Source organism: Panulirus ornatus, chromosome 38 (assembly GCF_036320965.1).
Source record: "Panulirus ornatus isolate Po-2019 chromosome 38, ASM3632096v1, whole genome shotgun sequence".
NCBI lineage: Eukaryota > Metazoa > Arthropoda > Malacostraca > Decapoda > Palinuridae > Panulirus > Panulirus ornatus.
Window position 1 is genome coordinate 4,628,145 of NC_092261.1, and position 72,089 is coordinate 4,700,233.

Here is a 72,089-nt window from a genome sequence, read left to right on the forward strand (position 1 = left end):
TCATATGAAATTCAATATCGTATTATCCGGAGTAAAGCATATTAGTGAGACTAAATACGGGCAAGTACCAGATTAAAAAGCCTCTTTACTTACAGACACGAGAAAAAAAAAAATCCCAAACTGCAAAACCTTATAAGATAAACGAAAATTAATCTATCCACTGTATCCTAAGGGTCAACTCGGATGACAGGCCATGACACCAACACAAGGTCGAGTTGACAGACAGCTGTTTGAATATGACTGTCGGTTAATAAAGCTACCTCAGCAATATCAGGTGTTTATCGAAAACGAGAAGGTAAAACACTCGTTTCAAGGGTCGATACTAGCGTAATCAAGTACTTAATGGTTCTCTGGCGTTTCCATCGTATTCATGAGACTGCATTATTGTACAGAGTTCAGCAGAAATTTTAAACGGGTTCATGAAAAGTCGTCTCATTCAAGAAGCTATATTCATGCACAAGGAATGAGAATATATTAGGAGTTAATTTGCCAAATAGGAAAGTGTAGCATAAACATGTTATTTTATATACAGGGTATCAAACACAAATATCTGTCATCTTAAATAAATGAGTTATCGCAGTTTACATAATCAAGGAAACATATAAATGGGCAAAGTTATCAAACACACATACCTTTATCACAAAAAAAAAATAGACCTTCCGTGCAAGGCAGTTAAAGTCCGCATTCCTGGACGAAGTCCTACCCAGATTTGGTAAAATGTGCTTCATGGTAGATCTACGCATTATTCATGGTAGATCTACGCATTATTCATGGAAAGCAAAGTGTGAGCGCGTGGGTAGAATGGTACAATGCGTGACCTTTGTATGACTAGACTGCTCATTTAAGGCCAAATAGTGGACCTGCTTCCATCGTCCTGATAAAGTATTAATCACCCGAGACGTGACTCACAACATTGCCAGTCTGATTATCTTAAAATGCGTAATTCTTTCGAGATTTTTCAACGTACATACTAAGTGGAACTGAGGGGCCTCATCATAGCTCTTCCATACGTCATCTTTATCTTTTAGTCGGCGACAGGTCCAGAAAATAAATATCCCTAAGCCAGAGTGTATTTATGTACTAGTCGTTCAAATGGTAGCCATATAACAGTCTCTTGTTGTACTGCCTATAATTTCGCTTGTCACTGTTTCACATCGATACCAAATCATCACAAATTCGATGGAAGGAAAACTGGACAACAGTTCTCTACTCTGAAAAATGAGGAAGGTGAATAAGTACAGATGCTTCCGAGAAAAATCCACAATATTAGCCTTCGTGTTTCCAATACTAACTGCGTAATCATACGATGAGAGTATATGACAACTATGAATCATTAAAGACACGGGGGTGGTCAGGTATGGTCTATGTCTTTAAATGAATCTAACAATTTAGGTTATCGCTGTTGAAACCGTAAGACACAATCACTCATAGCTGGGAAAACTGGAATCCTCTTCGTAAGCATGATCTGCACCAATGAATGTACAATGACCACTGGCTGTTGAAATCTGATTGGTCAGCCGTATGCGGACTCTTGCGACGATAGTGACTTGCAGGAATCTTTATCTGGAACCTGTTTTAACCAAAGTGTAATCCAAATAAAAGTCATCACACTTACTATCTTACAGTCAATCTATGTTAGAAGCATCAAATGTATGAGAACAACGTGTTAGGGGGTACAAACGCGCAGTAAAATGGTCGCTTTCACTGGCATGCAAGTGCGCTTGTGTCTCAAGACCGGCTAAGTCAGGAGGAGAGTTAAGGAGCGATGTTCTCTGCACCAAATGTTCACAAACCGGTCCACTTCGTATCCTTATCAAGCGGTTATTTATAACATCACATTGTGGTGACCAACTGCGATGGTTTATTACGCATTTGAGATATATAGAGTTCAGTTTGGATGAACATCTTTCGGTTTTTATTTGCTTACTTGTCGGTAATTCCATATTACCATCATCAGAGCAACATATCATCATCGGAGCATATAAGGAAAGGATGATATGCATATAGATATTACATGCATATTATCCTCTCTTTATAGCTTCGGATGATGGTGTATGTAGATTATACTTATTCATCGTGTAAGGAAATATCTAGTAAACTGCATCTTAGCTCAGGCGTTAGAATAATGTTATTTTTTATAACATCACATGCAGCTGAAGCCATGATTAGGGCCATCCCATTAACGATATATATATATATATATATATATATATATATATCCTGAGCAAGGTACCCATTTTATCGGCCAATCCCTAGGATTGGATGAACAGCTGTGATGACTTTGTATGAACTGCCGCAACCAGGATTCGAAACTATGCACTCGAGCCTGGGCGGCCCGTGAATGCGGCACGGTCAGAAACTCTAACCGGTACACCACAGGAGTCCTTATATGTGGATTCGTGATTTCCACCTTAAGTTTGTCCCACTATAAGGAAGCTGCTGCCATACCTATAGATTTATGATTAGTTTCATTGCTGACGCTTACAATTGTAACCTGTTATGTTTATCTAAATGACATGAGGAACATCATTGACATTTTGTACCCACAGTGTTACCTTCTCAAGATTTCCAGCGAGAGGCTTCTTAGTCGAACACAAGTACCAAAATGAATGTCAGTACGAAAGGTTGGCAGATAGAATTTTATATACTCTTATACTCCTTGAGAAAATTGTTCTCCGGGAATATCTAGAACGTAATATATTCATAATGTGCTGACTATTATGTTGGTGTTGACTGGTAGTGTTATAGATTGATGTGTTTGTGTTGCAGCCTGACCCGGCGGGGGCCGAGCAGACAGTGTTGCCACACTTGGAGACCTTGGCCATGAACAACAACCCCCTCTGCAACCTGCCTGGCAAGCTCTTCCAGCCACTCAGGGAAAGCCCGCTCACTAACCTCTTCCTCAGAAACTGCTCGCTCGGACAGTTCTGTGAGTACCATCCCTAATTTCTCGATCTTAACCTATCCTGGGTGGATCACACAAGGATTTTGGTCGGTACTCGTGTATATATATATATATATATATATATATATATATATATATATATATATATATATATATATATATATATGATAAGAGACGGTAAAAAATGTGTTGAGTGTGAAGGATTTCACTTTACTGAGTTGCGCTAATGTGGGCGATGTAGTGCTGAACATTCAACTCAAAAACCATAAAGCTTATTGAATGAATATGTGATTCAGAAGCTCCTGAGTATAGACACTAACTTTAGTGTCACACATAACTACAGTAGACATGATGTAGTAAGTTGGAGAATGTTAGAACACAAATTAATGTATATAATGAGTATGTTAGAAACTCCAGTTTTATCCATGCATATCTCAAGATGTCACACGTCCACAGAACACGACAACGAGACAAGATATTTGTTTCTTAATAACTTACTGTGTGTTGTAATTCAGCCACTGAGGCTTTACATAGCCTGTGCCACACCTCTCGCACCACATTTCTTCTTTATCCCCGCCAGACGGGTCACCGTTGGAGTACGTTGAGGGACTGGAAGTGCTGGACCTAAGCAACAACATGGGCCTGGCGCCTGACGAATTGGACGTGTTGCTCAAGCCACTCAAAGGCGGTCGTCTCCGAGAACTGTACCTCAGCAACAACAATTACGGAAGCGTACCCACAGCTGCCCTCTCCTTGGTACGGTAAAGGACAGCTTAGGTTAGACTAGGTTTTTAGATTAGGTTAGGTTAGTTTAGTTTAGGTTATGCTAAGATAGGTTAGTTTAGGTTAGCTAAGATAGGTTAGATTAGGTTAGTTTAGGTCATGCTAAAATAGGTTAGATCATTTTAGGTTAAGTACGATTAGGTTAGGTTCGGTTGATTCGGGGCATAATAGATTGTATAAAATCATCGAAAAAAATGAATATATTGAGGTGTGAGTGTGTGTGCAGGGATGGACATATTCATAATACCCTTCTGTGTCCAGAGTATTTGAATATTTACGGTAAATAGTGAATTCTGGTCGCGTTTTTGAGATGTTAAAATGTATGGAATGTTCTTACAATCGTAAATGACTGTCCCACTCGGAGATTCAAAACAGAATTGTTTGGACTTGGATTGATTATTAACATTTTCATCAGTAGCGTGTCGTGTGAAGCCACGGGAGACGGCACATCACATTAATACAATATCAACTTTATCATAGGAAAGATTTTGTGATCAGATTTAGATATATGGTGTTTGAGGGAGCAGAGACGAACAGTCGAACGATATGAGAAGAGACTTTCAGTCACCAATACTTCCCATCAAAATATCCCTCTCACGCACAGCTGTTGGTTCTACACCTTTCAGATCAAAAACAGAAAAAAATAACACATCTATATTTACGTTTCTTTCTGTTACAAATGTCGCCATTACCCATCAACGAAGGTATCCTGACAGCATATTACTGTCACATCTGTCTTTATGCATTCTTCCATGAAATGTGTTTCCGAGACATTTGTTACTCTCAGTGACCTTGCTCCACATTGTAACTATACCGGTTCTTTTTACAGGCGTCTCCACGTCACACGAGTACTGACACCTGCTCCTCTTGCAGGTAAACTCGACACTTGAGACGCTGGACCTGCACGGGTCAGCCTTTGAGTGTCTGGACAACTCCTCTTTCCCTTTCATGCCGCGCCTCACCACCCTCAACCTCATGTACTGCCGTATCAACACGGTGAGTGACCTTTAACCTAACCGAATTAACCTCATACCTGAGCTGACCGATGAGTAAACTCTGACCTGACCTGAGTGACCTCTGACCTAACCTGACTCGTATGCACTGCCTCATCTACACGGTGAGTAAAGTCTGACCTGACCTGAGTGATCTCTGACCTCACCTAACCCGTATGTATTACCGCGTCACCCCGATGTGTGACCTGAATCGACCCCATGCACCACCGCCGCATCGACACGCGTTGCCTGACCTAACACGTTGCTCTATCCTGGCCTGACTAACAAGATCCTACTGTCGCCCCGCAGGTCCGACCCAACACCTTCCAGAGCTTCCCAGCGCTGCGGGTTCTGAACCTGGACGGCAACGGTCTGGTGACGGTGCCAGCAGAGGTCCTCTTGCCCACCTTACAGGTAAACAAACCTCACCCACGCCACCCCTTCCAAATGCTACCCCCACGATTAAGTCTCCCTTCATACCCACGCGTGCAAATCTCAAACTAATCTGTCACAGTTAGAATATAACCCTATCGGGACATGAGTTTTGCAGATGAGAATAACAAAGATAAAATATAATACAGAGAGCAACGAGACATGTTACTAATAAAATGAAACAATAGGAAACTCAATTGTACTTATAAATTTCCATTCAAGTGTCTGATGTGCGAGTAAAACTGTGTGTGGATTCTAATAGAGATTATCTGGCAATAATAATGATAATGATAAATGGTTTGTTGAATTTAGGCAGCCATTCGGCTGGAAATACACACTTGAGACATTAGAGAACTGAGAGGTTCATAGTAGTAATGAGTTGATTAATCACATAAGAGATTAACATCAAGGTATGGCTGGATATCATATGTGAGTGAAATACATATGTACATTTTTCAAAAGCCTGGCTCTAGAATTGTCTCAGTTTGACAGAAGTACGACGACATAATAATAAGGATAAAACTCTTGTAGATTACGTACTTAATTTTTTGATAGATTATTAGATTGACCGGTAGTGTTAACGGGGCGGGTGATGTAACATCTTGTATCAACTCACACTTCAAGAAAATCTTGATGAAGTTCATTTATCTATGTCTTCCTTTCTCCCTCCCACCCTGGGTCGTGTGTGTGTGTGTGTGTGTGTGTGTGTGTGTGTGTGTGTGTGTGTGTTCCTCCTCCTTCAGGTACTGACGCTGAGTGAAAATCCCAGGACGACTGGCAACGGCGGACCCGAGGACTTCACCATGGAAGCTGTCACCTTCAAAGACATGGACAACCTTACCAACATGAGCTTCCGAGGGGTGAGCCTACTCTCTCTCTCTCTCTCTCTCTCTCTCTCTCTCTCTCTCTCTCTCTCTCTCTCTCTCTCTCTCTCTCTCTCTCTCTCTCACACACACACACACTATACTCCACTCTGGTCACCAAGCACAAGTGCCTCAAAACACTCCCATTATCTCCTCGTCAAAATTTTCTTTTCTTTTTTTTTTCTTAAAAGGATACAATCACTTGTCGTACTCTTAACGAAGACACAACGCCTTCCCTCACCATGAAAGCGTCCACGCGACATTAACGAACAACTACGTCATCACATCCACGCACAGACCTAGTAATGTCCTTCTCTTATCTACACCTGGTACGTGATAACGGCTCGTTAGGATATCGTTAACCTATGTATGGGTAATAATATCAGTGATACTTTAGCTGGTACGACATATAACATTTTCTGTATAAACTTACTTAACAAACATTAAGAACCATATATATATATATATATATATATATATATATATATATATATATATATATATATATATATATATATATACATGTGTGTGAGGTCATGATCCTCGGAATCATTTTGAACCCCGAGAAGGTGTTCAAGATTTTTTCTTTCCTTTTCAACTTGTTTATAACGTGACGTTTACCGGCGCTTGAATAGCCCCGTGGATGTTACTTGACAGGCAGTGTTGCCCGAATAACAAGCCAACGACGACACTGTTCAGAGTTAGCATAGTCAAACCTGAATTCACATGTATACAAAAATACAGACGGGTAAGATGTGGCATCTCCCTCAGCGGGAGGGGAGTGGGAGGTGTGGCGTGGCTGGTGCTGCTGCTGCCGTTCTTGTGGGAGAACCCGTCCAGATGCTAATGGGCTTTTGTTGTCTCCCTCCCTCCTGCAGGTCCCGTTGGGTCAGGTCTCTATCTCTTACTTCAACGACCTCCACGCCCTCCGCTACCTCTGCCTCTCCTCCTGCAAGATCTCCTACATCGAGCGTTTCAGCTTCAGGTGAGTAATGTTTCTCCTCTCTCTCTCTCTCTCTCTCTCTCTCTCTCTCTCTCTTGGGTTCTCTACTATTGATTATATAAACAACGATGCCGTATCATCTACCATGGTCTTCAAATATTAACACTGAAGAATCAATACCACCATAAGTCCTGAGCCAGGTGGTATTTCTTTATTTCACTTATTATTCTCTTATCTACTGATTGCGTGTATCACATCACACCACAATTGGTATATTCCAGGAACTTGTCTAAACTGGAGAAGCTGTACTTGAATGAGAACAACATTAGGATCCTCTACAATGACACTTTCGCTGGCCTGGTCAACCTCAAGCACCTCGACCTCTCGGACAACAAGATCGTCTTCCACTCGAACATCGAGTTCACTTCCAATGTTCCTAAAGTTCCCCGGGAGGCCACAAGTACATTCAGTAAAGACGGCCCGTTGTCACCCCTTCAGGTCCTCGTCGACGTACACAGCACTATAGTCAGTTGGGCGCAAGGGGGCCACAGTCCGGAACTTCAAGTACAGGAGGACCAGGAGTTAGCGAGTGGTCATCCGACAGCGACGCTGACGAAGGCGCAGACTGTCGATCTAAACAGTGAAGAAGAGAGACAGACATCAGCCAAGTTGCTTAAGACGCAGCCGAAGACATTCCTGCCGTTCGAGGGACTTGAAGCCCTGCAGTATCTTGATCTGGCAGAGAACGAAATTCGCGAGGTATTTCCTGAGCTGTGGGAGGACCTTCACCAACTAACCTACCTCTCCCTCGGCTCCAATAACGTGAAGGAATGGGACACACCCATCTTCTACAACACCAGTAACTTGACCACACTCTTGCTCAGGAGGAACTCCCTCAACATCCTGACGGAGGCGATGGTGCAGGACTTCTCCAAGGAAAGCCTCGTCAAGGTGGACCTCCAATTCAACATGTTCCAGTGCGGTTGCACCATCTACAGTTTCAACGAGACCCTGAACATCACGCACTTCGTGGGGTGGTCCTCGTACAAGTGCTCCGAAGAGGGCGACATGCTCTTCTTCAGCGAGTACATGGCCAACGCTACCTGCGAGGATGGGCCTCCTATACCCATACCAGAGGGCAAGACCTCCAACTACAGCGTCAAAACTATCATCATCGCCGTCTCCATATGCCTATCGGTCGTCATGACATCGCTGACCTTCTACAAGAAGAGATGGTGAGGTTTCTCTCTCTCTCTCTCTCTCTCTCTCTCTCTCTCTCTCTCTCTCTCTCTCTCTCTCTCTCTCTCGGGCCGTCACAGGGACCAATCACTTTCACTGGTAACCGCTCGTAATCAGAAATGAAGCGAACAAGTTACTCAGAGATAATTTCTTTAGCTTCACTAGCTTAAAATGTCTCGGTCATTTAAAGTTGATCGTTTGTATTTCTTTTTTTTTTGTGTGTGTTGGCTACAAATGTCTCAGTATTGCTAATAATCACAACGATGACCTCCATCATTATATATATATATATATATATATATATATATATATATATATATATATATATATATATATATATATATATATATATATCTTTATATACAGACAACTAGCGACAGTCATCAGGACAAATGAATCTCATGACAATCATTTATTTTCGTACTACCTAAAATAACTTTCCCTCTGCCGTCCACATAAACCACATCCTCATTAACTTTATGCCGTTCATCCACTACTCTTACATTAAAAACGAAAAGGTCTTTACATCTTTCTAAACAAATTTCTTGCTTAATTTCATGATAGGGCTTCTGGTCTTGTGTGTGTGTGTGTGTGTGTGTGTTTTCCTATCATCATTTGTACTTGACAATAGGGAGATTTACACTCGCCGTTCCCCGTCTTCTATCCTCATATTATCATAATATAGGCTTATCAAATTTTCCAATGGCCCTAACATCTGCCTCCTCTTTTCCTAGCTTGTTCCTCGGACCCACAACTCCATAGCTGGGGAAATGTTCCCTCAAGCCCCTACGCACATCTTTCTTACAATCCTTTTTCTTTTGTTCCAACACTTCTATGTGACCCCTCGGGTGAGGAAACAAGACAAGATCTTGCATTATTGATTCCAGGTCGATTTGAATAAACCACTTATTTGAAATACCTGACAGCCCACTGTAAGTGAAGGGAAATGGACGTGGACCAAAATATAGTTCGCCTCCTCAACGAACGTGTCATTCCGGTGACAAATTCACTGTGATAACTCCCTGTTTCCCCGTTGACACCACCTTTCATGTCTAGCATTATCACCAATGTGGTGAACAGTATCAAAGGTCTTCTGGCAGTCTGAGAATATACTATCCACCCACAAATTCCTTTTTCCTAAGATATTGCTGACTTTCTCAAAGAAAACCGCTAGAGTCGTCTTACAAGATCGCGTCCCTTTGAATCTTTGCCGTCTCTCACTTCAGTTCGTCATGCCAAGTCCTAATTCCATCTCCTTCCTCATTATAGTTATACTATAGGTTATGCTCGTTAGCTATACTGGTTTGTAGCTATGAGGCTATCTCTTTGTCTCCTTTTATAAACAGTAGCAGGACATTAGTTGTTTTTCCATTCTGATGGAACATTGCCCTTGCCTCTGTGTGTGTGTGTGTAATGAGCCCCCTTGGTGAGTGTGGTTGGTGTCATAGGTACGTTCGCTACGTCATGTATTTAGTCAAGATGAGGGCCACCGCGCAGAAGGAGGACGACGACAACTACTTCTACGACACCTTCGTCTGTTACTCCCAGGCGGATCGACAGTGGGTGTTCGAGCACCTGGTGTCCAAGCTGGAGGACGACGGCAGGTAAGGCACTAACGTTAACGTGGCACAAACGCATTTCATGTCGAGAAAAAATCAGTCTGTCGTTCCCAACTTAGGGTTACGAGTCCCACTAGGAGGTACGTGAGATCCATTGAGATGGTACGTGGTGTTAAGAGTCTTACAAGTAACAGTTGTAAGAGAAAATAATATAATCGTATCCTTCTATGTTATGTAATACTAATGCAAGACATATTCAAGATTAAAGTATTTCATTCAACTTATTTAAGCTTAAAGTATTCGATTTAAGATTAAAGTAATATATTTGTGTTGTGATGTACAATATACAGGAGAAACTATGCTTTAGTGGAACACTGCACAATAAGGCTTTGAACCATACCGTTGGCGAATATGGAGTCAAGATGGAAGAGAGATCTATAATCTATACAATTGCCATTCTTAAAGATGGTTTTTGTATGTAAGTCAAACACCCAAGATCATCAGAAATTTCATCTCACTCCAGAGACAAACGCTTCTGTTAATTACTATATCTTTAGTGAGTATAGGCAACGTGGAGTGCGTGTATTATTCATTGGCTGGTGCGTGTGTGTGTGTGCAGGTACCGTGTGTGCGTGCACGAGAGGGACTTTACGGTGGGTCAGGAGATCACCGAGAACATCATCAACAGCGTCGAGCGATCCCGCAAGGTAAGACGCTGCCTCCCTTACGTTTCTGAACTTTTGTTTTACTTCACAAATTCCAGTGACAATCGTGGAAAAATTAATAATTGTTGTTGATATATATATAGTTGATATATATATAGTGAACAAACACGTAACTTCATAAATGCAGAGACACTACTAGGAAAAGGGAACACGAGAATCCTGGTCGTTCCTGAAGTGGTAATGCATGAAAGCGCTCAGGATTCTTGCGTTTCCTTATCCACGTGGTGTTTCTACATACGTGTATACATTATTATACATAGATGGTGTCCTTTTCCCGTCAGGTGGTGGTGGTTCTTTCGCCTTCCTTTGTAGAGAGCAGCTGGTGTATGTTCGAGCTCCAGATGGCGAGCAACAAGATCCTGGACGAGAGGAAGAACAAGCTGATCCTCCTCCTGCTGGAGCCCATCCTGGAGGAGCAGCAGCCCAAGAAGCTGCGGCTACTGCTCAAGACCCGCACCTACATCGCCTGGGTCACTGACAGCGGCGGCGGCGAGGAGCAGAAGCTCTTTTGGGCGAGGCTTCTACGGGCCATTGCCAAGCCCTTAAACACAGCCTCTTCCAGTAGCAGCGATGTGGCCGACGCTTCTATCCACCTGTAAACCTCCTGCTTCCCGGAAACCAATAGTGCGAAAAATAGTATACAGTGGGCGCATAACAGCAGGCATTATGAAACTCTTGCCAGAAAAAAAATCCATTGTTTTCCCTCAGTAGATCGACACCGTTACAGGGATACTAGGAGACAGTGTGATATAATAAAAGAAAATGTAATAAAGGAATGGTGTCATATACTAAGGGATAGTGTGATACAAAAACAAGAGAACGAAATACATTTTGTGGTATGTCAGTCCAAGATTGAGTGTTGTGCGTAAACTCAGCATACGGAAGTAAAGAAAACCAGAAGTATATAAAAAAAACAGAACGAAATGGAAACAGATTAAGGAAATCGAGAGTAAACAAAGCTATGCGGGAACTAAGAAAAATCATGGCAGTGCTTTATATTACCCCCGTAGTGAACCTTAAGGGTCGACTTCATCCACAGACTGAACGCTGTGATGATGTCGCACATGGTCACCAACAGCGTCAACACTACACCAGCAGTGGGATGACCTTTTGGATTGCCTTACGTTATCCACAGAATCATTTTTGAATGTCACTGTGTCCCAGGCCTAATGCACTATGAACGTACACACGAAAATGTCCCATTTACACCATTTCGTATTTGACGATGAAGCGACGCTTGTCTTCGATGGCCTGGCCCCTGACCTTATCATTACGGTTCAGGTCAAAGGACGCGCTATTCTATCGAGGGATCGTACTCAAACGCGTCTGTTAAGAAGAAAAAATGTAATCACCTGAGGCATCGTGCTAATGAGATTTTTTCTTTTTTTCAGGTAAAATGTAGTTTTATTTTTGTCTGCATCTTGATATAATCATCTACCTATCTATTTACTATATCATCTGCTGCCAGACTATAGAATAGTGTAACTATGAGAATTAAACATATGAAGAGGTTGTGACTAGCTAGGTCTTGACCTGACCTTACCCACGTGACCTTCGTTGGCAGCGAGGTCTTGGACCTGGCCTCAACAACGTTATCTCCGTGGGGTTAGGTAAAGCCAGACTAGACCGATCGTGACCTGACCGCTGGGTCACAGCTCTCCAGGATGCTGTGACGAGGTCAAACTCCCGGCAACCCTGATGTGTGGCCATGCTGTGGCCATTATGTCGCCACGTTACACGGCCATGTTATGTGGCCATGTTACCCTACAGCACAGAAGCTACCGACCAGCCAACATTGTTGGGGGGAAAGAACCCCAATTAGTTACAGATCCAATCGTTGCCCTATCATATTTTCACATTAAGCTCATAATACTGCCTTTATATTTCCTTCACACAGTGACTAAAAAAAACACCTTCCCAATGCTTTCACGTTATCGACACATTACGAATTTAATCCACCGACTTCATGCCACCTTCACTCTAACCTCCCAGTCTACACAGTACGTTCATACTTTAATCCTTTCACACTAGCAGAGTGACAACATCCCTGCGCTAATGTCGTACTCACTCCACACTACCATCACCCTGAACACTACAACCAGTACATTGTTCATGTACTTACCCTTGCGTAATACACATAATCATGTACTCCTACCACAACCTTCATACTTGTCTCGCACTGTTTCCACGCTGCTCCGACACATGTACATATCTGCTTCAATAGTTACTTGTCACACTTTGAAAGACTAGGAGGTTTAGTCAGAAGCATGAATAGGCAACTTTAACACCATACTTCACTCTGGTACGTCGTTATACACTGGGTATCAGGTAGCGGCGTCATATGGGTGTCGTGGGTCAACCCCAGGGCCCAACTGTGTCATATGGGTGTCGTGGGTCTACCCCAGGGCCCAACTGTGTCATATGGGTGTCGTGGGTCAACCCCAGGGCCCAACTGTGTCATATGGGTGTCGTGGGTCAACCTCAGGGTCCAGCGGTGTCATATAGGTGTCGTGGGTCAACCCCAGGGCCCAACTGTGTCATATGGGTGTCGTGGGTCTACCCCAGGACCCAACTGTGTTATATGGATGTTGTGGGTCTACCCCAGGGCCCAACTGTGTCATATGGGTGTCGTGGGTCTACCCCAGGGCCCAACTGTGTTATATGGATGTCGTGGGTCTACCCCAGGGCCCAACTGTGTCATATGGGTGTCGTGGGTCAACCCCAGAGACCAGCGGTGTCATATGGGTGTCGTGGGTCAACCCCAGGGCCCAGCGGTGTCATATGTGTGTCATGGGTCTACCCCAGGGACCAGCGATGTCACCATCACGGTCGACGTGGTGACAGGCTCGTGTCTGGTGGGTCCTAAGGATGTACATAAACTCCTCGTCTGGTTTAAAGGTGCAAATGTGGAATCTCAGTAGTGTTAGGACATTGCTCTCTAGTCAAGGGCGTCCCAGCAACGGCTCATGACGGATCTGCTGGACTGGATCCCATCCCCTGCAGCTCGCAAGCCCTTCCACACACACACACACACGCACACACACTAGTAGGAGGAACCTACCTCACACGTGCTCTACATGCGTGGCATAAAGAGGAGCAAGTGATGAAGCTGGAGAAATGAATACGAACTGTAATACACATGATGGAAGAAATCTTACATTCTGAAAGAGGAAGGCTTACAAGAGGACCGTTGTCATTTGAGGGTGGGGAAAGAAACTGAAGACAGACAACGTGGTGATAATGTGAAATATACAAATATCAATGGCAGACATTTCCAGACGCGATGTGCGAGGGAAGCCATACGAGAGCTGGATACCAGCGTAAACAGCAGACAAATATTTTTTGGTAGAGAACTAATGTTTATGCTGCTGCAGGGACGCCTTTGACCGTGTGTATGGTGATGGGGTTTACCTGTCCATCTTTACCTTAGCAAGAGTAGTCTGTGTTAGTTGAATAATAACCACATATATTTTTTTCTTTTACGGCATCGTTTATCACGTGGTGGGACCACAGAATCGTGATTGGTTAAGACGAGGGGGAGTAAGAAAGATGATGTTACTGGTATGAACGAAGCAAAGGCTGTTGTAATATGGCTTCTCTCCAGTGCTTTGACTGGTGAGGAAGCCGACGTGTCTTAGTCCAAGACAATACATCATCATCTCCTCACTGCTCAGATCATCCCTCCTGAAAATTTTCTTTTCCAGGATGTTCTTTTTTTCAAAATCTGTCTATAAATTGGACTCAAGAGAGTGTGGGTGTTTCCAGTTACGGGACACATGACATTTATCATGAGACCAACTATTCATTATTTTTTTTCCCTTGTACTATGTTGGACACTTCATTTTAAGAGACACATTCATCATTGTTACTAAGAAATATATCGTGTATACAAACAACAGGATGGGTTTGGTTAAGCTACTGCCTCTGGGTTCTTGGCCCCAACCTAACGAAGAAAGAGTCTTGAAGTTCACTTGGTGACGAGTGACCTTATCCACACGGCAGCAGACGGTATAATGACTAGGCCATTGACTTCACCCTTGGGAGCCAGGTCAAAGGCCAGGTCATCGTACCTCAGCAACATACACAGGAGGTTCATGGCGTCAGTTATAGTGACAAAGCCATTGGGTTATCGGTTCAGCAGATGCTTCACTTCTCGCTGCTGAAACTGGAGTACATATTGTCTGACATGCGTGTCAACTGCGGTGTATTCTGTTCCGGATGACAGTACCTCATTCTGTTACAAGTTCTTGAGCACTGGACTACAGAACCACATCTTGGCACCAGCTCCAGGGGAGCACAGACTCGAGGGCCACAACCCAGTTCTAGCTCCAGAGAACTAAATACTCGAGGGCCACAACCTACTCTGGACCTGAGAAGTAACTTCACGGGCCAGGCCCTTCAGTATTCCCACCCGCCTGATGATCATACCATGCTGTCGTCTGCTCAACCTGAAACTACATCTCTTGACAACCATACAAGAAAGATGTATCAAATAAAATACTATCTGGACAAAAAGATGTTTTTTTATTGCTGTGTTGAGCAGCTTTACCCACGCACCAGAGGTTTGGATGAGAGTTCAAGGGTATGCTTATGAGACCGGACCAAAATGTGGTACATGAAGACAACTGTTGAGAGGAGGTGCACTTTAGAAGGTAAACCGTTATGGTCATGATAATACTTTATGATCAGAAAGCGTTATGACGCAGACCAGTTTACATATAGGTCCGTTTATGTTTCTATAAGTATTCACGCTTACATTTGCGGGGGCGCACTCTGCTGAAAGTCTCTTCCGTCCAGAATTATTACTGTCAACGGTGCATGAGAGAGATGGCAGTCGCTTGACGTCCTTAAATGCACCTTGAAAAAAAAGATTGCCAAAAAAAATATAATCATCCTGCAAGGAGTACAAATTTTGATTCTTAGATGAAAATTGCAAGCACTAGCAATGTTGTCTAATCATTCATGAACTGAATCAATTTGGATGAAGCAATGCATATTGTACAACACACACATCCAAGGAGCCCACTACATTACAGTTACAAACGGGGCGACCTGTGCCACTTATGGTATCCCGAAAGCACACACACCTGGCCTGAGCCAGTAATGGTACTCCGCGCACACATACTCGACCTGTGCAAGTGAATGGACACCTGTGAACAGGCAGTCACTGACAAAAGAAAATGCCATGCTTTGCCTTTGGCCGAATCTTTACACACACACACACACACACTGTAGTCTGCAATGTTCTTCGCTATCAAGAGGTTCCCTAATCTTTCAATCACAATCTAAAAAATTTACCATCATTCTCTTTACGTTCATAACACTTCAGTACATTGTGCAATAACCAGCTTGTTATACATCTGTTCCTGGCGCTCCCACCGTACACGGGATAAAGTTAACAACTATGATAGCATTACTCCAATCAATACAATGATCATTATTTCTTCAATACAATGATCATTATTTCTAACATGATTAAACAAGGCATTTTGTAGTTTGACGTTAAAGGTCTTAATGATCCCGAACCTCATACCGCATGTCCTTATTGAATCCTGTAACTTTCCTCTAAAAACAGAAAAATTATGTTACAAATCTTTTCGTCTGGAGAATGTAGTTTGACGTTAGAAGTCTTAATGATCCCGACCTAAAGCCTAACCAATGAACCAGCCATATATAATGAAACATGTTTTAAAATAATAAATCAACCACACTCTTTGTACTACCACACATCTCTTACCCTTTCATTACTTACTCGATCAAACCACCTCACACCACATATTGTCCTCTCATTTCCAACACATCCACCCTCCTCCGCACAACTCTATCTATAGCTCACGCCTCACAACCATATAACATTGTTGGAACACTATTCCTTCAAACATACCCATTTTTGCTTTCCTAATAGTCCAAGGGGAAAATGAAACACGATAAGTTCCCAAGTGCACTTTCAAGAAAGGAGGTGACTGTGTTGTTGATTGGTTGGTAAGGATATCTAATGTATGTATGGTTCAGGAAGTGGATTGGCAGAATGCAGACATAGTACCATTGTACAAAGGCAAAGAGGATAAAGATGAGCGTTAAAACTAGAGAGGCATAAGTTTGTCGAGTACTCATGGGAACTTGTATAGAAGGGTACTGATTGAAAGGGTAAAGGTATGTACAGTGTCAGACTAGGGAAGAGCAGTGTGGTTTCAGAAGTGGTAGACGTGTGGATCAGGTGTTTGCTTTGAAGAATGTGGGAAAATACTTAGAAAAAAAAGATGGATTTGTATGTAGCATTTATGAACGTGAAGGCATATGATAGGGTTGATAGATGCTATGTGAAGGGTCATAAGATTATATGGTGTGGGATGTTAAGCTGCTAGCAGTGAATTTTTTTTTACCAAGGATGTACGGCATAAGTACAAGTAGGAGGAGGGGAGAGTGACTGGTTTCCAGTGAAGGTCGGTCTGCGGCACGGGTGTGTGATGTCCCCATAGTCATTTGTTCATGGACGGGGTGGTTAAGAGGTAAGTGCTAAGTTTTGGAGAGAGGGGTGGGTATGCAGTCTGTTGGAGATGAGAGGGCCTGGGAAGTGAGTCAGTTGCTCGCCGATGATGCAGTTCTGGTGGCTGATTCGAGTGAGAAACTGCAGAGGTTAGTGACTGGAAAAGTGTGTGAAAGGAGCAAGTTGAGACTACATGTGAATAAGAGCAAGGTATTAGGTTCAGTAGGACTGAGGGACAAGTTAATTGGGATGAATGTTTAAATGTAGAAAAATTTGAGGAAGTGAAGTGTTTTAGATATCCGGGAGTGGACTTAGCAGCAAATGGAACCATGGAAGCGGAAGTCATAGGGTGAGTGAGGGGGAAAAGGTTCTGGGAGCAATGAAGGATGTGTGGAAAGAGGGAACATTATCTCGAAGAGCAAAAATGGGTATGTTTGAAGGAATAGTAGTTCCAACAATGTTATATGACTGCAAGGAATGGGCTATCGATTGGATTGTACAGAATAGGGTGGATGTGTTTGAAATGAAATGTTTGAGGACAACATGTGGTGTGAGGTGGTTTGATCAAGTAAGTAATGAAAGGGTGAGAGATGTGTGGAAATAAGAAGTGTGGTTGAGAGAGCAGAGGACGGTGTGTTGAAGTGGTTTGGACATATGGAGAGAATGAGTGAGGAAAGATTGACAAATAGGATATATGGCTGGAAGTCCTCCCTCTCATTCTTTATGTCTGGAAGTCCTCCCATCACATTCTTTGTCTCCAAAAAAGAAGAGAAAGGGGCCAATTGAGTATATTTTCTCTAAGGCTCAGTCCTCTGTTCTTAACACTACCTCTCTAACGCAAGAAATGACAATCATGTATGAAAAAATATTTTTCTATTTATTTATCTATTTTGCTTTGTCGCTGTCTCCCGCGTTAGCAAGGTGGCGCAAGGAAACAGATGAAAGAATGGCCCAACCCACTCATATGCACATGTATATACATACACGGCCACACACTCACATGAAATAACAACCCCCTACCCCTTCACGTGCGCGAGGTAGCGCTACGAAGAGACAACATTCGTTCACACTCAGTCTCTGTCATGTAATAATGGACCGAAACCACAGCTCCCTTTCCACATCCAGGCCCCACAAAACTTTCCATGGTTTACCCCAGACGCTTCACTTGCCCTGGTTCAATCCATTGACAGCATGTTGACCCTGATATACCACATCGTTCCAATTCACTATTCCTTGCACACCTTTCACCCTCCCGTATGTTCAGGACCCGATCACTCTAAATCTTTTTCACTCCATCTTTCCACCTCCAATTTGGTCTCCCACTTCCCGTTCCCTCCACCTCTGACACATATATCCTCTTGGTCAATCTTTCCTCACTCATTCTCTCTATGTGACCATTTCAAAACACCCTCTTCTGCTCTCTCAACCACACTCTTTTTACCACCAGACATCTCTCTTGCCCTACTATTACTTACTCGATCAAACCACCTCACCACATATTGTCCTCAAACATCTCATTTCCAGCACATCCATCCTCCTCTGCACAACTCTATCTATAGCCAACGCTTCACAACCATAGAACATTGTTGGAACCACTATTCCTTCAAACATACTCTTTTTGCTTTCCGAGATAATGTTCTCAACTTCTACACATTCTTCAACGCTCCCAAAACTTTCGCCCCCTCCCCCACCCTATGATTCACTTTCGCTTCCATGGTTCTATCCACTGCCAAATCCACACCCCAGATATCTAAAACACTTCACTTCCTCCAGTTTTTCTCCAAACTCACCTCCCAATTGACTTTTCCCTCAACCCTACTGTACCTAATAACCTTGCTCTTATTCACATTTACTCTCAGCTTTCTTCTTTCAAACACTTTACCAAACTCAGTCACCAGCTTCTGCAGTATCTCACATGAATCAGCTACCAGCAATGTATCATCAGCGAACAACTGACTCACTTCCCAAGCTCCCTCATTCACAACAGACTGCATACTTGCCCCTCTTCCCTCTTTCCAAAACTCTTGCATTCACCTCCCTCACAACCCCATCCATAAACAAATTAAACCATGGAGACATCACACATCCCTGCCGCAAACCTACATTCACTGAGAACCAATCACTTTCCTCTCTTCCTACATATATATATATATATATATATATATATATATATATATATATATATATATATATATATATATATATATATATATCACCACTACTTGTTATCACCTCCCCATTTGCGCCCTTCACAGAAGTTTCCATTTGCTCCCTTGTCTTACGCACTTTATTTACCTCCTTCCAGAACATCTTTTTATTCTCCCTAAAATTTAATGATACTCTCTCACCCCAACTCTCATTTGCCCTCTTTTTCACCTCTTGCACCTTTCTCTTGACCTCCTGTCTCTTTCTTTTATACATCTCCCACTCAATTGCATTTTTTCCCTGCAAAAATCGTCCAAATGCCTCTCTCTTCTCTTTCACTAATAATCTTACTTCTTCATCCCACCACTCACTACCCTTTCTAATCAACCCACCTCCCACTCTTCTCATGCCACAAGCATCTTTTGCGCAATCCATCACTGATTCCCTAAATACATCCCATTCCTCCCCCACTCCCCTTACTTCCATTGTTCTCACCTTTTTCCATTCTGTACTCAGTCTCTCCTGGTACTTCCTCACACAAGTCTCCTTCCCAAGCTCACTTACTCTCACCACCCTCTTCACCCCAACATTCACTCTTCTTTTCTGAAAACTCATACAAATCTTCAACTTAGCCTCCACAAGATAATGATCAGACATCCCTCCAGTTGCACCTCTCAGCACATTAACATCCAAAAGTCTCTCTTTCGCGCATCTGTCAATTAACACGTAATCCAATAACGCTCTCTGGCCATCTCTCCTACTTACATACGTATACTTATGTATATCTCACTTTTTAAACCAGGTATTCCCAATCACCAGTCCTTTTTCAGCACATAAATCTACAAGCTCTTCACCATTTCCATTTACAACACTGAACACCCAATGTATACCAATTATTCCCTCAACTGCCACATTACTCACCTTTGCATTCAAGTCACCCATCACTATAACCCGGTCTCGTGCATCAAAACCACTAACACACTCATTTGTATGTAGCATTTATGGATCTGGAGAAGGCATATGATAGAGTTGATAGAGATGCTCTGTGGAAGGTATTAAGAATATATGGTGTGGGAGGCAAGTTGTTAGAAGCAGTGAAAAGTTTTTATCGAGGATGGAAGGCATGTGTACGTGTAGGAAGAGAGGAAAGTGATTGGTTCTCAGTGAATGTAGGTTTGCGGCTGGGGTGTGTGATGTCTCCATGGTTGTTTAATTTGTTTATGGATGGGGTTGTTAGGGAGGTAAATGCAAGAGTTTTGGAAAGAGGGGCAAGTATGAGGTCTGTTGTGGATGAGAGAGCTTGGGAAGTGAGTCAATTGTTGTTTGCTGATGATACAGCGCTGGTGGCTGATTCATGTGAGAAACTGCAGAAGCTGGTTACTGAGTTTGGTAAAATGTGTGAAAGAAGAAAGTTAAGAGTAAGTGTGAATAAGAGCAAGGTAATTAGGTACAGTAGGGTTGAGGGTCAAGTCAATTGGGAGGCAAGTTTGAATGGAGAAAAACTGGAGGAAGTAAAGTGTTTTAGATATCTGGGAGTGGATCTGGCAGCGGATGGAACCATGGAAGAGGAAGTAGATCATAGGGTGGGGGAGGGGGCGAAAATTCTGAGAGCCTTGAAGAATGTGTGGAAGTCGAGAACATTATCTCGGAAAGCAAAAATGGGTATGTTTGAAGGAATAGTGGTTCCAACAATGTTGTATGGTTGCGAGGCGAGGGCTATGGATAGAGTTGTGCGCAGGAGGATGGATGTGCTGGAAATGAGATGCTTGAGGACAATGTGTGGTGTGAGGTGGTTTGATCGAGTAAGTAACGTAAGGGTAAGAGAGATGTGTGGAAATAAAAAGAGCATGGTTGAGAGAGCAGAAGAGGGTGTTTTGAAATGGTATGGGCACATGGAGAGAATGAGTGAGGAAAGATTGACCAAGAGGATATATGTGTCGGAGGTGGAGGGAACGAGGAGAAGTGGGAGACCAAATTGGAGGTGGAAAGATGGAGTGAAAAAGATTTTGTGTGATCGGGGCCTGAACATGCAGGAGGGTGAAGGGAGGGCAAGGAATAGAGAGAATTGGAGCGATGTGGTATACTGGGGTTGACGTGATGTCAGTGGATTGAATCAGGGCATGTGAAGCGTCTGGGGTGAACCATGGAAAGCTGTGTAGGTATGTATATTTGCGTGTGTGGACGTATGTATATACATGTGTATGGGGGTGGGTTGGGCCATTTCTTTCGTCTGTTTCCTTACGCTACCTCGCAAACGTGGGAGACAGCGACAAAGCAAAAAAAAAAAAAATATATATATATATATATATATATATATATATATATATATATATATATATATATATATATATGTTATTCCATGTGTGGCGAGGTGGCGACGGGAGTGAATAAAGGCAGACAGTGTGAATTGTGCGCATGTGTATGTATGTATATGTCTGTGTGTGTATATATATGTGTACATTGAGATGTATGGGTATGTATATTTGCGTGTGTGGACGTGTATGTATATACATGTGTATGGGGGTGGGTTGGGCCATTTTTTTCGTCTGTTTCCTTGTGCTACTTCGCAAACGCGGGAGACAGTGACAAAGCAAAATAATAATATTAAATAAATATATATGTATATTATCCCTGGGGATAGGGGAGAAAGAATACTTCCCACGTATTCCCTGCATGTCGTAGAAGGCGACTAAAAGGGAAGGGAGCGGGGGGCTGGAAATCCTCCCCTCTCATTCTATTTTTCTCCAAAAGAAGGAACAGAGAAGGGGGCCAGGTGATGATATTCCCTCAAAGGCCCAGTCCTCTGTTCTTAACACTACCTCGCTAATGCGGGAAATGGCGAATAGTTTGAAAAAAAAAAAAAGTATATATATATATATATATATATATATATATAATAAAGGAGCAAAACGAAGTACACGTCCCAAGCCAACACTAATTCAACAAAGGAGTTCATAAGACATCATTACAGTTAAGGATTTTATTTCCATAAACACATACAAATAACCTAACAACCAAATATAATTCACTGTTAGTAGGTACGTTACAAAACTAAAGATAATTTCAGACAACTGATGCAAGACATCAGATATTTTAAACCTAAGGAAACAATGTATCTACTGATGTGTGCTTAAACCTTTAGCTGCACAACTAATTTCAAGAAGGTGCTTAAAAGTTCCCAAATATCTACTGAAAAATCACTGCAGTCCTATTTGGTATTTTTACCAGTGATTATATTTATAACAACTCAACTCTTGAATTTTATGAAAGTCATTAAACACCTAAAATCACATTAGTGCAAGAAAATCACCTGGTTTTTTTTTTTTTTCATTACAAATTTCAATAAACAATTTCCATTACTTTCAAATAAACATAAATATAAACATGTGGCTTTTTGTCTTTTCCTACCAATACTTTGCATGCCCGTGCCCAGGAAGAGGGGGATTCTATATAAAGCCAAAACTGGCACCTTGCCATAAGGAAGTACTGACATGAAGCCACGACAATGGTAAACTGGCACTTTGCCACATGGAAGTAATGACATGAAGCCATCACCATGGTAAACTGGCACTTTGCCACATGGAAGTAATAACATGAAGCCACTACACTGGTAAACTGGCACCTTGCCACATGGAAGTAATGACATAAAGACATCACATTGGTAAACTGGCACCTTGCCACAAGGAAGTAATGACATGAAGCCACTACAATGGTAAACTGGCACCTTGCCACATGGAAGTAATGACATGAAGCCACTACAACGGTAAACTGGCATCTTGCCACATGGAAGTAATGACATGAAGCCATCACATCGGTAAACTGGCATCTTGCCAAAGGAAGTAATGACATGAAGCCACTACAATGGTAAACTGGCACTTTGCCACATGGAAGTAATGATATTGAAGCCACTACAATGGTATACTGGCACCTTGCCACAAGGAAGTAATGACAAAGACATCACATTGGTAAACTGGCAACTTGCCACAAGGAAGTAATGACATGAAGCCACTACAATGGTAAACTGGCACCTTGCCACATGGAAGTAATGACATGAAGCCACTACAATGGTAAACTGGCATCTTGCCACATGGAAGCAATGACATGAAGCCATCACATTGGTAAACTGGCACCTTGCCACAAGGAAGTAATGACATGAAGCCACTACAATGGTAAACTGGCATTTTGCCACATGGAAGTAATGACATGAAGCCACTACAAAGGAAAACTGGCACCTTGCCACATGGAATGAATGACATGAAGTCATCACAATGGTAAATTGGCACTTTGCCACAAGAAAGCAATGAAATGATGGCATCCAGATATACTGACATATTAAGAGAAAAAAGTAATACCACAAAGCAAATTCAATGTATGTCATATTAAGTCATAATTATGATCAACTGGTACCCTCAGACATAAGAATAATCAAAGATGCCAAATGGCTTTCCACAATGACAAATTATACAATAATGCCACCGAAAAACATCAGTGAAATCATTTTTGATTAGTACATATTATACCAAATTTGAATAATTCTGACAAAAGTTATGCCTAACTTAGGATTATCATCAATAAATCCTAACATGAAACATAAGAAGCTAATGAAAATCTGAAGCAACTACAATAGATATAGTGATAAGTCATTAAAATAAGGAACTGATACACAGCCCTAAGACTATCATGTCACTAAGTAGCCTTAGAGCAATGTCAATGGCAAGCTAAATATACCCTGACATAACAGTAACACTCCTTTTAGAATTTTGCATTTAGTCACATTACATAATTATTTCCTTATAACCTTCCTTAAAATTACTTACATCCACATGAAATAAACTAAGAATCTTAAGTATTACACAAAAATGCTCATCTTTAAAACCTGCATTCCTCTTACAATAATTCAAAACAACAGAGAAAAATATAAATTGCATCACTTTAATGCAGGGTATACACTAATGGAAATTAATGTATCATATTCAATATTTTCCATCATTTTAAGCAAAAACAAACTACAGGAGGAATGAGGGCTAATCAATTTTGGGAAAAAAATCAGAGCATGACAAGGAAAAAATCAAAACATGGAGTTTGGAAAGTCTGTACAGATGAAAAGATGTGTTTGGCACCTTATCTACTTTCACAAAAAAATTCCAGGATATAACTCATGTCCTAGTCCAATCCCTCCACTTTCCTCTAGACTGCAGCTCAAACCTATAAATATATATATAAGACAGACCTCAAACTCCCCTTAGCAATTTCTTTTCTTATGCTGATGGCTCCAGTAAAGGACAGAAGTCCACATCGAGGCTGAGCCTTAACTGAAACACAGAGTGAATTATGAAAGGACAAATCAATCCTCTGTATAAATGGAGCAACTATTCAAAAGAAAAGAAATTTTGACACCTAAACAGGACATAACATTTTTGAGAGACAGACTTAGTTTTTCCTGTAATGTGGGGTCTCCAAGAGACAGAGCAGGTCTAACAGTGATACCAAGTGAGTTCAATGAGTCAAGAGGTGGAATTACAGAACTGTCAAAGGAAAGACTTGATTTGTGAGGAGTTTTCAAAAGAGAGATGGGCAGAAACTGAATCTTGGAGGCATTAAACTTAACTACATTTCATCTACGTCAGTGAGATATCCCGTCTGTGTCAAGAAGAGGTACAGATCAAAGGAGAGGAGGACCAGAACTGAAGGATGTGGATGAATGCAGTGTTCAGTTGTCAGCGTATAAGCGCATTTGCTTCACCATTCTTAAAATCTTACTATATGAAAAGCAGAACTAAGCATCACATGCACTTTCTCTTATAATCCAAACTATTAACCTAATACATCTTATATGAACCTGCATTTAGATACCAAATGGATTAAAAGAAAATATAGAAATGAGAGACCTAGAAAAATTTTACAGGGATGGAATCCCCCCCCCCCCCAAAAAAAAAAATATATTTGCTACCTCGCAAACGCGGGAGACAGCGACAAAGTATAAAAAAAAAAAAAAAAAAAAAAATATATATATCATCCCTAGGGATAGGGGACAAAGAATACTTCCCACATATTCCCTGCATGTCGCAGAAGGCAACTAAAGGGAAGGGAGCGGGGGTCTGGAAATCCTCCCCTCTTGTTCTTATTTTAATTTTCCAAAAGAAGGAACAGAGAACGGGGCAAGGTGAGGATATTCCCTCAAAGGTCCATTCCTCTGTTCTTAACGCTACCTCGTTAACGCGGAAGCGAGGTAGCACAAGGAAACAGACGAAAGAATGTCCCAACCCACCCACATACACATGTATATACATTATATATATGTGTGTTGTAAAAGGCAACTAAAAGGGGAGGGAGCAGGAGGCTGGAAATCCTCCCCTCTCGTTAACCTAATACATTTTATATGAAGCTGTAGTTAGATACCAAATGGATTGAAAGAAAATACAGAAATGAGAGACCTAGAAAAATTTTGCAGGATGGAATCCCCTTCCCCCCCAAAAAAAAATTATATATATATATATATATATATATATATATATATACAGGGTGTTAAAAAACGATAGGTACAAAATTTGACAGTAGACAGGGACACCCAAAGCAAACACTTTTTCAAGAATACCAAAAATTGCAAAACTAGTTAGTTTTCAAGATAATGAGCTTTAAAGTTTTAACTTTGGTATGTCTGAACTGTAAACTTTAAATGTAATATTAGCTTACAATCTGGTAACACTCGGTTGATTAAGGTGTGGCAACACTCGGTGTGTACGAATTAGTTCACCATTGCACGTCGTGGTGACATGATGGCACATTTGTCTAATCAAGAAATCATTGCTAAGATCCAAGAATGTTGTCTCGTGTCCAGCAGTCCTTTCAGAGGAGGTGTCAGGTCTGCATTGAAGCAGAAGGCAGACACTTCGAACAGCTATTGTAGATTGTGATCGAGAATACATCTGTTTACACAATATTTGTTTCATTTTTCACTATATCATCTGTTAGAAACGAAAATGCTTGTGAATAGGTGTCAAGTTAAAACTTTAAAGCTCAGTTTTGCAATTTTTGGTATTCTTGAAAAAGTGTTTGCTTTGGGTGTCCCTGTCTACTGTCAAATTTTGTACCTATCGTTTTTTAACACCCTGTACATATATATATATATATATATATATATATATATATATATATATATATATATATATATATATATACATATATACATATTTTGTCCCTGGGGATAGGGGAGAAAGAATACTTCCCATGTATTCCCTGGCAAATGCCACATGAACAATTAGCTGTTACCAGGATTCTGCTTTTAACATGCTAGCAATGATCATTTTTTTGTATTACAGCACAAATAATACACAAATACAACTAGAAAAAGATGACTAATAATGCTCTCATTAACTGAATACTTCTTTCAAATGTTCCTGACTCATATAAATTCACTAATGGCAACTTGTTAGCTGGTGCATATTCAACCTCCTTAAGAGCATGGCCAAGCGATTTTTGTTCTTGAAAAGATCATGAAATAATGATAAACGTTCCTTGAGCTCCATGTTTTCTTGGCGCAGCTGCTCATGCTCTTCATTTATCACAGATTTCAGTTTGTGGTTTTCTTGGCGGAGCCTATCACATTCTTTCATTAACTTGGCCAACTCATTTGATACTGGTGCGGTGACACCATCTTCCTGCTCTGAGATAACAGAGCTAGAAGCTGCACTAGAGGTGCTTTCATTTGCTATGCTTCTCACACGAGCAATCTTTGCAGATGGGGGTGTTACATCACTTGAATCAGCATTTTCAAATGTCCCTGTCTCAGCAATGCATCGACGCTTCTGTCCTTTCCTCTCTGAACTTTCCTGTTCATTTCTTTCTTCTGTAGGTGGATCAACACTCAAGACATTCAGACTTGTCTCCTCACTTTTGAGAGGAACATTACACCTTTGTTCTTCGGAATTTGCCCTAACATTTTTACTGGTACATTCTTCAGGTTTTGACAAAGTTATTTGGGATGCTGATGGAAGCGCCTGCTGTACAGGTTCAGCTGCTGCAACTGTCGATGAGCGTGAAAGATCCCAGCACACAGGTGTTGCATCTTTGTTTGTTCCACTTCCAGTCACACGAACAAAAGAACGCACAGGATCACCAATTTCATATGGAGCAACCATCTTAAGAAGTTCTTAGCAGAAATGTGCTAATTCTTTGTAGATTTAAAGGTTGGCCAAGCAGTCACTGATAAGTGAGCTTTATTGTTTTCGAAGTCACAACCTGGAGACTCTTATCATTCAAATAAGCAGCTTCATCAAATGTTAAAGTTAACAGACAAATCTTTGTTCGTATTTCCCTTTGCGATGAAGCTCTTGAAACTGACACCAGCAGATAGAATAAATGCACAGTGACCTCTATGTTATATTACCCAAACTGGACCTGTAGAGGCAAACTGCAATCAATAAATTTATAAAAAAATCACTGTTATATACATTTATTATAATCAAAATGTATTACATACTTCAGAAAATGCATTTAAGCTATACTACTATACAATTAAGAACAAATGTCATCATGTAAGTAGATCAGTGCATGCAGTATGTGTGATATGTTATAAGAACCTACATAATGCAATACTTACCAATCAATGGGGGTAAATTTGTTGATTCTCTAACCTGCTGTGGTCATAACCCACAACAAGAGTGAGAAACAACAAAGATGGAAAGGACCGATTTCTAGAACTAATACTGCAGCTTTTGCAGCACTGTGGTGGATTGACCTCTTGGAACTTTTGAAGCACTGTGGTGGATTGACCTCTTGGAAAAGATACTGAAAACAGACCTGTAAGGACACAATGCATTAAACACCAAAACTACAATATGTTGTTGCACATATATCAAAATGATTATCCTAAAAGAGACCTTGAGGAGAATATATGAATCAAAACTGTAAATTTATGTAATGCATCTTGCACTATACATGTAAATATTTGTATCTGTAAGCCCAATAATATATAACAAGAAAAATGATTGGTAAATGAGAAAATCTGGTATACAAACACCATACATACTTTTACACAAGTATACATGGGTCAGTAAAGTCAGGGAGCCAACCATTACTTATCTAAGTGATAGGAGCACAGAGCAGAGACTATTGGATGTGAATGTGCTGACATGAACACTATTTCAAGGAAACAAGTTTGAAACTTTTTTGAGGAATCACAAAGAGAGAAAATTACATGGTTAGGAAGGAGTTGAAAGTGAGCAAACTGGACAGTGGTGTGTGTGCAAAGATTCAAGAATAGACTGAATGAAAAGTTATATGTAACAGAAACAAAAGTAGTGAGCAGAGTGGCAGATATTCTGGGAAGTAATGCTTACATAGGCAGGTAAATTAAGTGGCATGTGGAAGATGGGATGTATATGAGTGTATGAGAAAAGGTAAAGTGGTGAAATGAGGTATGTAGTCAGAACCTGAAGTGAAGAAATGAATAAATAGAGTTGTACAAAAGTGTTACAGTCATGAGGAAAGTGAAAGGCTGAACGAAAAAAAAAAAAAAAAAAAAGGAGGAGGGGGAAATACGAGACTGCGAGAGTATCCACAAATCTTAGGGAGAAAAAGCAAATGTTTAGGAAGGTGAAAAGTGTGAGAAGACCAAAGACCAAATGGGGCACATCAGTGAGGAGAGCACATGGGGAAGTAGGAAAAACAAATGAGGTGAAAAGGGGACTCGAACTGTAAGTCTGGTAGTACCTATAGGGGACTGTGGTTATTTGCAGAGTGGTTTGTGAGAGGAGAGACCAAGTGTTGCTGCACATAACTCAGTGCTGAGGATCTTATTTAATCATGTACATATCAAGTGTTTGTAGTTGCTAGGCAGGCAGTAATTGTTCTGATTGCATTACTATGAATGGTTTGCAGCTTTGTTATACTGGTTTCTGAGAAGGGTGGAAGACCTGGCTGGTGAAGAGTAGTAAGGACTGGAGCTGTTATATTGCTTGCAGATGTTTGGGTACTCTTTTTCTTGTTCAAATCTCATGACTGAAGGTATTCTGTGGGAATTGCTTTTGTGCTGATGTTACTGACATTGAGAGTAAATGTCATGAGTATTGAATGCAATGCCTATCCTGGCTAGAGTTCCATTCAGTTGTAGTGACTGTCTATTCCTCATGACTAGGGGTGACCTGTATTCATGTCAGTCTGAGGTAAAGAGAGTGACAGAAGACCTCTGTGAGGATGCATACATTCTGTTCTGGGTGAGCCACTTTCTTAATGTGTAATGAAGTGCAGCATGAATGTTGATGCTAATGTGGTGCCAGAGTGCTAAAATGTGTCTGTAAGTTCATCAGCATATGAAACAACCTTCAACGCTGTGGTCTGCTGGAGGAAATGAGAGGTCATGGATGAAGAGACTGAAGAGGGTTGGACAAAGGACTGTTCCATGGGGAACTCCAATGATAAAGTTTAAGGATCTTAAAATGTACACTCACTTGGAATACATTAAGCCTATGTTCAAATATTTTAAAAAGATAAGCACTTACCAAAGGGTGGACGACGACAGTTAATTCACGATACCCAATGCGGTCATAAACCGCACCGGGAAAATGAATTAACAAATCTAGGAAGGGATGCAGCTTTCAGCTGCACTTCAGTACATCCAAAGTAAACCTGCATGGAAATGTTTCAATTAACATCAATTATCTTCATAGGCTCCAGAATTGTTCAGTATCCACTGAAATGCCATTTTGCTTTCTTAACATAAGCTTTACCTACATGACATTTGAAACATTTTACAGGAATTACTTATCATACTTTGTCCCTGTCTCCCGCATCAGTGAGGTAGTGCAAGGAAATGAACGAAAGAATGGCCCAATCCACCCACATACACATGTATATACATATACGTCCACACACAGCACATATACATACCTATACATCTCAACGTATACATACATATACACACAAACATATACATATATACAATTGTACATAATTCATACTGTCTGCCCTTATTCATTCCTGTCACCACCCTGCCACACATGAAATGACAACCCCTCCCCCTGCATTTGCGCAAGGTAGCGCTACAAAGAGACAACAAACGTCACATTCGTTCACACTCAGTCTCTAGCTGTCATGTATAATGCACCGAAACCTCAGCTCCCTTTCCACATCCAGGCCCCACACAACTTTCCATAGTTTACCCCAGACACTTCACATGCCCTGGTTCAATCCATTGACAGCACGTTGACCCTGATATACCACATCATTCCAATTCACTCTATTCCTTGCCCACCTTTCACCCTCCTGTATGTTCAGGCCCCGATCACTCTAAAATCTTTTTCACTCCATCTTTCCACCTCCACTTTGGTCTCCCAATTCTCATTCCCTCCACCTCTGACACATATATCCTCTTGGTCAATCTTTCCTCACTCATTCTCAGCACGTAACCAAACCATTTCAAAACACCCTCTTCTGCTCTCTCAACCACGCTCTTTTTATTACCACACATCTCTCATACCCTTTCATTACTTACTCGATCAAATCACCTCACACCATACATTGTCCTCAAACATCTCATTTCCAGCACATCCACCCTCCTCCGCACAACTCTATCTATAGCCAACGCCTCGCAACCATATAACATTGTTGGAACCACTATTCCTTCAAACATACACATTTTTGCTTTCTAAGATAAAGTTAACAACTTCCACACAGTTTTCAATGCCCCAAGAACTTTCACCCCCTCCCCCACCCTATGATTCACTTCCACTTCCATGGTTCTATCCACTGCCAAATCCACTCCCAGATATCTAAAACACTTCACTTCCTCCAGTTTTTCTCCATTCAAACTTATCTCCCAATTGACTTCTCCCTCAACCCTACTGTACCTAATAACCTTGTTCTTATTCACATTTACTCTCAGCTTTCTTCTTTCACACACTTTACCAAACTCAGCCACCAGCTTCTGCAGTTTCTCACTTGAATCAGCCACAAGCGCTGTATCATCAGTGAACAACAACTGACTCACTTCCCAAGCTCTTTCATCCACAACAGACTGCATACTTGCCCCTCTTTCCAAAACTCTTGCATTCACCTCCCTAACAACCCCATCCATTAACAAATTAAACAACCATGGAGACATCACGCACCCCTGCCGCAAACCAACCTTCACTGAGAACCAATCACTTTCCTCTCTTCCTACTCGTACACATGCCTTACATCCTCGATAAAAACTTTTCACTGCTTCTAACAACTTGCCTCCCACACCATATATTCTTTAATACCTTCCACAGAGCATCTCTATCAACTCTACCATATGCCTTCTCCAGATCCATCAATGCTACATACAAATCCATTTGCTTTTCTAAGTATTTCTCACATACATTCTTCAAAGCAAACACCTGATCCACACATCCTCTATCACTCCTGAAACCACACAGCTCTTCCCTAATCTGATGTTCTGTACATGCCTTCACCCTCTCAATCAATACCCTCCCATATATTTCCCAGGAATACTCAAAAAACTATCAAATATCAAAGCATATTACTTTTTCAAAGGCAGCTCTGTAATGCACCAATCTACTGCAAAAAAAAAGTAATAGAAGCTGATGAAAATAATGCAATACAAAAACCAAGGTATTCCACAAGCAGGGAAAGGTAACATTCTCATAAAATACACAGGCACCTGTTTTACCCCAGACGCTTCACATGCCCTGGTTCAATCCACTGACAGCACGTTGACCCTGGTATACCACATCGTTCCAATTCACTCTATTCCTTGCACGCCTTTCACCCTCCTACAAGTTCAGGCCCCGATCGCTCAAAATCTTTTTCACTCCATCTCTCTGTGTTGAACTGGTTTGGAAATATGGAGAGAATGAGAGAGGAAAGGCTGACAAAGAAGGTATATGTGTCAGAGTTGGAGGGAACAAGGAGAAGCAGGAGACCAACTCGAGGTGGAAGGATGGAAAGAGCAAGATTTTGAATGAACATTGCCTAACATGCAGGAAGGCAAAAGGCATGCAAGGAAGAGAGTGAATTGGAACAATGTGGTATACCAGGGTTGACATGCTGTCAATGGACTGAACCAAGGCATGTGAAACGCCTGGGCTAAAACCATGGAATGGTCTGTGGGGCCTGGATGTGGATAGGGAAATATTATGGTCTTGGTGCATTACAAACGACAGACAGAGACTTAGCGTGGACCAATGTGGACATTTTTTGTCTGTTTTCCTGGCGCTACCCCGCTGACACTGGTGGTTGTGATGCTCTTTCCAGTGGGGCTGGGTGGCACCGGGAATGGATGAAGGCAAGCGAGTATGAATATGTGTACATGTTGATATGTACATGTATGTATATGTATGTGTATAGGAATGTATGTATATATGTGTGTATATGAAAGGATGAGTTTTTCTTTGTTTCCTGGCACTAATTTCCTGATGCGGGAAACAGCAATCAAGTATAATTATAACATGATAAATAATAATACAAAAGGTTTTGGTGCACATAAACAGTACTGGTTCAAGCAATGACAACACAGCAGCACATCATCATAATGTAGCTACAAATGCAGCACCAAAAAAGTCAGTATCTTTTTAAAGTTTTAGATTTTTCTAATAAAGTGGCCAGTGCCCATCAAAATATAAAACCATCTATCAAGTCTGTAATTCCTACCAGCAGTCTCCTACCTGCAATCTTGAAAGGCAGTGACTGACAACAGTTCAAGAAAATTAACAACGAAACCATGTCTTGATAAGACCAAAACTTTCGAAGGAGGTAAAGTGGGCCCCTATATCCATCCATTTCACGTTAGCACATGAGCCAGTCTTGTACTCATTTCATTTGGCACCTTCAAGACTGCACCAATTTCACAGGTTTACTGACAATGTAACCAAAGGCTGTTTGGCTCATTAAGGTGAAAGAAGAGGTTTATTCATCCTTGAGCTGTTAAATGGGAGAGTATACCACTGCACAACCAGAACGTGGAAGTAAACTTGGTTTTCATTTAAAATTACAGTGAACTGAAATTTCATGCAAAAGATATTCATATAAACGATACGCTAACAGGAAAAATAATGCAAACTGCCAAAAAAAAATAAAATAAAATAAAATAAATCTGATATCAGTGACTGGCTACCATGCCATGCATGATGCATGACTGGCTTTACGTACAACCAAGGGCATTTAATTTCCACATTAATTGCAATTTAAGTAGTGTACTTTTCACTACCACAGTAGAGAAAAATAGGTTTTTACATTATATCTTTGTATTTCCTATCCACAGTGAATGAAGAGGACCTTTCCGTGTCCACATAGAAAGGACTATGTAGCGAAGGCCATAGACTTTGTTCAAAGTTAAAAATATCCTTTTCTTTATTTCATTGTCTTGTTCTCAGTCTTGTTCTCAATATCAAAAATATTTCCAATATATACAGATATTCAGTTTGACTAAAAATGTTTTCTGCATCTCTAATCTACTTTGTAGCATTGTACATATCACATTTTACATGTGGTGACTGAGAAGATAGGTTTCTCTTAACAGAACTTCACTCCAGTGCAATGTACCAACAGTATTCAATTATGTGTGGGAGACCTGGATCCAGAAATGCAGTAATAAATGTAGAAGAGGGGAGGGGTAAAAAAAAAAAATCGAAAATTTTTTCTTTAAATGCAATGAATACAAGAAAAAAGATCAAAACAGGATAACCTTTAACATCATAACATAATACAGAAATTTTACTTTTATCCTACTTTCTTTGTTACTATCCTCCACTGGACATCACCATCACTGTCATTATAAAAAGTGCCTAGATCCATACAAAACCACTAAATGTCAGGTGATATCAAACATATTACAATTCTTTCCATACTGCATTAAACTGGCTGAATTTAGATTCTTTGTAGGACATGAATTTCTGGATATATCTATATATCATTTAAAAACTGTAAAGCTTATCATATGTAATCAATTCTAAATAATGTTATCATCCTTACAATATGTGACAATTACACATTTTCACAAACACACACTTACACCTCACTTTTCTATAATAAATCCAAGTATATGTTCTAAAGGTAGCCTGGTTCATGGGCTGCAGATGACAGTCATATTTACATGTCAGCTGTGGTAATATCAGACTAATGACACCTTAGAATATATTGAATCATAAAAACAGGTAATCAATTTGTTCAACTACATATCAACTGCTGAATGTCATATTTGTAGAATTTGTAGAAAGTATAGAAGTGTGTATCATTTACAGAGACATCAAAAATGATAAAGACAGAATGGCAAGTTATGAGTTTCATGGTCACAGTCCACTATACTTCAACAGTTAATTGAAAGTATGATAGTGAAAAATTTAATTATTCTCCCATTTCACTAAAATTTTTTTCTAAATGGAGTAATGCTTGATAAAATTGGAATATGTTCTCTTTACGGGATAAGATTAACATATCTAGGTTTGTGCTGATTTGCTTTTCCAGTTTTTCTTCCCCTACAGTTTCACAGTGCTTCAATAGCCTGCCCACTTTTGGGAGATTTACTCTCATGCCACTCTGATCTATCTATATGTCTCTCTCGCGCCCATTCCTTCTAAGAACTCGCATTAAGGGGATGGAGAGACCAAAGAGTCTCCACTTATGCATCCTCAAATGACTCCCTTGCATACACCATTCCACCATTTCCCCATGTCACAGGTGGTTTCTCACACCAACCCCTTTAATTGTACTATCATACACTCTTCTTGTAAACTTCCTATCCAGCATTCTTTCCATATGCCTAAAGCACCTCAAAGTATTACATTTCACCCAACTAACTATCCACAAATTATTCCCTGCCTATCACATCTCTCATATGCCCCCTTCTTTCTTCATTCCATCTAGTCATACCACATGCTCCTCTGAAACAGCTCATTTCCACAGCATGGATTCTTGACTTCTGTGACTCATTCCATGTCCATGTTTCGGATGCATAAGGAGGACTACGCTGTCCTCTACCTTCAATATGACTTTTCTACCGTATACTGATCTCTCCCTTATCTCTTATTCCATATAAAATAAAATTTAACCAAGAGAGCTCCTAAATACTTAAATTCTCTAACCTGCTTCAGTCTTTCTAGAAAACCCCAATATCTTTTACACAGTTTAGTTCACTTTCTTCTATCAATCTACAGGGTTTTGCACAATCTCTACATACATTCACTGCTTCCACTCAAACACCATTACTTTACGTTCCCTTGTATTTATCTTCATTCACCTAAACTTATTTACTTTATAGAATACACTTACAACCTTCTGCAACTCTTCACCCTTAACTCACAACAGAGTATCATCCGCACAGAGGTTTGTCAATAGCCATCATACCTCACTGCCACACTCCATCTCTGCACCCCCTTTCCCTAGTTTTGCTTTCATTTCTCTCATCATTCCATTCACACATATGTTAATAAGCCATGGTGACAACAAATGGCATTGTCACACACCCACATATTACATACGATTGTTTTTACTTTCACTTTAAGACTGAAAGACTATCTCAAAACTTTAACTAAGGAGTTGTAGAATGCATCCTGACATAGAAAATATATGACTGCTTCCAATTTGCTTCTGATAAATCTGATACATAAAATCAAACAAAATATGTCTTAAAAATGCACTGTATGAAGAATCACTTTACAGTGGAGCTTCTTTCCTTACATTCAAAGACTCCTTACAAATCAGGATAACTATACCAAATCTTTATTAATCAATATAGGTTCATATAAACAAACTCAAATTTCATTTTTAGAATGACATTCTAATAATCACTGATTCTGGTGTACCCAGCAAGATATCCTATAATCTATCTTTACTTCTTTAAGCAAATTTTCATTATCATAAACAAACCTAGGACCCTTATTCAAAGGTTCCTGCAGTTAAAAGTTGCTCTACAAGGTAACAGATAGGAAAGACTTCAGAGAAGCAAAAAGTTCATTAAAGCAACGTCACTCTTTCTTCAACTGACGATAATAAAGCCTCCTAAAGCTGACTTGACTTGAGGCGTAACCTCAAGCAGATAGGACAGAGTAACACTAATCTATCTATCTATATGGCAAATGGTAAAACATGTACAGAGCTACATAACTAATCTGGATTATCACAGGTCATTACTAACACAAAAATAACACTTCTTTTATCAGGCTACAAATGGCTATATTGTAATTATTACAGTAGTAAACAGTGCCATAAAATGGTCTTATGTTCTGTTCTACATTCCAACATCTGTAAGCCACATCTTTAAATTCAAGGACAAAAATATACTACAAAAAAGTGGATATACAGTATCTTACTTCATTACCATGCCATTTACAATTAGAAAACCAAAGGCAGTAAAAGCCAAAAGAATCAAGTAATAACTAATCATTTCTAACAAAATGTACATAATGTCCTTAGAATTTAAAAAAGAAAAATCTAGAGATCAAGTTTATCTAACTGATGTCATGGAAATGATGCTTTCCTGTCTGAATTCTATTCACTCAACAGCAAAAACAAAAAATATTCAATCAACACGTTAATGTAAATAAAAATAAACATTCCAAAATCCATTTATCTATATAATAAAATTCCACGATGATAAATGAGACAATCGTGGGGGCCCTAGGGCAACAACATATGAGGAAAATATGGGATTTATTGTAAACTTAGAAGAAACAATGTAGACATCAGAAGGACCTATAAAGACCTAGCCTAATTTCTCACAGTGGCTAACACCTAGTTTTCATTGGTAATAATCAAATCTATCATATCCTAAACAGGCAGCAAGCCATGTGGTCCAAACACACTCTAAGATGTTAAGAGTTCGGTTGCTAGAAATATGCCAGCAATTGGCTATAAATAACCAAATAACATCAAAAAATACAATAATTCTTAGCTGCTAAGAATGTTAGATCGTTTTCACATTATCTATTTATTTCTTGAAGTATTTCACCCATCCTTAAATTACATAACTCCACATTATCCCTGGTATTCATAACACCCAATTTATCATGTTAACTACCATAGCAAAATATAAAAAATCGTCCCAATCGACGACACTCATTCTATCCTAGAATCTTTACATGGCTAATTCAAAACATCAGTTATAACAAAGAATGTCATCCCTTACATGATACTTTACCAAGCTCTGAAAATCATAAAAAAAATTGAAAACAAAACAAAAAAAATACAAATATACAAATCTATAGCATCTACAAAAACTCCACCCAATCTGACCTGCAAGACAATATCAACATCAAGTTTCAATAATGTAATAAAAAAAATCAACTTTCATGTTTGCTGCACAGTACGTCCTAACCTTACATCTGCTGGATAAAGAAATGTAATCCTTAAAATCACATAGGATAAAAATGAAATGTCACTAGAGAAGTTAAGCTTTGAAGTTCTGAGGATTTCTACAGCTGTTTCACCAAATGTGTGTCAATTCACCCACCCTACATTTACCCTGATCCTCATGCTCTTCCCCACTTTCAATTTCTAAGTCATCAAACGCTAAATAAAGTGATCACTGTTCCATAAAAATAAATGAATGCTACAAATGAGATATTCATTCATAAATAGAACCTTTGATCAAGAAAAAAAAGTGAGAACATGGCGGAATTTGCCACTCCATAACTCCCCAGCAGACTTCCTGGTTTAAGGTAAGCAGCGATTTGTGGGTAACCAACAAGACTTAAAAAATAGGCAGGCTTGAATATTTTGCTTTAAATCTTTGAAAGATTAAAATTACTCAACGAAAAGTTCACAGTATTTTCGTGACTCATTTTCAGTTCGTGGGATGGTAGTAAGTTAGACTACTATTACAAACACTCTGTCACTGCTACCATTTTGTATATAAGGTTATCTCCTAGTACCGAAGTGGAAAAAATCTCAATCATACTAAATCTAACAAGTATATCCAAACACTGCAAATATAACTATTTACCTATAATTCTTAACAAAGCAACTTTATCTTAAATTTCTCAAAGTTGACATAACCCAAAACGTTGTACGACAACTTTGAGGAAATGTTCCATCTTAATTAGTAGCTTCGAAAACATAGGAACTTTCTCATTTCACTATAACAATCCATCTCAACCCTATATGGTGGTCTGGACTGGAAAACTATGAAAAACTTGAAATTTAAATGAATAACCAACATAAATTTAGCATTCTTTTACTCCTGCACTTTTCACTACCACAGCTTCTAAACTCCTGCATATTACCTAAAGTTTACTCAAGAAATGAATACCCAAAAAAATGTACAAGGTGTTCAGAAAGTGACGAGTCTATGAACTGAAGTCGTCCTGAATACAAAGATAACCAGGTACTCACCAGGTATACCTGCTGGATGTAACCCTGAATCAGACACTTAGGCCACTGCAACACATTTCATCAAACCTATTTAAGTGGCGTCTCTATTCTGCACTTGTACCATATTTTAGAATCTATATATCATTAAAGTAACCAGGATATAAGTTACTATAACAAGTTTCGGAGAGATGTCCACACAAACTGAACAAGTAACGGTTACGGAGGCATACTCGTACTTACTTCCTATGAGCTTTCACTGTTACCAACATCTAAAAGGTCGTCTTTGATTCCCCACTAACACCATTTACAAGCTTATTGTTATAATATTTTGATCGTATGAAGAATCGACATGAAATATCATTTTCAAAGTATGAAGATAAAATCAAATACTAAAAAGAATACATAAGCAATCCGCAATTTTTAATGCAGTCAATAACTGACTAAATCATGTCTGGGAATTATCATGCCACATATTCGCACACAAACTCTGCAAATATATATATATATATATATATATATATATATATATATATATATATATATATATATATATATATATATATATATATATATATATATATATATATATAAAGTAATATTATGAAGACAAAATTTAGTACATTTAGGAGAGGGTTAGCCACCAATACACGAAGATGGCAATACTGTCGACGTAAGCACGGGTCTTGTACAGGATCAAGTTGGTCGGGCCCACCTAGCATTCATTTAAATGCGACATTTAGAAAACTTTGTCCCCATATCTTTCGTGATTCGTTGTCTGCCAAAGAATGCTCAAAAAGCAAACATGTAGCTTTAACGTAACTTTCTTTTTTCTTTGGATAAACTCGTGTTCCGAAGTTACTACTCTGATACTAAGAAATCAATGTCCTTTATTAACAGTTCTGTTAGACACTTCTACTGTATAAGCTTTAACCTAATCACCACGAATATCACCTAGATATATTCACGTGTTGGTAGCTGAGACGGCACAGGCAAGTGAATTCCCTGATTAAGGCCATCTTATTCCCACTGTGCGTATATATATATATATATATATATATATATATATATATATATATATATATATATATATCAATAATCAATATAACTCTTTTCCAGTATTTACACAGGTGTATGCTCTGCAAATATCCAAATGATTTCCCAAGCAGCCAACTTAAAACCAAATTTTTTTTACATATAACTTAACAGCACATGTAAGATTCAAGGAAATTACACCAGCAATCTTAATGCGTTTCCTAATGAAGTCTGTAATCATGCCAATAGATAAAAGCCCACTTTAAAGTTCAACGCACAATTACACGGTTTAAACGTTAGATCCACTGTGATACAGTTAATTCATTCTCAGCTGCTATTCATAGGAAACCATACATCAATGGATTTCGTGTCTCCACTGCCCAAGGAAATCACTAAACACGGTAACTAGACAAGCCATGAAATCGATACTTCAACCTTACCATATACGTAATGATCAAAATCGGCATACGTACCTTCGTCTCTGTTTAACGGTCTTCTCTGTATAACGATATGCAATCAAAGAAATATAAAAACCAAGGTGGAGGGATAGATCAACAAACCCCACGCCGGAGGTCACTGACAACAAAAATGCGGGAAATTGTCGCCTAGAGGTGGATAACAAGCACAAATCCTTCACTTAAATGCATTACTATTACAAATTCTGGATACACTTACACTCGAACTATGAATATACTCATAAGCACAAGTTAAGCTAACAATTATGAATATAGATATAAATCTATAATCACTACTTACTGGACAAGAGTATGGAGTTCGTATCCCTCTACATGCCTTCATCAGATTCTGCTTAGAACAGTTGCATACACGCTGAAGTTACTACTATAGCCAATTACCTGCCAAATGAATAACCCCAGAACCACATTCACGCCGCTCCTGAAGATTCAAGGTTGCGCTACAATCAGTTCCAACGAAAAGGTAAGACTCCTTTGAAATGAATTGATCCTCGAGAAGACTGTACTCTCGCCAACTGATGGTGATACAGCTGTGACTTCAAATGCAGTCGACATGCGAGCGAAGTCTGGCAGCTTATTATGATCATTATATATATATATATATATATATATATATATATATATATATATATATATATATATATATATATATATATATATATGATCATTCCAAATTTATCCAGTTAAGACTTTCGCGGGTCATCCAAAATTTGTTTATAATTTAAGGTTTCACATTGGTTTTGATATTGAAAAAATACGTTCATTAGGAACTCATTTCTTTGACTTCAGGTACTCAGTAGAGTTTAACAACACTGAATTCACGAGTCATTTGGCCAGTATGGTAGTATCGTTACTTTGGTGCTAGGCTTCATAACACGTACAGTTGGACGGCTCCTTTCCTTAGCAAAACACGTCTACTGGTGCTAGGCTTCATAACTGCCGTACAGTTGGCCGGTTACTTTCCTTAACAAAACATATCTAACTTTCAAGATAAAAGCAAGTTACTCGTTCAACAGATAAGGGTGTGAAAAATAACGATACAATGCTGTATTTAAGTGGGCCATGCGAGCGCTGAAAAGCCTCATACGTTCCAGAGCTTGGCTTTACGCCTAAATTTTATAATCATATCCAGTCAAGTTGGCCATGCAGTTTCCTATAAACGTATAAAGTTGTCAACTTCAAGAGAATATCGTCAGCATGCCTCACCATATTCACAAGATACCTTACTTGGGCGTGCACGAACTTTTACCACTACACATAAACTCACCCACCTACATAAGACTTAATGAGCCTCTCTGGTGTAGTGGTTAGAGTTGCTACCTATAAATCATCACGGGCCCGTTCCGGATCCGGCATACATGGGTTACAATCCCGGGCGCGACAGCCAGGCCACCACAGCCGATACCACCCATTCGTCTTTTCCCCGGGCCTGGTTGATCAGTAGTTATCTCGCTTAGATACCAATACATAAAGGTTTATTGGATTTAGGCAGCTATTCGTCTGCAAACACACAGTTGAGGTATTACAGATTATATCATAGAACTGGGAGGTCATGATGGTTACTAGCAAACTAGTCATACTAGTGATCAGTGTTAGTCATACTAGAGATCAAGGTGAGCTCTATGTATGTGTATTTACACAGCAGCAGATTACATATATACAAGGTTGAGCCGTGGCAAAACAAATTCCAATTCATGCGAAGAACCCTTCTGCAAATGGCGATGGCTCTCAAGCAATTCGAAAAATTATATATATATATATATATATATATATATATATATATATATATATATATATTCTATTATACTTTGTCGCTGCCTCTCGCGTTAGCGAGGTAGCGCAAGGAAACATTATTATTATCATTATTATTATTATTATTATTATTATTATTATTATTATTATTATTATTATTAATCGTTTTTTTTTTTTTCCCAAAAGAAGGAACAGAGAATTGGGCCAGGTGAGGGTATTCCCTCAAGGCCCAGTCCTCTGTTCTTAACGCTACCTCGCTAATGCGGGAAATGGCGAATAGTTTGAAAGAAAAAGAAAGATATATATATATATATATATATATATATATATATATATATATATATATATATATATATATATATATATATATATGCGCCCATACACGCAAATTTACAAATAAATATCAACATATAACATATACATACACACACGGACATATATATATATATACACACGTATATATTCATGCTTGCCTTCATCCATTCCTGGCAATACCCCGCCCCAGAGGAGACAGCATCGCTATCCCTGCTTCAGAGGGGTACCGCCAAGAAAACAGACAAAAAAGGCCACAGTCGTTCACACTCAGTGTCTAGCTGTCATGTGTAATGCACGGAAACCACAGCTCCCTATCCACACCCATGTCCCACAGACTTTTCCATGTTTTACCTTAGACGTTATACATGCCCTGGTTCAGTCCATTGACAGTACGTCAACCCCGGTATACCACATGGTTCAAAATCACTCTATTCTTTGCAGGCCTCTCACCCTCTTGTATATTCAGGCCCCGATCGCTCAAAATCTTTTTGACTCCATCCTTCCACCTCCATTTTGGTCTCCCGCTTCCCATTGTTCACTCTACCTACTAACACATATATCCTCTTTGTCAGTCTTTCCTCAATTCATTCTCTCCATATGTCCAAACCATTTCAACACACCCTCTTCTGCTCTATCAACCACACTCTTTATTTTCATGCATCTCTCTTACGCTTCCATTACTTACTCGATCAAACCACCTCACAAAATATTGTCTTCAAACATTTCATTTCCTACACATTCACCCTCCTCCGTACAACCCTATCCATAGCCCATGCCTCAAAGCTAAATAATATTGTTGGAATTACCATTCCTTAAACATGCCCATTTGTGCTCCGGGATAACATTCCCTCCTTCCACACATTCTTCATCGCTCCCAAAAGCTTTGCCCCCTCCCCCACCCAGTGAATTAATTCCGCTTCCATGGTTTCATTCGCTCCTATGTCCACTCCCAGATATCTAGAACAATTCACTTCCTCCATTTTTTCTCCATTCAAACTTACATCATTATTATCTTGTCCTTTAACCCTACTGAACATAATAACTTTGCTCTTATTCATATTTACTCGCAACTTTCTCCTTTCACACACTTTTCCAAACTCAGTCACCAACTTCTGCAGTTTCTCCAACGAATCATTCAGCAGAGATATATCATTGGCGAACAACTCACTTCCGAGGCCTCATCATCCCCAACAGACGGCATATTCGCCCCTCTCTCCAAAACTCTTGCATTTACCTCCCTAACCACGCCATCCATAAACAAATTAAACATCCATGGGAGCATCACACAACCCTGCCGGAAACCGACCTTCACTGGGAACCAATCCCTCTCCTCTCTTCCTACTCGTACGCATGCCTTACATCTTTGGTGAAAAAAAAAGAAAAAAATCTCGCAGCTTACCTCCCACACAATGTATAATCTTAAGACCTTCCACAAAGCATCTCTATCAATCCTATCATATGCCTTCTCCAGATCCATAAATGCTACATATAAATCTATGTTTTTCTAAGCATTTCTCTCACACATTCTTCAAGGCAAACACCTGATCTACACATACTCTACCTTCTCTGAACCCTCACTGCTGCTAACACACTAAGCTGCTCCCAGAACACTTGCTTCATGATCTTTTTTCGCATGACCAGGTACATAAGGACCAATAATCACCCATCTCTCTCCATCCACTTTCAGTTTTACCCACATCAATCTAGAATTTACTTTCTTACACTCTATCACACATTCCCACGACTCCTGCTTCAGGAGTAGTGCTACTCCTTCCCTAGCTCTTGTCCTCCCACTAGCCTCTGACTTTTCCAAACCATTCTTCCCCCGTTACGCTTGAGCTTCGTTTCATTCAGAGCCAGAACACCCAGGTTTCTTTCCTCAAACATACTACCTGTCTCTCCTTCCTTCTCATCTTGGTTACATCCACACACATTCACATACCCCAGTCTGAGCCTTCGAGAAGGATGAGCATTCCCCATTTGACTCCTTCTGTTTCCCCTTTTAGAAAATGAAATACGAGAGGGTTTCCAGTCCCCCGCTCTCGCCCCCTTTAGTCGCCTTCTACGACAAGCGGGGAATACGTGGGAAGTGTGTATATATATATATATATATATATATATATATATATATATATATATATATATATATATATATATATATATACACACACACACACACATACACTATGTTATTTGCTTCTCAGGAATACATATAGAAACTAAGTACATTTTACCTTTCTATCAAGGCCTCAAAATGCATCGTACACAAAATTTAAAAGGTTTGTCCTGGGTTCAGGTGCACTAAGGACCTTTTGGAAGTAAAGTTTGTCTGTGAGGACACAGCTTTAAGGTGTAAGGTCTCAATGCCTGTCCGGGTGTAATGTGTGATGAATGAATGTCATCACGTATGGCTGGGCCACTGTCGCTAAAACTTACCACTCATTTCATTTATAACCGGATCTGTCTTATACCTAGAATCTAAACACTCCCTAGTCTGTGATTCAGCACGTGTGGTTACTACTTTCGAGTGTTATTGGTAAGATTTCTTGAGAGAGAGAGAGAGAGAGAGAGAGAGAGAGAGAGAGAGAGAGAGAGAGAGAGAGAGAGAATTACCTACCTACGAAAACCTAATACCGCACGTATTGGTAAATTCTTACCAAATAATAAAAATAATGAATGAGTTTAGGACGAAACAGCGAATTGTAGTTCAAGTTATGTGTAGAGCTATGAACTAAAATACCCAGTACACTCCCGTTTGTACCCAACCTGTGAAAACGTTGCCATTATTCTTAACAAATTTCGACATCTTTTTTTGTTAACCCTATAATATATGGTGTAACACAACGCATAAAAAATACCTCAGGACTTGAGATTTAAATACCTGAGTAAATACCTTATTTTTGTTTCTACATTTCTTAATTAGTAGTTAATCACTGAATAAACGATAGTTCGGTGATGGCACCGTTCAAAAATTGCCAGCTACCGCAATATCTCCAGCGTATCACGAGAGCCGTCATTGCCTCATGACTAATATTTCGGTGCTCGACATGTCTCGTGGACGCCCCAACAAACAATGCCATAAAGGAATTATCCCAACTGCACGTAACAGGATATGTTATACAGCACTTGATTTACATTACTGTAGGTACTCCCTTTTCATATAATTTAACGATCACTAATGCTGTCACTGTCTACATATTAGAATTTCCCTGTTTGGTGGGTTTTTTTTTTTTTTCATGTCATTTTAATAGTGGCTGCCAAGCTTTAACAAAACTCTTCCCTATTGGTTTTCACGAAATCCTCTCGTCCCTTCCACCTTCACATTTTTCACATGAATTCTCTATTTTGTGTATGTATTAGTATCGTTGAGGTTCAACTAACAGGTAATGTTACGAGACGGACAGCGAGTCCGCGCGGTATTCATGACGTACAAGACACGTGTGGGACGCGATTGTATTAGAACGGGTAAAGGGTGATTTGCTAGATTTTGGTTTTGCAATAATGTGTGACAAGTTTGACAAGAGATTTCTTCTGAATGACATAAATTCAGAGTATTCAAACTAATCTCTCTTAAATAAAAACTAATTTTTGGCACATCAGCTTTTACTACTTAACCCCCCCCCCCCCCTCCTTTTCAGCGAACACGTCTTCAACGTTTGCAACAAATGATCAGAATGTTAGATACGTGGTCAGTTATGTATAGTCCCTATTGAAATCCTAGACAGTTAATCACCTGGATCAGAACGGTCATTACATGTAGGCTTAGTTGACATAACTATCAAGGGCCATTACAAAATCATAACACCAGAGACAAATTATACATATGTGTCACTCTTTACATTTCATGGTATTATCAGATATCCAAGATTAACTTTAGTATATAGTGATTGCTTACAAGGTTATCTCAGATGAGGATGATCAGTTCCATCATGATATTCATCCACAACGAAGCCATTACTTTGTAGACATTTTGATTAGGGGAATCATCGACCCCCTCCCCCATAAGCACGGCAGTACGACCCTTGGGTAAGATGGTCTTTTTGTCTTAAGGGTCATGTCTAAGATTATGCCGTAACCAAAGTGCAGTACCGCCATATTCATGAGGCCCTCTGCAACCGTGTTAATCGCTAAAAAAAAAAAAAATCAGAAACTAACTTCTTTTGCAGTTTCGTCACTAGGAAGATTCTTCCATTCTCAGTAATGCACACTTTTTTTTTTTTATTAAATTTAGGTCAACGGTATCAGAAAAATATAAGCATGTACACCTTTGACTAACTAAAAACGGCAAAAAGTCCTTAGAGTCTTTGACAATGTGAAACTTCACGGTCATATGTCCCCAAAGTCTTTGACAGTGTACAGGGAAAATGAAACACGGCAAGTTCCCAAGTGCACTTTCGTGTGTGTATATATATATATATATATATATATATATATATATATATATATATATATATATATATATGCCATATGTACACCTCAGTTTTTCAATAATTCTTCCGCACATATTTCACGTATGTATACCTCTGTAAGTCATAAATTCCCTAAGAAATGTACATACCTCGAAGTTCTAAAAATATGGCCATACATTTTGTTCAAAAGTTAATCATTCTCGCCGTAGTCCCTCAACGTGGGCGGATACGCTAACGTAATGTTGTACAGTTTTTAAAAAGATCTTTGCCCGTGTATTGGAACGTTAAGACAAACCTGAGGGCGGTAAGTGTTAAGTAAACCATAAATATGTCATAAAGAGAGGGTATATTACAGTTTCAGTGAACCGACACCAACAAATGAGTCGAGATGTGTTTTTATGCCCGCATTACGAAGTAGGTTAAGTATAATGTGAATAGTAACTTGACTGCACTCATGTGTTAATGTAAACAGACCTAAGGAACATCATCACCTCTTGGTTTGCGCCATCACTCAGTACAATATGTCAATACTAACGTCAGAAAAATTCGTCACCGCCAATATGAACAAACTGGCGTCGCTCAGGACTCCGTCACACCATCGTCACTCATGACGCCTTCAAGACGTCTTCTGGGACAATCCGTCACAGGCCAGCGTCATTCATGACACACCGTCACAAGTTATCGTCATTCTACAATGTCACACAGATTAGTCACTCATAATATAATCCGTCAAAAGCCGGAGTTACGTAACTCCGTAATGGACCAGCGCCATCCATATTCTGTTACACAACAATCGTCTTTCATGAAAATCCGTCACACTAATCGGTGTCACTCGTTCCAAACGGTTGAACAGGCCAGTGTTACTTAGGACGACAATCTGTCACATACAGTACAGCATCACATGACATTCCGTCACCCAGGACAATGTGACATTCTCATGACATACAAAATGCCGGAATAAACTAGTAATACGTAAGATTACATACTTAATTGCAATAGTTACATTAAACGATACAGTAAGCCATTTATCCTTAGCCATCGATCCTAGGGGGAAGGTTTGCCTCATGAACCTGCTCATACCCCTTTCCCAAACCTAAAAACTTCCTTCATTCAGACGAAAAGATAAAGATTATCTGAGTTACAGGATGAAATAGCTTTGAAATGGCTTCATTTCGGTAACTTGTGTCGAGTGATTGTTTACTGTATTGTTCTTAGTGAAGACTGTGACCAGAGTGACGGTGGCCTGGGTGTCGAATTGTCACGAGACGTTGGCCTGTGTGGCGGATTGTTTTCAAGTGAATGCACCAACGCGGAAGTGCGCGTGTCGTAGAAGGCGACTAAAGTGGGCGGGAGCGGGAGGCTGGAAACCCTTCCCTCCTTGTATTTCAATTTCTAAAATGGGAAACAGATGGATTCAAAGGAGGAGTGCTCAACCTCCTCGAAGGCTCAATATTGGGGTGTTTGAATGTGTGTGGATGTTAGCTGCTGAAGGAGTATGTCAGCAGCTTTGATGCACGACACTGGATATTTGTAATGGGTGATTTAAATGCGAAAGTGAGAAAAGTGGCAGTTGGTGGTATAATTGGTGTACATGGGATATTCAGGGTTGCGAATGGAAATGGTGAAGAGCTTGTGGATTTGTGTACTGAAAAAAGACTGGTGATTGGGAATTCCTGGTTTAAAGAGAGATTTACATGGGAATACATATGTGTGTAGGAGAGATGGTCAGAGGGCATTATTGGATTACGCGTTAACTGAAAGGCGTGTAAGAGAGACTTTTGGATGTTAATGTGCTGAGAGGGGCAGCTGGAGGGATGTCTGATCACTTCTTGTGGAGGCGAACGTGAAGATTTGTAGAGGTTTTCAAAAACTAAGAGATAATGTTGGGGAGAAGAGAGTGGTGAGAGTGAGTGAGCTCGGAAAGGAGACGTGTGGGAAAGTGCCAGGAGAGATTGAGTGTAGAATGGCAAAAGGTGAGAGCAAATGACGTGAGGGGTAGTGGGTGAGGAATGGGATGTATTTAGGGAAGCAGTGGTGGCATGTGCAAAAGATGCATGAGGCACGGGAAAGGTGGGAGGTGGGCAGATTAGAAAGGGTAGTGAGCGGTGGGGTGAAGAAGTTGTTAGTGAAAGAGAAAAGAGGCCTTTTTATGATACTTGCAAGGAAGGAGTGTAGATGACTGGGAGACACGTCCACACACGCACATATACATACCTATACATCTCAACGTATACATATAAATACACACACATACACATATATACACATGTACATAATTCATAATGTCTACCCTTATTCACTCCCGTCGCCACCCCGTCACACATGAAATGACACCCCCCTCCCCCCGCATGTGAGCGAGGTAGCGCTAGGAAAAGACTTTGTTCAAAGGCCACATTCGTTCACACTCAGTCTCTAGCTGTCATGTATAATGCACCGAAACCACAGCTCCCTTTCCACATCCAGGCCCTACAAAACTTTCTATGGTTTACCCGAGACGCTTCACATGCCCTGGTCCAATCCATTGACAGAACATCAACCCCGGTATACCACATAGTTCCAATTCACTCTAATTTGTTGCACGCTTTTCACCCTTCTGCATGTTCAGGCCCCGATCACTCAAAATCTTTTTCACTCCATCTTTCCCCCTGCAATTTGGTCTCCCACTTTTCCTTTATTATATATATATATATATATATATATATATATATATATATATATATATATATATATATATATATATATATATATATTATCCCTGGGGATAGGGGAGAAAGAATACTTCTCACGTAATCCCTGCGTGTGTCGTAGAAGGCGACTGAAAGGGAAGGGAGCGGGGGGCTGGAAATCCTCCCCTCTCGTTTTTAATTTTCCAAAAGAAGAAACAGAGAAGGGGGCCAGGTGAGGATATTCCCTCAAAGGCTCAGTCCTCTGTTCTTAACGCTACCTCGCTAACGCGGGAAATGGCGAATAGTATGAAAAAAAAAAAAATATATATATATATATACACACACACACATATATATATATATATATATATATATATATATATATATATATATATATATATATATATATATATATGCTGAGATTCCAGTCCAGCCTTGCATCATGTGCCGCAACACTCCCGTTGTCTTTTCTTTCCTATTGTACTACAGAACGTAGAGCGTATTGTGATGTTGCTTGAACAACGAAGGTTTCCCAGAGTTGATTAAGTAAAATTGATAATATAAACAGGATCCATTACCGTTTTGTTAACAAATATTTTGATAAATGTACCCTATTTCTGGATTTCCTCCAAATTTCAATAAAATTTCCATGTTCAGGACATCAAATTCTCGGCTAGTTACGTTCCACATTCTCACATCTAACCTTTATCGTTCGTATCACTTTCCTTTACCGATTATTCATAATATTTAGCTGAAAGAATCATAGCTACCACTAGTTATCATAGACGAATTTAACAGCCTCAGCGGAAAAGTTTCTCCGACATCTTTTCCATCACGAAACCAGTTATACATATACTGCTGAATTCACTCTACTAATTGGTCATTAAGCTAAAGTTTGTATGAATTACAAAACGTTCACGGGTCTCGACGTGGACAGTAAAGCAAGGGGGGAGGCGTGCCAGAGAATATGACGCGTGGATGCTAACCATGAAGCGTGGCCTTGTGGCGTGGTATTGCCACACTAACATGAAACCAATCTCACCGGTTGACGAAATCAGTCGAACTCGCAGGTGATGGTAGTGGCAACCGTGCATGGAAGATTGGTATGAATTGGCTATTAATCTATCACAAGAGATATCAAGAATTTTAATCGAGAATGAGGAAAAAAGTCGACATAAATGTTACATGTGGTTTTCATGCACGATAAATGCGACCCAAGTGTCCTAGACCTAGTTCAAAAATACTGGAGTGTCTGTAGGGTTCTTAAGGGTACGACATTTTCTCCATTACAAATATTGTCCATGACTTTCAAATCTGCATACGAAAACAATAAAGGGTGCCGTTTACATAAGCTAACTCAGATTGCCACAAACTAAAAAATCAACAAACAGAATTCTCGGTGGAACACCGAACAACACATGGAGCCCAGTGAGTGTATGCTACACCTGGATAGGCTTCAGCTACAACGTGCAAAATGCGAAGACGAGGGTGTGAACTAAACCTCACTAAGCTTCAGTTACACAGCAAGAGGGAGCCAATGGTGTTAACCAAACCTGACTAGGCTTCAGTTACACAAAGCAACATACGGAGCCAATGGTATGAAAATAAGAAAAAAAAGAATAACGGCTTTAATTCTACACAGCAACATACGGAGCTCGTACATTTTTCAAAGTCTTGTGTGTTTCTTAAACCATATGGGTGGTGACCGATGACAGTTCACAGGACTAATCGCAAACACACACACAAGCCGATGGGCACTAATGATGACTGAGTCCTTTACTTGGAGTCCTAGTCCGAAAATCGATTTCAGAACCTCCGCGCTGGGTTATTCACAGCAGTGGTTACATAAAACAAAAAAGCCCACAAAAATCTAGGATATTCTTCAGTAGTAAAGAGATACTATATCAAAATGTTACAAAATAAAGTGCGCTCACACACAAAACCGAGCGAAAAATGCACGTTCAAAGAGAAATATATCAAATTATATGTACATAACAACAACTAAGGATGCTGAAGGCAGTTACATGTTTTGGACAATCACATGTTTACCAAATGGCGTCCTAGCTTCGTCTTTTCTATGTATATCAACTGACTTATATATATATATATATTACGCACACGGATAACGGTCTTAGCGTTATGGGGTTAAATCTAACACCAGTATTTTTAAAACTACCTATAATACAAGAAATAGAGTACTAAATAAGCATATTAAACGGGCACAAAACATTAACGTTAACAAATGACAATTTCTGGTCATTCATATTGACAAGTAAATACAATTTTCTCATTAAATTCCTACAACTCACTGTCTGATGGAACTTTCTTCCTCTAACAACGTTCTCAAGACAACAGAGGAAAGGTTGGTTGTTGGTTGCGATTACGGTTCGGTATAACACACAGTTGACATGTCCAGTACGAGTGCCTATCCCCTCCGACCAGCAAATGCCACACGTACGATAACGTATGAGTTCGTGCTAGTGTTTTATCTGAAAATTATAATAAATCAAACCAGCACGTAAAACATCTGAATGGTTAGAATATAGCTGTTCTTGAATACTGGACCGATAATCTTGATATACATATCTTAAATAAGTTTTAAGAATCACACAGCATATGAAAAGCTTTTGACATTCCTGTTACGGTATCAATGTCTGCGCAAGGGGTGGCCTGTAGCCAGAGTGCACCGTCTACATAAAGAATGCTTACCATATATCAACAGCATCAACATTTCTTTTTGACAGTAAGCCGTAATTATAGAAAAATCTCGAGGATAAGAATTTGAATAGAACATGAATAAAGGTATCATCACTTTACGCTATAATTGTGACGCATTCACGAGGGATTCTCCTCCCGATGACAGTGGCAGGCTGATAGCTGCCAGGTCTCACCAGTAAATATATATCTAATAGTTATTTTACTGTCTGAACTGCGTTTTTTTTTATTTGTATCGATTAAGGTTTCATGATAATCTAATGATACATGTGTTTATATGTATACGCCCACGCGAAAGAATAAGGATAGATAAGTACATATGTCAACTTCCGAGATGCCATGTGATATATAATTGCATCTTGCCTTAAATTTTCGGTGTACACAAACTTTTATAGACTAAAAGTTGTAGACACGGAACAATGTTAAAGCAAGTAAATGCGACTATTATTCGCATGTAAGAATACATATGAAACAAGGGGATAAGAGGCAGGGTCCCACGCCTATATAGAAGTAAATACAGAAACAATTAAAACGCGCATGGTGGAAAAACAGGAGTTAAGCTGCGGAAATTCAGGTGCAGGATACAGGAAGGAAGAGAGGAAACAGAAAAAGCAAGTTAATATATATGACAAAGACGTATACGTTGCTCCCGCCTTATTACTGATAGAAAAATTATAATTAAAGCAAACTTCTCTATGGTTAAAGGTCCCTGGATTAGAAACCACCTATGGTAATTCTTATTGCTCGAGCAGTTCGATTACCTTATTACAAAGTCCAACGAATGTACAAAGATGAAGAGAAATCAGTCTCGCAAAGAGGGAAATATTATACCCACCCACGCTATTGTAAGTCGTAAATGTGGACAAGATCGGCTCCAGGAGTTTTGATGGTGCTAACATGAAAAAACTAGTTTAGGTTAGGTGTGACAACGTGAAGCTAGGCAAGTGAGCTAACGCTTAACGGGCTGATATCGTTATTATTTATATGTTTGTTACGGGGAGAAAGTTTTACATATGTTGCTCCGTTTCTTAACCTTGTACACAGAGTACACTATATTTACTCCCAATCATGTATACATTCACACACACACACACACACACACACACACCACCCTAAGCCAAGTACCGATTTACCGACCAGGGGAGAATGAACACTTAGGTTGGATGTGGGCCGACGGCTAGGCCCAGTGTTCAGTCTGATGAGAGCCTGACCCCCACGCCTGCCCATGGTGACTCATGGTCAGTAGCGTTAACCACTACACGACGGAAGCCTGTGGAAATGACAAGATGCCTCGTGGTTGTACTTTAAAAAATATTTCTGTAATCAAGGTAACGACCATTTCTGCAGCCTAAAGGTGGGCGAGTAGGCTCCAGCGTTACCAGCCTGACGTTTAGCTAAGGTACTGGTAGGATGGGTGGAAGCATTTCCTCCAGAACACTGCAGACAGTTGGAGCACGGTCTGCCAAAAGGACGCAGTACTGGTACTTTTGGTTAATTCATAAGCTTTTATGACAATAGCAGAGTGTAAAGCTCCCTCCCCAGGCAGAGAAGTGTACTTTTATCACACCACTGACAAACACGAGTACATACACGCCAATATATCCATACACACAATCATATATTCATAACTAGCCTGAAGTTCGAGCACACACACACACACACACAAACTATAATACAGGAATATAACGTTAGAGTCTACTGAGACTGGATTCTGCAACACTTTATATATATATATATATATATATATATATATATATATATATATATATATATATGTATATATATATATATATATATATATATATATATATATATATATATATATATATATATATATGTATTCCTATGAATATATATGGGAATCGTTGCGAGTGAGAGATCAGACGAGGAAGGTTAGTGGTAAATTTTATATATTCATTAACGCTCTCATGTTCTTACGAAGCATAAATTCAGCGACACTTGTACATTAATGTAAAGATTACATAAGAATATTACTGTAAACCCATAAATAGTTGGTATTATAATCAATTACAATATAGTAAATTCTGTCAATGCTTTCTGACGTACAAGAGTTCGTTTACGTACGATCACTCGGTACGATGATAGGTCGGCGAGACAGCATCTTTGCCGATAAAAGATATTCACGTCATTTTTCTGTACAAAACAGAACCTTCTAATCTTTGTTGAAGCCGTTAACACTAACAAATGTCCACGTGGAACTTAATATATACATCAGGATAAAGAGTTACCCATTTAGAGTTTTGTTCTTGTAAGATCGCCTGTCCTTTGAAGTGAGCGTAGCAACGAAAACAAGATAAAATTTAACTGAAACGTTCATAAGTCCGTAGGATGTTCGTCCATGGGTGTGTGGTAAACCCTACACACAACAGTGCTTTAGTGATTTGTCTCCTGATTTTACAAGTGTTGCCAGAGAACTATGGAGACGTCCGACACATACTGGAAAAAATTTTGCTTTTGTTGAGACGGGATTTTCCAGTCATGATCTCGTGAAATTAATTTACGAATGAAAATGCTATGCCTCTAAACAGTATACTTTTCTGTTTTCGACAGGTAAACGGTCACGCAGACTTTTACATGTCAGGCAAATTTACCGAACGGAGATTATCTGCAGATTATGAACATCCAATGAGATGCGGCGGTTGGGTGGTGGACGGCCGCGTTGCCAGTTCGTGTCCACATTACCCTCGATGTTGAAATGTTACTTAACCTACATATCCTATAACGGTACTCAGTCAGAACACGTAGCATTTCTCCTGATTACAGAGTATTGCATGATAAAAACAGATATGCTGTAGGGCTAGATTTATCACGGTTTTCCGACCTTCGTGAGTCAGTCTCTTTGTACTGTACTTCTACAGAGGGCAAACCGTAAGTCATGCAGTGAAGCCGACAGTATAACTCGAAGTGGCGACCATTTGTTTCTAAACTGTGTTAGAAAAGCTTAGTTTATAATCCATCTAATATGTGACCAAAGCAAACCCCAGAGGACTTTAACCCCTTGAGTATAACGACTTAACCCTATGAGTACAAAGACAACCTCTGAGTATGGCGACCTAACCCCTGAGTACTACTTTATCCTTGAGTATGATTGCCCTTCAGTTCAACGACTTATCCCCTTCGGTATGACAGCTTAACCCCTTATGTGTGTGTGTGTGTGTGTGTGTGTGTGTGTGTTGGGGGGGGGGGGGGGAGCAAAGGACCATGCGAATTTTCCAAATCATTTCACGACACATGAAGCGTGACGCATTATTACCTGCTTGTTCTACTTGCCTTCTGTGAAGAGTCAATTATTCCATTATTTCCCATGGGAAATATCCAGACCTCTTCTTGCTCTAATATGTTCTCTACAGTACCCGAGTGCGGCAGTTTCGTGTCGCGTACAAGGGAAGGAGTTACACCAGTTCTCGCCCAGTTGTGCTACCACACTCACTTTGACCACCTGTTGTACCTAGGTCCCTGAAATGTTGCCACACCTACTCTGACCACTTGGTGTAGCCTAGTCCCTGAAATGTTACCACACACTCTGACCACCTGGTGTAGCATGGTTTGGTGCACAACCGACCTGTGCCAGTGATGGTCACCAGATATCAGGCTGTCATTGACAAAAAAAAAGTGCCAGGCTTTGTCTTGGCACGACCCTTGACTGTGACAGAATGATGCTTGTTGGATCAGTATGACAGTGCAATGCATGAGCACATCTTTACCACCCTGGAGTACGACAGTACGTTACCTGAGCACATTGATACGATACGACACTTGAGCTGGTCCAAGCCAACGTCACTCCCAACCGTCCCGGGGCTGGACGGTACCGAGACAGAATTGACGGTTATGAGCGGTGTCGGACGTGTGGATGGCGAGGAGTGGGGTGGTGGCATTTGAAATAGTACGTATGAAACGCACTATTACCGCGGATGCTGCTCATACGTATGTTCTCTCAGATCGACATTATCACTTGATGTGCTACATACATCAGTAAAGTGTGATTACCTTTTGGTAAGTACTTACATTTGTACTTACAAGGGGATCGTTTTACACGTGTATGTGTGTGTGTGTGTGTGAGTTTCAGAAACGTACTGCTGGCCTTTGCATCACTTCAACAAACATGTCAACAGTGTTATGCTTTCTATCAACACAATATATATTTTTATTATTTATATTATACTTTGTCGCTGTCTCCCGCGTTTGCGAGGTAGCGCAAGGAAACAGACGAAAGAAATGGCCCAACCCCCCCCCATACACATGTATATACATACGTCCACACACGCAAATATACATATATATATACATATACGCAAATATATATATATATATATATATATATATATATATATATATTTTGTGGAAGTCGAGAACATTATCTCGGAAAGCAAAAATGGGTATGTTTGAAGGAATAGTGGTTCCAACAATGTTGTATGGTTGCGAGGCGTGGGCTATGGATAGAGTTGTGCGCAGAAGGGTGGATGTGCTGGAAATGAGATGTTTGAGGACAATGTGTGGTGTGAGGTGGTTTGATCGAGTAAGTAATGTAAGGGTAAGAGAGATGTGTGGAAATAAAAAGAGCGTGGTTGAGAGAGCAGAAGAGGGTGTTTTGAAATGGTTTGGGCACATGGAGAGAATGTGTGAGGAAAGATTGACCAATATATGTGTCGGAGGTGGAGGGAACGAGGAGAAGTGGGAGACGAAATTGGAGGTGGAAAGATGGAATGAAAAAGATTTTGTGTGATTGGGGCCTGAACATGCAGGAGGGTGAAAGGCGGGCAAGGAATAGAGTGAATTGGATCGATGTGGTATACCGGGGTTGACGTGCTGTCAGTGGATTGAATCAGGGCGCGTGAAGCGTCTGGGGTAAACCATGGAAAGTTGTGTGGGGCCTGGATGTGGAAAGGGAGCTGTGGTTTCGGGCATTATTGCGTGACAGCTGGAGACTGAGTGTGAACGAATGGGGCCTTTGTTGTCTTTTCCTAGTGCTACCTCGCACACATGAGGGGGGAGGGGGATGGTATTCCATGTGGCGAGGTGGCGATGGGAATGAATAGGGGCAGACAGTGTGAATTGTGTGCATGGGTATATATGTATGTGTCTGTGTGTGTATATATATGTGTACATTGAGATGTATAGGTATGTATATTTGCGTGTGTGGGCGTGGGTGTGTGTACATTGTGTATGGGGGTGGGTTGGGCCATTTCTTTCGTCTGTTTCCTTGCGCTACCTCGCAAACGCGGGAGACAGCGACAAAGCATATATATATATATATATATATATATATATATATATATATATATATATATATATATATATATATATATATATTGGAAAGGATCACGGTTTTGCGCGTGATCAACTGTATTCCTGTGAGTCCATGGGGAAAATGAAACACGATAAGTTCCCAAGTGCACTTTCGTGTGATAATCACATCATCAGGGAGATACAAGAAAAATATAAGTCAGTTGATATACAACGAAGAGACGTAGCTAGGACGCTATTTGGTAGTAGTACAAGGCGACTAAAAGGGTGGGAGCCGGATGCTGGAAATTCTCCCGTCTTGTTTTACTGTAAGAAAAAAAGAAGAGAATAAGGAAGGTACCTAAGTGAAGATTTTTCCCTCTAAGGCTCAGTCGTCTGTTCTTAGCGCTAACGCGGAAAATGGCTTATATATATATATATATATATATATATATATATATATATATATATATATATATATATATATATATATATATATATAATTCACCACAATACCCCTAGAATCATACCCTGGTCCATCTGTGTGGCGGCCGGGTAGAATACATAGACGTCTGTGCATTTGGTAGTGTCATACGCAGACTGGTAATATCGCTACGGAGCAGTGCCATGCACTGCCTGGTAGCGTCATACACCTGACCATCGGGATCAAAACACCCGACTGACACCGTCCGACGCCTAACTGGTAGTGCCATGCATCCATCTGACACGTGGTGTTATCTAGCTTGGACGGTGGTGCCACAACTGACCGTGCCATACTCTTACAAGTTGGTGTCATACGCTATACCCACCCCTTCGTATCACTGTTATCAGAGCATAAGATAGGACAACCAGAAGCCATAAAATGAAACAGCGTGTACGAAAACTTTTATAGTGTAACAGTAGTGGTCATTGAAACTGTAAATGTGGACATCATATTCTGAAGTTTTTTCTTTAAGTATGATAAAAAAAAAAAAATATATAAGAGATGGGTCCCCACAAATGAAGAACTCCCTCCCGGTATTGTACATTTCGGTAATTACAGACACACACGACGCACACGATGACCAGTAATAGTAGTAGTATACAAGTGTATGACGGCGTCACTCGCCCACACTACATCGTCACACACCTGTGTTGTTGTTATGCTTAATTTGTATATGAGATGAAAATAGGACCTTGAAACATCGAGCACGACGCAAGTCGTGTTTATCTCCGGCCGGTCGTGATAACTGCCGAGATAAGTTGGACGGGCAGAGCTAACCTAACCCACGAAACATTTGGAAACAAAAGAAATGCTATAGTCAGACCTATCTGCGTTTCCTATTAAAACATTGGATTTTACTTTTTTGTTTTAGCAACAACCCGGGTCATTAAGATCGTCAACGTTAAGTTATAACCGCCAGTCGAGAAGTCTTGAACTCCCTCAGGTATTGAACATAACTCTCGTGACGATAACACACTCTCTCTGCATAGTGTCTGGCTCTCGAAACGGTATTTCTCTGATAACGGTCTAATAGATTCGTCCTGGATGAGGATTCGCTTTTTCTCTTCTAGACTTATCGTTCTCCGTCTCGATGCTCCGGCAACAACGTAATTACTACAATCACCCTTAACCAAATGACAGTAAATAGAAAACAGAAACCTATGTTTAGATAGAGGAACAGTTGCCATGGTAATACAGATGCATTCAGATTCCAGCCTTACATTTTTCCTCAGTGTTCAAACAGTCAACAGTATCCACCATCTGTTTATGATAGTAAGTTCATCGATAGAGGCAATCACTCATGGCCACAACCTGATTAGAAATAATGAGGCTGGGAACATACTAGGTGCAAGGAGAGATAAAGTATAAGGGGCTGGATTTGTGAACAAAGTTCTGTTTCTATACTATTATCACATCTCATCCTTGACTTGTTTGGACTTCCGTCCGTATACCTACCTGGGCTCTTGATATGTATTCCTCCCCTCCAGATTTTACTTTTCCAAAAGAAGGAACAGAGAAGGGGCCAAGTGAGGATTTTCCCTCGGGCTCAGTTCTCTGTTCTTGACGTTACCTCGCTAACGCGGGAAATGGCGATTATATATATATATATATATATATATATATATATATATATATATATATATATATACATATATATATATATATATATATATATATATATATATATATATATATATATATATATATATATATATTCAGTATCACCACGATATTGGTAAGTTACTATAGTGTTCGCGTAACTCCAGCCTGCGCATGTGTACGAAACAACGAATTGGTTTGTGCTGAAGAGCGCGGTTACCTGTCTAAGGTCTCCTCCTGTAGTTCAAGATAGCTTAAAAGTGATAATGCTCTTCATTTCTACTTATATAATGAAGGTGACATGCTTGAATTGTGCCAAGTGACCGCTCCGACCTTTAGTTCGCCTGAAACGTTGGAAAGAGAAAAAAAATCAATAGCAGTTATGGTGGTCTATAATGGTCTACTTATGTTCCACCTGTCGTTTTGATACCTGCGTATTTGTTGACCATGATATGCCCACGTTTGTTGAACATTGGTTCAGTACAACGTATGTTACTGTCGTATGCCCAAGTTTGTGGAATATTGGTTCAGTACGACGTATGTTACTGTCGTATGCCCAAGTTTGTGGAATATTGGTTCAGTACGACGTATGTTACTGTCGTATGCCCAAGTTTGTGGAATATTGGTTCTGTACAACGTATGACATATTGTAGGTATGAACGATAAGACACGTAGCAGCATTAATTACCCAGGATACAGTGTGATAAGCGTTGTCAGGTGATGTGTTGCCAGCAAGATGAAGGTTTTCCGCTGAATCTTGAACAGCAACAAGTTTTACTTGATTTTTGGCCATCGTATTCATCATACGTCACCCACCTGACCGTCCCACATGGTTCTAACGAACCGCCCCGTCACCTAACCTAGTCTAACCTAACCACCTTTTATGATATTTCTAACAACATTAACCGCTTCTTAGTGTCATATTATGATAAAAAATATTCACACTAACTCGGAAGACATTAAACTTGAGCTGTTAAAATCTTGTAGGTTACCAGAATGTAGGTGTCTACTTCCCAGCCCTGATGATGGTGGTGATAGGACAAAGAAGTATGAGTATTGAACGTCATGATGATGAACAGTGTCCCGAGCTTGTCGATTCCTTAGGTATCCTGCATGCTCCATATCCCATACAAAGTGAACGCTATCATCGACCACAACCATAATGTCCGGGAAAGAAGGCCGGCATGCTGGAAATATTAAAAGTGGACGCAGTTGTGGAGGGAGAGATGCTACGTGCTACCATATGATGTTTCTGCTGGATTAAGACCACACCATGTCATTCCTGTTCATCAACAGGAGCCAGAGTGTGGGAAGCTAGAGGGGGATGTCGATGTCAAGGGCCACTACCATCTACTGCTGACGGTGTTGACGCAGATCTGGTGGCTCATGCACCTGAGTAGGGGCCACGACCAACAGGTGCACGCGAGAGCGACGAGTTGGAAGACGAACATGTCGCCAAACCTGATCAAGGATCCGAACCACCTACCCTTGAAGAGATTCGTGTTGCTACTACTGGGATGCATTTCGAGAACGGCACTCTGAATTTTAGAAGTATATATGTGCTGTTGACGGCCCTTCTGCACTTCAACCGCTAGTGAGACAACCGAACTCACTCACCATTTTCTCTAGCCTAATGTGCCTAGTGAGCCCCCATATTCTTATGACCAGCGTCTCGTAGCATTGTATATATGTACCGTGTCTTTTACTCCTATGTGTGTATCCACACACATATTTGTGTTCCTTATGTACTATCCAAGGTAGAATATTTCAGTTTCAGTGTTTATTTATTCTGAAAAAATAGACTCGTTGCATAGCCCGCCAGAAACTCACTACATGAAGTGAAATATTGGCTGATATAACGCTCAGGAAAGTCGCTGTCCTGCATAGCACTGTCTGTTACAAAGTTCAGAGGTTGGGAGCAGAAGCCAAATGCTTTACATTTTGATTAGATCACCACAGAACACCAAGCTTACGTTATGGAAGAACATACATGGCTAAACTGGTAATTTACTGTTGTTTGCATATCAATACCTTATGCAGAATTAAATTATACAAGTTTTTGTGTTAATTATAAAATAACTAAGATACCCCTTTCAGAAGAAAAATTTTATCGTTACAGAAAACTACCTTTAGGAGTGACTTAAGATTTTGTCACTATGTTGCACTTAACGTACGTTCCACTTACTACTTGAATCGACATTCTTGAGCGAATAGTTTCAACGGAAATCTTTTTAAAATATTGGAGTGGAGACAGTTTTCATTTTTTTTCCCCCTGGAAACGGTATAGTTCATCGCTACATCAATGTATGTGTTAACATTTAATGCCCGTTTCAACTATTACTAGTCGGTTTTATTGTTAGTGTGTGGGTCATGTGTCAAGGGTCTGAGATGTTCTTCGTGATGGTGTGCTAAGTTCGAGTTGATAGTGAGAAGTTGGACATAAAGGACTGCGAAGTTGGTCTTGTCGGTGTGAGAAGTTTATATACCTATTTGTAATCCCGGTTTCTACTGTATTTGTACTTCTGTTCACATTCATTGTGTCATAACCCGGTTCATTGTATTTGTTCAGTATTATTATTCAATAAGAATTTTTCTTTGTATCTTTTGTAATTAGTAGCTTATTTAATTTCATGTTGTGGTCTTTTTTTTTTTTTTTTTATCCTTGCATCTTTCGATGAAGTTTTATGCAGACATCATCTAACTTTTGAAATCTAAATGCTGACGTACTTATTCATATTTCTTCCATAAGAGCGTGTTTGTGTGATTGTCTATTTATGTAGTTTGGGGAGGGACTTTTTCGCTCGTGGGGCCCCATCTCTTGTGCACCCTTTTAAACTCATGCATGGTGGTCACAGTTACCACATCCTCGATCCACCAATCTTATACTAAAAATTACTTCATTACATCTTTTTTAACAAGATAGATAGACAGATAGATAGGTATGACAATCGTCAACGACCTGAGGGGGGGGGGGGTTACCTTGACGTTGACTCTAATATATGATTTAGTCAGCTAATTAAATCCACGCTCAACAAGATGGACGGCTTTCCAACCATTTCCTCCTCTTTAAGTGGGATAACCTTTTCCCCCGAGAGTTTGAAGTTCAGCATATGGTTTTTGATTTCTAGTATTTTCTTTTTTGGCTTCATAATTTAGTGAAAAATTTGAATATATTCTATTCTGAAATTTTACTTTATTCTTGAACTACGCATTTCAGTACTGTATGCAGCATATCATCGCCAACAATTGGCTAGAATAGTTATGTAATGAACCACATCATTACTAATGCTAAAGGAAATGCTTCTGAGGTTAATGCTTCTAATTTCGATATAAAACATTTCCATGACGATGGTCTGCAACATGTCTACTGAAAATTAGACGAAAGCCCACAAACTAACCTAATCTGGCCTGAAAAACGTAGGATAGGGCTTTATAGTAACAATCATCACTTTTTTGAAATATATTTTCATCACCAACGGTTTTAAGGAAAGTTTCATGTCAAATTTCTAATTATGTGGCTCAGCCTTCTCATCCAGTCTTACTAAATTGTTGAAATTTTTTTGTTATCTAGTATAAACCGTAAAGTTTTTCACATACCGTAATGGGAATTTTTTCTCTCTCGTCTGACCTATAACTAAACAATATATGTATATGTAGCTCTTATAATTCAAGGAGATTGAAACTGACATCACAGAGTGCTTTCTTGATGTGATTATTGATGTGGTTAAGGTTTCTGGCCTTCACTCACTGTTGAATTTCTAAAATGCTTCACGTATTTAACCTCGAGTCGCTATTATTTATTTAACCGTGATGAGTTATACATTGTCTCCAACTTCTGTGTCTGAGGAGGGAGGTTTGAGATAACGTTGAAAACCTATTTTTTTCTGTGCACGACGCGAATTGTGATTTAGCTTCACCCTTACTAAACATACATAATTAGATATAATTTGGATATCTAGAATGATTCTCATTCCAGCGAGAACAGTCGGCGATCATGCTTAAGTCATAATAACACTTGATTTGATGGCTGGACTAAAACACCGTAGAAACTCCTCTCTCGCAAGGTACAACTTTCACACGACCTTGGTTGCGACTGTTGGTTCGAGTAAGGACTCATTTTGGTGGTAATTCCCTTGTGTATAGTTCCCTGTGTTTGCGGTCTCGACGGTGGCGAGGTCTGCATCAACCAAGGGGGGAGTACCTTGCTTGAGCGTCAGATGAGCAGGTGTCGGATGTAAAGTCTGTATTTGTATATGATGTTGATGAATATTATGATTTCTGGCTTAATGACCGAAAAGCAGTAGATATCCATTACATTCAACAACGCACATACACATGCTAACTTATATTTGATTATGCCTGTCTATTAAGAGTAAAGATATATGAAGCAAGTAGTAAATTGATTTACGTGTCTCCGTGTTGAAAGGTAGCAACATGAAATATATTGACGACTCTAGGATAACGGAAATCTGTGGTAAATAGGATAGATTCCGAACATATGAATAACATGAAATATTGTGATGAGATTTTCTATACATATATTAGAAGAGAGAAGATTCAAAAGTGAATTTTACCGAAAAAAATTACCATTGATTAAGATAGTAAATATAAAAGTAAGAAAACAAGTGTGTCTAGTGTATAATGTGGCTGTCAATATGACACGGAGTGCAGTTTATGAGTAGCTCATCTATTCTGAATTCGGTAAATCATTACGAAGATGGAAATATATATTTTGCATAGGTAACCACATATATCAGGAAAATATTTTCGTTCCTTTCTCGTCTTGTATTATCTTAAGACTGTGAGTTGCTCAGTTATCCTTTTGTATGATTTCTATGATGGAAATTACGAGAAAAAGGATGCCTTTACGAATTATTGTAAGCTGTAAACCGTGATGGTGTACGAAAGTTCTACTGGCGATGTTAGTCGTGCGTCTGGCAGGGCCATATCATCTCCCGTCCGTCAGTCCAACTGTACCGTCAGTGAGTATAGTAGTGCCAGTATTTTCGTGCAGCGTATTTTTGTAAGTTTATGGTGAAACCTGTGTGTTTGCAGTTGATAGAGCTTATTTTCAAGTCGGATACTTTTCAGTCTAGATGTTACTGTTTCTTAGACTCTGTCAATTACTACATTGTACGAGGAAAAGCGGAAAACGTTGTAAAAATGGTGTTGAGGAGGTGAACAGCCGCAGTGGGACGGACAAACGTTAGTGGATGGTGTTGAGTCACGCAGGAACGTCACACAAACTGCTCCTTCAAAGCCACTCCCTGCACAGGTAAGCCATATCATCAAGTATACGAAAATTGTTTGAATTGTGTATGGTATAAGGGACAGACGGCCCTAGTTCAGGATCATGAGTATTCTCAAGTCTCACCTTGATCATGTCATTTATGAATACCTGTCAGAGGTGAAGATGGTATTACTTGCTTTTTATTTTAAAATTGACTGAGGATAGCCAAGTTGATGAACAGTAATGACACCAAAGTGACATAAACCAGGTATTTGAGACCATGTTTATTTTTCCTGAAGATAAACCTGAAAAGTGACCTTGCAGTTTTTCCTTGAACCCGGTGTTCACGTAATACATGGTTCTCCTTATACTCTTTGTTAAGGGACACGGAGGAAAGTGTAGTTTAATCATATCTTGGACAAACTGAGAGATTACAATCCCCTCCCTGGTGGTAGGTAGGTTGTATCGTAGAAATTTTGTTGGACCATATGTGTGGAAGGCGTTGCATGGCGATGCTATCTTTAATCTCTCAGGTGATACCTCTCGGCCGTAAGGATCCTTTAGACTTGGAGTGGATTATTAGGATGAGTGTAAGTCTAATGACTTAGGATGATTGCAAATCTAATGACAAGATTTAGTCAGAAAATGAAAAATTCTCGGTTGTCCTTACACGTGTTGTGTGGGGTACATGCGTAATGTAAATGTATTCATGACGTGCTTTCGTTACATAGTTGTCTCATGACTAACGCATATGTGATCATAGTATACGGCAGCCAATCTTTTTTTCTTCGCAGATACAAAATAAGATTCGTAATTTTTTTTCGTGCATGAATATGTACGTGTCACTGCGTGTTAAAGAACATGGCCTGCATTGTGAGTGTGACAGCGTGCGTGCATTGCATCATGTTCTCGTGTAGAGGTGTGCGTAATGCCGGCGACTGAGCGTGACTGGTCTTGTGGCCCAGGAGACCGGATGTGAAGGTCGTCCACATGAGTCGTCATCCGTATACCAACAGCTCCCCTCCAGGAATTCATTCTCTTGAAATACTAACCAAAACACCAACGGGTGTTAGCCACCTTCCCCTACCGCTGCCCGTGTTAATCCCTGCCAAGTTATCCCCTCATTTCCTTCTTAAGATTCGCCCATTCCTCTCTCACGTCATATTTACTTTGTTTTGGGGGTAGAGGGGTGTCGGTATAAGGCGATACAGCGATATAGTTTATGCTGAAAAGTTAATTCTAGGAATGGTTTGCGATAGCTGATACTGACAATAAATGGGTTCCAGTGGTACCGTGGAAAAGGGTGTTGAGAGAAACCTGCCCATGGCCTCACCTCGTTGTCTCTCCTTCAGCAGCGTTTAGCCTTCAATTCAGTTTCTATCCCTTTGCCCTTTCTTCCATCCTTTCCATACACATTTACCTAACTCCCCCACGTAGTTTCTTGTCACCCGTAACTCACCAGCCTTCTTACCCTCTCGTCATCCATTCCCCTCGCTGGTACCATTTTTCACCTATCCCTTTAACTCATTCCCCTCACCAAGATCCGTCCTTCATCTCTTTAGTTTTATACATATATTTCTCATATCTTCCTTGTTCTCCATCTGTCAAGTTCTTGATCACGTGGGTTGGTCCTTGACGGGTCTCTGAGCGAACTAGGTTTCTGATTTGTACCGCGTGGAACTGTACAGTTTCAGTGGAGTGACGCTTGTTCGCATCAGTGCAAGCAATGAGGCATCGAGTCTTACCGCATAAGTCAAACCAACTCGCGCAGCGTAACCTCTTAAAATGTATTTTCCACTTAGTAATTTTTTTAGGTTTATTGTCAGACAACAGTAAGAACGTGAAGTAACTCCCCTCCCAACCCCTTTATCTATGTCCTGCTTCATGTGATCATGAATTGTATCGGGAGTCACATCCCACGTCAGCTGCACTGTAAGCTATCACCTGTTGTTGGGAATTGGGTCGATGTATTTAATAGCAATTCGCCTCGCGGTAATATCAGGCAGTTAGCATCGAGATGTTTGTCATTTCGGCTGACGTAAGGTTGGGATAGCACGTTGACATATGGTATTTGGTGTACGCCTGCAAAAGCGACGATAACGCCTTGGTTGACAGCTGCCATTCCCAATGACAGAGCGCGCCGTTCTCCTCGTCAGGGTATTTTTTTTTTTCTTTAGATAATGCACAACAAGTAGTTTGGCGTTGATGGGCTTTAAGAGGGGAAACGGGGACCGATTTTCTTTACAAGTTGAAATTAGAATTCAGCTGTATTGATTCTCTGAGACACTTCGTATGGAACAGTAACTGCAAATGTCACTCTGGGAACATTAGATGTGTGGGAGGAACATGGGGCGTGTGGAGGGTTAGGGTTCTGTGGTGGTGGTGAGACTCGCATGGAAAAATGAAGTAGGAATGATGCCGTGGGAGTTACAGGATTAACGTGAGGGTTGGTGATGCTGTGTAGGAGCGTAAGGAACTTCGATAGCGTGACAGTAATGTGGGAGTGATGGGACTGACGTTGGTGAGCGATGTGGATGTGAAGAGTGGTAGGAAAAATTGTATGGTAGTGGAGTATGGGAGAGTAAAAGAGTTAACATGATATGGTGAGGAGGGACGAAGTACTGGAGATCAATGTTGGGACTGACGTGGTAGGATGAGATGGATATTTTAGTGTGGACATTATTGAGTAATGTAGGAGGGTTAGGAGGATGTATTTATTGGGTGGAAGGATGAGAAGGGACATGATAATGTGGGGGAGTGATGTTACTACAGTGGGACGATGGGGTTATGATAGCATGTTAAAATTAACGAGATTAACAGGGTATCAAGGTAACGTGAAAGTGATGCGTATGTTCAAGGAGATTGCATCAAAAATCACTGTATTCTTTGTTGTGAATTAGTATGCCAAGAAGACATTGCTCCTTTTTAATGGACCCCCCCCCCAGAATTCACGTCGAAATTTTCGGTGTAAATGGAATACTGTTCATAATTCAGTTAGCAGCAAAAAATTCATAGGTGAGTGTAAAGTACGACACACATCTAACCTCACATTGTTCTCTTGGGAACCCATTAGCATTGTCTCTCACACCGAGGGACTGGAAGTTAGCAGTTGCACGACTCAACTAGCTATGGGTGCGTAATTATTATTCATGTGCCATGTACGTCATGAGAATGTCTGTGATTTTAGAATTATCTCAATTCTTGTAGAAATTAATGATTTTTCGGATGGTGGGTATAATTTGAGAATCTTAATGACCCAGTTAGCCGATAGGCCAAAATCCCAGATTCTCACCAACCAACCAGTTCACTATACAAATGCATATACCGCCATGCAATGAATGCGTGAATGGTCTTAGAATGATCATAAACATGTAAAGGTGTTCAGGATTTTTCGATTTGTGGAAATACCGGTGACCGCTGTATTGACCCTGACTGTCGATAGGCTACAGTCCACAGAACAAATAATTTTCATTAGAATTCCATTTGAATTTAAGATAACAGTACTTTGAAATGTTTGCGTTATTTGTCAGACGTATGGTACAATTACTAATTTGAATATCAAGACCACATACACTCGGTACGCTTGTGGCCCTTGCCTGAATGAACTTTGACAGCTCCTAGAACCGTATTTGGCTTACCTTTTGGGCCTTTATTGAATTACTTTCTATAACTGAATAACATTGAATACTTCACCAACTATGAAGACCAACTATGAAGTCCAATTGAACAAAGGATTTTTTGATGTTTTTGCAATTCAATTCATATTTTTCATTACGTCAGAGGTTAGATCATCACACTAGTGTACGCATTTTTAGTTGAGATGAATTACATATGAGCAAAGAAACGTTTTGGGCTCTGGAATATAGACATAATCGAAAGATAATTTCCAAATAATGTCATGGAGATTGCTAAGTGTAATGGTGATATTGTAGAATTTATTTCTTGAGATTTGTAATTGAAACTTATTGCTGTGGACCTGACGGGAGCGAACTGCTGTATCGTAACAAAGACGCGCACCCGCCAACAGTGTTTTAGTATAGAAATGAATTTCAAGTAAAGATGATGGGTTGACAGGAAATAAAAGAAATATTTGACACGTTTCCGGAGCGCATCCAAAGGTTAATCCTACATAATCGGATTTCAGTGTTTACGTTTTTCAAGCTTAAATGTGTGCGTCTAACTGCGTGCGCACAGGAAATAGGGTGAGGCTAGATCTTGTTCATATTTCCTCATTTTCACTGTAACGTGGAATTCGCACTGAACAACGAATAGAAGAAATATAGTATAAATTCTCTCTCTCTCTCTCTCTCTCTCTCTCTCTCTCTCTCTCTCTCTCTCTCTCTCTCTCTCTCTCTCTCTCTCTCTCTCGTATGATCAGGTACGCTATTTGTGGCTGCAAGCCAAAAGAAATTGATGAAGCTTTGCTTACTAGGTGCAATTTACTGGTTATTACTGAGAGTTTTTGAATCATTTCTGTTGGTTCCATAAATTCAAAATGGGAAGATGAATAGATTCTGGCGATGGATGTTTAAGCTCTTTTTTTTCTGGTATTTATGGCACCTTTCTCTGCTATCCTTATTATCTTAAATTCGTTTATGTTTGCCATGTCAGTTTGATAGTTTCTGTGCCTGCGCACTGAAGAAGAGAATGATCTTGCATGTTCAAGTTATAAGATTTTTCTTTATACATCTTTCTAGCTTCCGTGAAGGAATAGTCAATAGCTGTGTGTATCTGTATCGTACATTAGGTTTATGATATTCAGTTATACAACCAGGATGTAAAGTTTTGCATATTAATAGGAGGCTGTGTCTACCTGTTTGCCAGCTGGCTTTGTCGTATTTTTGTCGGTGATGTATTGAGTAATATTTCAAGAGATGTATTATGAAGACACAGTCGAGAGGGGTCGTTTAGAGAAGATTACACACGGTATTTTATGGATGGTAACAGGCTCTGACGTCATGACTGCAAGGCTTTACTTCAGTAAAGTTTTAACATTGTGTATAGGAACGCCTCACGACAAAATACATGTTGAATTACACACGATTGTACGAGCGCATTGTAACCTGATCCAGCTGGGGACGCGAGTGACTCCAAGGTGATACAGCAGTGGTGATTGGTGCTGGGGAACGACGCGTCGTGTAGAAAATGAGTTATTGGATGGTCTTTCGTGTTTCGTGTGGCACACATTTCATCGCAGTAGCCGAAGAGTAAAATGCTGTGAAGGGTTCATAGAAAAATATGTATTATGCCTGTCTAGTGTGGTGGCATCACCGAAATCCGTCAATCGAATGCCCTTGGGCGAATTACATTGGACCCGTGACGTCATATGAAATTCGCCTAAGATACGTGTTGGTTACTGTTAAGCCTTCACTTGAGTGAGTCATTAAATGTTTACATTATATCTGATTATTGCAAACATTTGTTATCTAATAACCATGAGCTAGATACCCATACACATGGATGAGATTTTTAAAGGGACATTATGTAGAGGGCGTAAAAATATTTATATCAATTTATGCACCTATTTTGTCTTAAGTATGACGACAATTTATGCATCTATTTTGCCTTAAGTATGACGACTTCTCATACACATATGACTTACACTAATGTGCAAATGGGTCAGCAAATTGACTGAGGTATTCCGAGGAAAAACAGGTGGGGAGTAAGATAAAAGAAAGGTCTTCAGGCACCAAGTGATTTACGTATAGGAAGTAAAAGGGAAAAAGGATTTTATGTCCTCAGCAGTGTGGCCGGGGCTTGCACCAAACCCTACTTGGTGTCTTACAAATGGATCCGATATCTTTAGTGTTGGGTTTCATGTTTGCAATCAGTCAGTCGACTTCAACCCTGAAATTGACTAGTGTTTTTGCCGTAGCAAGTTGTGCTAGATAGTATGTTTGGTTGCGTTTGCCTTATATAATAATTCCCCGTGCTCTTCGTAATGAGATCCAAAATTTCTTAAAATTCCGGATAAAAATTCAATCCAGTTATGATTTTTTTCTTTATTTTAGCTGTCTTAGGTTGATTGGCACCCACTACGTTATAGACGCGTCTGTAGTAATCGAACATGTGAAGGTGTTACAAATTGCTGTGTGACACAAATCATATGAAAGTTCATATTTTCCTTCGTTATCCTTTGCATTTATGTTATTAGTTCCTACAACAGAAAGGAGAACTTAGGAACATAGTGCTTATGTCTAGTGGAACGCAAGCATATGATATTCCCAGAATGTGTGTGTGGGTGTGTGTGTGTGTAGAAGGGGACGGTTCGGCCTGCAGCACTAAAGGTCCAGCTTAGGGAAAGTTCTGGTGGGAGGCGGGGTCGTCTAAGAAACTGGGAGACATGATGGGAGGGTCGTACCCAGAAAGGTGGGTGGTATAAGGACGAACGACAGTTGAGTACCACGCGCAGGCACTAAAGGAAGTATTTTAGGGATTGTCTGCCATGCTGGGAGAGTGAGATGAGGGTTCGTCTGCCTGGTTGGGGGAGTGAGATGAGAATATCGTCTGCACTACTGAGGGATTGAGGTGAGGGGTCGTCTGCTATGGTGGGAGAGTGCAGAGGTGTCTTCCATGCTAGGAGAGCGAGGTGAGGGTTCGTCTGCCACGCTGGGAGAGTGAGGTGAGTGGATTATCTGCCACGCTGAGAGAGAGAGAGAGAGAGAGAGAGAGAGAGAGAGAGAGAGAGAGAGAGAGAGAGAGAGAGAGAGAGTCATATAAAGGGGGTGTATCTCCATCCATAAGGGGCGTCTTAGGATTCCTGGCAGAGTGCGCTGAGGCCGTTACGAAACCTCCGCAGCGTTATTGGATTTGGGCTGCACGGCCGCCGTGTCCCCTAGAGGCTGAGATTAAATGCCCCGCCAGCCAGCTCGTGGGAGATTAAATACCCGGTACCTACGTCCTCCCTCCCCTCACCCCACCTGACGTAACCTGGGCGAGTGAAGTCCGGGTTCCCGGGAGCGTCATGATGAAACATCAGTTCGATGTCTTCGGTTGAATCGTCGATGGTGTAGAGAAGATTTTAAGGGTTCAGGTACTGAAAAGACGACGTTGGAGACACAGGATCGACTCCTTTCACAAGGTAGGCACGTGCTCAGTAATGGCCTGAGAGAGTGAGTGGGCGGGGGGAGTGATGAGTCAGTGGGAGAGGCGTGAGGGGTAGGGATGACACCCCCGGGCAGGGTGGTAAAGAGGAGTTGAGCCACAGTGAGCAGTGGGCGCAACGGATGGCCACTTGCCTGCCGGACGAGGTTTGAAAGACAGACTGTTTGGTTTGTATGTGTGTGTGTGTGTGTGTGTGTGTGTGTGTCGGTTGGGGGGGGGGTTCAAGTACGTAGTCGTGTTCCTGGCAGAGCCTTATGACCATCTGAACGTAGCTAATTTCGTAGGTTCGTGTGTCCTTACCCTCTCCGTGCGGGCCATGTGTACGCGGGTAGCCTGATCGTGGATAAGTTCATGAGAGTTTCTAGACGTGGTTGTTATCATCCTCTTGTCTTCCCGGAAGTCACACAGACACAGTAATGAAAAAGGAAGAGCTTTCCCTTTATCTTCTCATGTGTAACACGAGACAGTAAGCAGGATCCCAAGATCTTCCCCCACACCTTTTCCATTAGTAACAGAAGACAGTAGCAACACACTGTCCTTCCCATACCTTCCCAAAAGTACCATAAACACAGTAGCGCTGTATTATTTTCCCGTAAGTAGCAAATGAACATTAACAACTCTATTATCTTCCATAGGTAACACGAGTTCATAAGTAACAGAATATAGTATCGTACACCATACGTACCACAGGTATGTACAGAAGTAA

At 40.3% G+C, this 72,089-nt stretch overlaps 3 protein-coding genes across 6 annotated transcripts in view; 2 read left to right on the forward strand and 1 right to left on the reverse strand.

Annotated features, from left to right (window-relative positions):
* The window catches only part of LOC139760835 (uncharacterized), an 18,509-nt gene extending 6,065 nt beyond the window's left edge, over nucleotides 1–12,444 (forward strand). Inside the window, exons 2-11 of the mRNA XM_071684494.1 lie at nucleotides 2,770–2,929; nucleotides 3,486–3,661; nucleotides 4,562–4,684; nucleotides 4,990–5,094; nucleotides 5,856–5,972; nucleotides 6,854–6,960; nucleotides 7,200–8,153; nucleotides 9,606–9,761; nucleotides 10,336–10,423; nucleotides 10,723–12,444. Of these exons, the coding sequence (XP_071540595.1) occupies nucleotides 2,770–2,929; nucleotides 3,486–3,661; nucleotides 4,562–4,684; nucleotides 4,990–5,094; nucleotides 5,856–5,972; nucleotides 6,854–6,960; nucleotides 7,200–8,153; nucleotides 9,606–9,761; nucleotides 10,336–10,423; nucleotides 10,723–11,040 (2,304 nt within the window). The 3' untranslated portion in view covers nucleotides 11,041–12,444. The remainder of the gene's footprint in view (nucleotides 1–2,769; nucleotides 2,930–3,485; nucleotides 3,662–4,561; nucleotides 4,685–4,989; nucleotides 5,095–5,855; nucleotides 5,973–6,853; nucleotides 6,961–7,199; nucleotides 8,154–9,605; nucleotides 9,762–10,335; nucleotides 10,424–10,722) is intronic.
* Nucleotides 12,445–22,038: 9,594 nt separating this feature from the next.
* On the reverse strand, nucleotides 22,039–51,462 carry LOC139760837 (uncharacterized). Of its 4 annotated transcripts, none has more exons than XM_071684497.1 (4): nucleotides 51,317–51,462; nucleotides 29,573–29,699; nucleotides 27,673–27,872; nucleotides 22,039–27,470 (listed from the first exon to the last, which is right to left on the reverse strand). In XM_071684497.1, the coding sequence occupies exon 4, from the start codon at nucleotides 27,209–27,211 to the stop codon at nucleotides 26,489–26,491; it is 723 nt and encodes a 240-aa protein (XP_071540598.1). In that variant the 5' UTR covers nucleotides 27,212–27,470; nucleotides 27,673–27,872; nucleotides 29,573–29,699; nucleotides 51,317–51,462; the 3' UTR covers nucleotides 22,039–26,488. The 4 variants fall into 4 exon arrangements, with proteins under 4 accessions (XP_071540598.1, XP_071540601.1, XP_071540600.1 ...); XM_071684500.1 differs by having other exon boundaries at nucleotides 22,039–27,483; XM_071684499.1 differs by lacking the exon at nucleotides 51,317–51,462 and adding an exon at nucleotides 38,601–38,624.
* A 12,568-nt stretch (nucleotides 51,463–64,030) lies between these two features.
* Nucleotides 64,031–72,089, forward strand: part of LOC139760838 (uncharacterized) — a 129,867-nt gene continuing 121,808 nt past the window's right edge. Inside the window, exon 1 of the mRNA XM_071684502.1 lies at nucleotides 64,031–64,072. The gene's annotated coding sequence lies outside the window, so the exon portion shown is untranslated. The remainder of the gene's footprint in view (nucleotides 64,073–72,089) is intronic.

Coding starts and splice junctions, on each gene's coding strand:
- LOC139760837 (XM_071684497.1), bottom strand. CDS start 27,211: ATGGTTGCTCCATATGAAATTGGTGATCCTGTGCGTTCTTTTGTTCGT.